This window comes from Argentina silus (genome assembly GCF_951799395.1).
Source record: "Argentina silus genome assembly, chromosome: 9".
In the NCBI taxonomy this organism is placed as follows: Eukaryota; Metazoa; Chordata; class Actinopteri; order Argentiniformes; family Argentinidae; genus Argentina; species Argentina silus.
This window is the reverse complement of record NC_139663.1, coordinates 14418516-14490604: the sequence shown is the minus strand read 5'-3', so window position 1 is coordinate 14490604 and position 72089 is coordinate 14418516. Positions and strand designations below refer to the sequence as shown.

The 72089-nt window shown below is 43.8% G+C and overlaps 4 protein-coding genes across 6 annotated transcripts in view; 2 read left to right on the top strand and 2 right to left on the bottom strand.

Annotated features, from left to right (window-relative positions):
* Window positions 1-13690, top strand: part of LOC310810211 (thyroid hormone receptor alpha-like) — a gene marked incomplete at both ends in the record, with an annotated part of 25669 nt that extends 11979 nt beyond the window's left edge. For 2 of the 3 annotated variants that reach the window (XM_083677892.1, XM_083677893.1), the window contains 6 exons: window positions 588-709; window positions 952-1099; window positions 1404-1609; window positions 4842-4988; window positions 12393-12651; window positions 13440-13690. In XM_083677892.1, the coding sequence (XP_083534018.1) occupies window positions 588-709; window positions 952-1099; window positions 1404-1609; window positions 4842-4988; window positions 12393-12651; window positions 13440-13690 (1133 nt within the window). The remainder of the gene's footprint in view (window positions 1-587; window positions 710-951; window positions 1100-1403; window positions 1610-4841; window positions 4989-12392; window positions 12652-13439) is intronic. The other variant, XM_083677894.1, reaches the window with a different exon arrangement.
* Window positions 13691-31512: 17822 nt separating this feature from the next.
* LOC310809353 (dual specificity protein phosphatase 3-like) lies at window positions 31513-34000 on the bottom strand (the record flags this gene model as incomplete). The annotated part of the gene is made up of 3 exons (XM_083676555.1): window positions 31513-31721; window positions 32033-32265; window positions 33825-34000. The coding sequence occupies 3 exons, from the start codon at window positions 33998-34000 to the stop codon at window positions 31513-31515; spliced, it is 618 nt and encodes a 205-aa protein (XP_083532681.1).
* Window positions 34001-44603: 10603 nt separating this feature from the next.
* Window positions 44604-48668, top strand: LOC310809342 (homeobox protein Dlx3b-like). Its single transcript, XM_083676542.1, has 3 exons — window positions 44604-45147; window positions 46949-47136; window positions 47423-48668. Exons 1-3 carry the CDS (start codon window positions 44805-44807, stop codon window positions 47756-47758), a joined length of 867 nt encoding a protein of 288 aa, XP_083532668.1. The 5' UTR covers window positions 44604-44804; the 3' UTR covers window positions 47759-48668.
* A 5699-nt stretch (window positions 48669-54367) lies between these two features.
* LOC310809182 (homeobox protein Dlx4a-like) lies at window positions 54368-64703 on the bottom strand. Its single transcript, XM_083676370.1, has 3 exons — window positions 64148-64703; window positions 61426-61622; window positions 54368-55016 (listed from the first exon to the last, which is right to left on the bottom strand). Exons 1-3 carry the CDS (start codon window positions 64545-64547, stop codon window positions 54759-54761), a joined length of 855 nt encoding a protein of 284 aa, XP_083532496.1. The 5' UTR covers window positions 64548-64703; the 3' UTR covers window positions 54368-54758.
* Between the last annotated feature and the right edge of the window lie 7386 nt (window positions 64704-72089).

The following is a 72089-nucleotide window of genomic DNA, read 5'->3' as shown; positions in this document are numbered from 1 at the left end:
CACAAAGTGTTGAAAACAAGACAGCTCTTCTAGGTGGTGTGTGAATTCACTTCAGCGTATTTCTCAGTATTTCCCAATAAACCATATGGTAGTCGCAGACTACCATCAAAATTGGTTTTGAAAACAGACGGCTTTCCAATGTTGTTTTAGTTACAAGACACATTTTATAGGTTGAATGACTGCGGCCTTCCACAGAGAGAGAGAGACCATTTATTTTCGGTTGATCATTTGAACAGAGGAGACGTTACTTTGAGGTGACAGGGGGTGAATGTGTTTCAGCTGTGTAGACCCGGCCTGGCCTCTCAGCCTATGTGGTTCCTTCTCTGAATACTGAGGTGGTGACAGACACAGTACACACACACTTTATGATTTAGGAATTCACCCCCTGGTACAGTACTAGGTTGTGTGTGTGTGTGTGTGTGTGTGTGTGTGCGCGTGCAGTATATAACACAACCACACACACACATTCAGTACTTGGGTACTCGTATATATCTACCAGACAGGCTCAATTGGGACCATCTGCATAGTTTTTATATCGCTCTTGTACTAACACTGTGCCCCCCCCCCCATGCCCCCCCCCCCACCAGCACTGAGCCTGGCTGTTCCAGGTTACATCCCTAGTTACCTGGAGAAGGATGAGCCCTGTGTGGTGTGTGGAGACAAGGCCACAGGCTACCACTACCGCTGCATTACCTGTGAGGGCTGCAAGGTGAGGCAACTACTGGCCACTTAAAACTGGAATGAATGATTACATTTTATTGGACAATTGTCAGAATACACATACGATTGTTCCACAGGATGAAAACGACAATACACGTCACATTCAAAAGAATAAGGAAAATGATATGTAAAGTCAAAGGTCTGACACACTCTCTCTCTCTCTCTCTCTCTCCCTCTCTCTCTCTTTCCCTGTCCGTGTCTCTCTCTCTTTCTCTCTCTCTCTCCCTGCAGGGTTTCTTCCGGCGGACCATCCAGAAGAACCTCCACCCCGCCTACTCCTGCAAGTATGAAGGCTGCTGCATCATCGACAAGATCACCCGCAACCAGTGCCAGCTATGCCGCTTCAGGAAGTGTATCTCTGTGGGCATGGCCATGGACTGTGAGTGATACACACACACACGCACACACACACACACACACACACACACATGCACACATACATGCACACACACACACAGATACATGCACACACACACACACACATACATACGCGCGCGCACACACACATACACGCACACACATACATACTCGCACACATACACACACGCATATACACATGGAAACACACACACACACAAATACATACGCACTCACACACACACAATCATATACACACACACACACAATATATATGTTCTGGAAATGTTTTCCCAACACACCTGTCAATATCTCTGGGTGTTTAGTGGTGCTGGATGACTCTAAGCGTGTGGCCAAGCGACGTCTGATTGAGGAGAACCGGGAGAAGAGGAAGAAGGAGGAGATCGTGAAGACGTTGCAGACCCGTCCAGAGCCCGACAGCTCAGAGTGGGAGCTTATCCACATGGTGACGGAGGCCCACCGCCACACCAACGCACAGGGCGAGAGCTGGAAACAGAAACGCAAGTTCCTGGTAAGGGGCCACGCTAGGCTAATGTTGCTAACCCTGGTCCTGGTGAGAGGCTAGGCTAGGCTAGGCTAATGTTGCTAACCTTGGTAACCGGTTAACCGGCCACCAGACTTTGTTAGCTCACTGAGCTAAAGCCTAGCAAGCGTGGCGTATAAAAAGCTATAATTTGACACAAAACTAAACAAAATAATAAGCTAACAAATAGCCTATAATAATAACATGCTCAATTCTATAAATCATTACAAACTCACTAGCCACCCATAGGCTATCACACAGCTGGTGAGCTAGAGATTTATCAATAAAACATAAACTCTAGTAATCTCAAATTTCAAAATTCCCCACTAATGTACAGCCAGTCAGAAATAGGAATGCCAGTCAGGAACTCTAAAAACTGCCTTTAACGAACCTGCCATGTTGCCTTAGCAACAACCGGTTCAACCTCACACTCTCTGAGAGTTCCTGCAGACACACGTGCCTCCATGGCGATGGTTGCCTAGATGTGGAGGTCAATCAGCTGTTGCCAGGCGACGGGGCAGGCAGCAGCATAGAGGGGCTGTGTTGGGTTGGAGTTTTGGGAAAACTAGAGATAAAGTTCAGCTAGCACATGGACCTGAGCACGTGCAGAAGGGACAGCCATACAGTGAAGTACACATGGTGATGTCTCTCTCTCTCACATGCACACACACATTTGTGGGCCCATGTTTGGCAGGAGATGACACAGCAGCAGCATTGGCTCCTGTTCACACAGGCCCTCCAATCACAGGCCTCCTAATCCCTTTGCTGTCATGACACTCCCTCTGCCCTCCTTTTGATTGGGCTGTGATCCATCAGAACTCGAAGTTGGAATGGCATCACAACATCACATTACAACCAGAGAGAGTGTGAGCTACATTTTAACACTGTGTCTTGTCACTGGGTGGTGTGTCCGAAATATTGAAGGCACTTAATGCTACTCCATGCTGTGGTAATTTATATATGCCATTTAGCTGACGTTTTTATCTAAAGCGACTTACATTGCAGTGAGTGCATACATTTCAGTATATATGGTCCCAGCAGGAATCAAACCCACAACCGTTGTTAGCGCCATGCTCTACCAACTGAGCCACAGAGGACCGCCACTGTCTTTGAGTACTGTGAAAAGCGCTCTACAAAATAAATTCATTATTATTACTATTATAAGAAGATAATGGTGGTCCCAGCAGGAATCAAAACCACAACATAAGCGTTGTTAGTGCCATGCTCTACCAACTGAGGCTCTCTGTGGCTCATGTCTTACCGCCCAAACAAGTTTCGTGTGCGTTTGGACTTTTGCCCGTTTTGCACCGGCTGAAAATAGATCCCTGTGTGTCCCAAGTCCACACTAGCAAACTAGATAGAATGAAGCAACATTTTGGCCAAGTATTCTCTGTGGAGTGGTATGCTATAGTATTGTTGATATTGGAGCACAGATTCAGGTAGACTCTGGGATATGACGTCGTAGCAAAACACTGCCAGAGACTTTCAAAAACGAAGATGTAACAGACTAGAGAACGGAGAGTGTTGCGACAGAGCCCCGATTAAACGTTTTGAGTGTTTGGAGTTTGGAGTGTTTTTGTGGTCCTCTGTGGCTCAGTTGGTAGAGCATGGCGCTAACAACACTTAGGTTGTGGGTTTGATTCCTGCTGGGACCATATATACTGAAAAATGTATGCACTCACTGCAATGTAAGTCGCTTTGGATAAAAGCGTCAACTAAATGGCATATATATTTTTAGCGTCTCTGGTAGAATTCAAACATCTTTGGTTCTCATCCAGGGAGCTGTTTACTTTGGGCTGTTTATTGAGAAATGGAACCAAACCAAAAAAGAAGAAACCGAGGGACAAAGAAAGGAAGAAAGTGAAAGTGAAGGGCGATGAAACGAGTGGACGCTCTTGTTCGCTCTTGTTTACTACAATATCGAGAATAACAGCTGCTTTGTTTTCCCGGGCGTGACATATCCCAGAGTCTCCCTTTAAATCTAGTCCTGGACTAAATCACACTTCCAATGGAAAATATTCTTCTAGATGCTGTTTAGTCATTATCAAATCAAATCTAATCAAATCAAATCAAATCAAATCAAATTTGTCACGTAAATAGTGAAATGTTTTGGGATCTTGCTCCTTGATCAACAACAATCAACAACAATCAACAATCAACAATCCAGTATAATATAGTAATAATAAAACAGTGACAGTATTAGTGCATAAAGGTGTAGTCTAAGTAGCAGCTGAATGAATAATAACAATAGTAATAGAATGTCATAGAAGTAAATGTAGCAGTAATAATTTACAGTAATAGCCCATTAGCACTAGGTTGAATCTGTGTCCCGGAAACCAGGCCTGTACAGTAGGCACTAAGGCTCTGATCACAATCAAACGAACAGAAATACATGTTGGATGTTGCATAATCATAACATTATCAATATTTCACGCCTCAAGGGCCATAAATTGTTAACTCATGTCATGTGGTTCAGAGAAATGGCTCTGGACATTTTGAGAGTCAGCCTAGGCAATGTTTCTCCTCTCACTCATAGACAACTGCTCAGCGGTTTTCCATACAGAATTCTTTTTTTTCCCTTTTTAATTTATCGAAGCTTTATTTATTCACAGAAACCTGACTGAGACCAGAGTCTCCCTAACAGCAGGGCCCTGATTTATAGACATAGATCAAAGTACAAATAAATAAAATAAAACAAATATGCAATACAATAACCAGTTACAAACAGTACAATACAACAGTTGACATGAATATGCTACTAACCACACGTACAACCCTCCCTGAGCAGATCCTTCACTAAAAAATCTGAAGTGACCTACAGGTACCAGAGTGTCCAGTTCTAACGCATCCTGTAGGTCATTCCTGGTTTAGGAGCACAGTGACTACGATTGGTCAGTCTGCAGAGACATCCCTCATTTGTCCGTCAGGGGAGGCTGGTGGAGGTAGAAATCGGAGAACGGGCTCATTGTAATGTATGGAACAGAATGAGGAATAGTATCAAGCACGTGTGCATTCCATGCAATACAATGAGCCCGTCCTCCAATTTCTACCTCCACCAGCCATCACTGTTTTCCCTACAGGACAGGTCAGTTTGCAGAGCTAATTTCCAACGGACCCTTATAGACTGCCTAACACCGATCCACAGACTGTACTTTGATTTGTGAAGCAATCAATCTATTAATCAACCAATCAATGAATAATTCAATCCCCCCCCCCCCAGCCGGAGGACATCGGCTCGTCCCCAGTGGCCCACACCCCAGACGGAGACAAGGTGGACCTGGAGGCCTTCAGCGAGTTCACCAAGATCATTACACCCGCCATCACACGCGTAGTGGACTTTGCCAAAAAACTGCCCATGTTCTCAGAGGTGTGTGTGTCTCTGTCTCTTTCTCTGTGTGTGTCTGTCTGTGTTTGTGTGTGTGTGTGTGTGTGTGTGTGTGTGTGTGTGTGTGTGTGTGTGTGTGTGTGTGTGTGTGTCTCTGTCTCTGTCTCTGTCTCTGTCTCTTTCTCTGTGTGTGTGTGTGTGTGTGTGTGTGTGTGTGTTGTGCTGGAAATCTTTCAGTGAACAACAATAAACAATGTTTGGTCTCAGTTGAGAGCAGTGTGGATTCAGATACTGATGCTGTGGCTGAGGAGAGGACCATCCTTAACTCCAATGCTCATACGTCATAGGTCTAGGGGTAAACATATTTTGCACCGGTTTGCTGATAAAGATGCTATGTGCTGATAAAGATGCTGTAAAGGCTTCCAAGGTCACATACTGTCTATTGTATGAGAGAAGGAGCAGTCGGTTTTGGTTCTTCCTCAGTCACATAATGGAAAATAACAAAGTACATTGGGTCACAACACATTTCATATAAGACTTAAGCAAAATAGTACAAATACATTTTTTGCCATTACAATCCCCCCTTAGATCCTTTAAGAATCTCAAAGTATATTACAGAATTTATTCATTTGCATCCATAATTACCTTTTTGGAAAACAGTTTTCGGCAATCACTTCATAGTCGAACAAACAGAAAAACTTATCTCAGCATTGGCTGTTTTTGTGAGTTGAAGAAACTCCATGTTGTAGCAAGCATTTTATACTGGGGTTGGCAAAAGGGATCACATTTTATACTGTTCATTTATACTGTATCAGTGTCATCATAGTTATCATCATTGTCATGGTAGGGAGGAATCCACTCAGGAGTGAAATACAGATCTGGATAAAGCTCAGGTGATGCATTTGTTATAAATCTGGATAAAGCTCAGGTGATGCATTTGTTCATATTGCTGGGGTATCTGGACGTATTGATGCTGCAAGGAGTTCCCTACGGTTGGTGGATTGGCACTCCACTTGTTGGGACCAGTGCACCACCGATTGTCTCCCTGTCCTGTTGGTTTGAGAGTGTCGTTATTCTGGTCTGGCGTCCTCTGGTGTCGTCTTGATTCGTCTGCAGTGGTTGCAATGGATCCACGTAGCTCTCTCTGTAACTTTTACTGCGGTGTGGGTGGTCAGAAGCACTTGGAATGGTCCTTGCCAACGATGTGTAGCCCAATTCTTTCGTCTGAAGTCTTTCACCATCACGTGATCACCTGGCTTGAGGTCATGGCGTGGACCCTCAGCTGATCTGGGTAGGCCGTATCCTACCTGCTTGTGAATGTCTCTAAGGGTAGAAGAGAGGTTAGCACAGTATCTTAACATTTCATCTTCACATTGGTCTGTGGATGGGAGCTGTCTCTGGCGTGGTCCAATGCCTGTTTCTACTGGTCTCCCAAATAGAATTTCAAATGGGCTTAGCCCATATTTTGGTCTGACTCGTGCTCTCATTTGGAGGAGCACAATTGGGAGTGCCTTCATCCAGGTTAATCCTGTCTCAGCACAACCTTTTGCCAATTTGTTTTTCAAGATTTCGTTCTGTCTTTCAACTGCTCCGCCGCTGGCAGGGTGATACGCACAGTGTTGTCTCATATCAATACCAAAGTATGTTCCCACTTCCCTTAATGTTGCATTCACGAAATGTGAGCCATTATCACTAGAAATTTTTGTTGGAATACTCCATCTTGGTATGACCTCTCTTACCAGAGCCTTGGCAACTGCTGCTGCATCAGCTTTACGGAAGGCCTCTGTCCATTTTGAGAACATGTCACACATTACCAAACAATACTTTTTACCTTCGCTTGGGGTGAGTTCAATGAAGTCCATTTGGAGATGGTCAAATGGTCTGTCTGGAGGTGGGTGTGCTGCTTGCGGGGTGGAAACCCCTCTGCCAGGATTGTGAGCTGCACAAATTATACATGCTTCACAGAATTTTTGTGAGAATATTGTGAACCCTTTTGTGTACCAGTGTTGGTTAATGGATGCTAACATCCCCCCTTTTGACATGTGGTCTTGACCATGTGTCAATTTAGCAAAATGGGGAAACATATACTTCGGCAGACATGGTTTGTTGTCAGGACCATACCAGACACCCTCTGTTACCACACAGCCATTCTTCCTCCAGGTGGACTTTTTGTCTGGTAGAGCCTTCCTCTGGATTTCCTGTAAGTCAAGGAAGGGTGTGGCAGGTGTGCTGTCACTTAGGAGAGAGAAAGAAGAGTCATCATATGGTTTTTGGGCTGCAGCCTTTGCTTGTTTGTCAGCATGAGCTTTACCCAATGAAACCTCATCAGTGTTCCGTGTGTGAGCTTCACATTTGACCACAGCAATTGATAAGGGAAGCAGAACAGCATCGAGGAGAGCAGACACAAGTTTGTGATGAGCTATGGGTTTCCCTGTGGAGGTTAAGAACTGTCTATGTTTCCACAGGGCGCAAAAATCGTGTACTACGCCAAATGCGTATCTACTGTCAGTATAGATGTTGACAGTTTTGTTTTCGGCCAATTTACATTCTTCTGTGAGTGCAATTAGTTCTGCAGCTTGTGCTGAGAGGTTTGATGGTAAGGAGTCAGATTTGAATGTGTCATGTGATGTTACCACAGCATACCCAACTCTATTAATGCTTGTGTCTGGGTCACGTGATGCAGATCCGTCCACAAACAGGTCTAGATCGGCGTTAGGGATGGGCGTTTCCCTAAGGTCCGTCCTTGGGGAACAGATCTGTGAAATGGAAGCAACACAGTTATGTGGTTCGCCGTCGTCTTCTGTTGGGAGAAGAGTAGCAGGGTTAAGAACAGTACACCTTTTCACTGAAATGTTAGGCATGTCTAGTAAGGTCGTTGTGTATCTCAGCCAACGTGCTGCCGAGAGATGGGTTGTTTTCTGTTCAAGCAAGATCATAGACACACAGCATGTGGGACAAAAAGGGTTAGATCAGAATATCCTACAATGTCCCTTGAAGCCATCACAGCTTTTTCTGCAGCTGCCACTGCCATTAAGCATGCAGGGGGTCCAGCTGCCACAGGGTCGAGTTTGGCTGAGAAATAAGCCACTGGCCTAAGTCTCCCACCATGTTCCTGTAGGAGCACAGATGTCATACAACCTCTCCTTTCGTCAACAGTCTGTGTGAATGGTCTGTCAGAATTAGGTAGTCCCAGTGTGGGAGTCGTCTGTAAGGTCAGTTTCAAGTCGTTAAATGATTGCTCAGCTTCAGAAGTCCAAACAATTCTGCTGCTAGCTGTTAGGCCTTTACCGTGGATCATAGCATTGAGTGGTGCCTCCTTAATAGAATAGTGGGGAATGAATGCTCTGCAATAGGAGCACATACCTAAGAACGACATAACCTGTTTCTTAGTTTGTGGTTGTCTTGGATTGCTTGAACTCTTTTAGGGGAGAGGGCCCTCTGCTGTGATCACATGCCCTAGGAAAACAACCTTTTCTTTGACAAACTGTAATTTTGATATGCTAGCCTTATGACCTTCCGCTGCTAAGTGTTTTAATAGTTTAACAGTGTCAGCCTCGCATTGTTCCTGTGTTGGGCTACAAATCATTAGGTCATCAACATATTGCAGGAGTGCACTTCCTGGCGATAGAGTGAGTGTTGACAAGCTGTCTTTCAAACATTCATTGTAGATTGTTGGAGACTCACAATAACCTTGGCACAAACGTGTGAATGTGTACGTTTGTTCATTAAATGTAAACGCAAATCAAAATTGGCTGTCCGGATGGACGGGTATGCTGAAAAACGCATTTGCCAAATCCACCACGGAGAACCATGTGCTCTTAGGAGGTACCTGTGAGAGGATGGTATAAGGGTTTGGCACATTTGGTGCCCTTTGCTGGACAGCTTCATTTACTGCTTGTAGGTCTTGCACAAATCTCCATTCATCAGGTTGACCCTTGTCTCTAATTTTCTTTACAGGAAAGATTGGAGTTTTGACTGGTGAGGCTTTGCAGGGAACAATTACCCCAGCTGTCAACAAAGAGTTGAAGACAGGTGTAATACCATCAATTGCGTCTTTCCTAAGCGGATATTGTTTCTGACATGGTTTGTAGTTTGATTTGGAAATAATCACTGCTGGTTCTGCATTGTTTATTAGGCCCACATCATGTTTGCCCTGTGCCCATAGGGAATTTGGAACTTTCTTGAGGGCCGGCAGGTCTGATGGGTTTAGATCTGGTTTGGTTGTGACGTCACTTTTTACCTGTTGAAACATATCTGAGCTCTCTGGTACCAGTTCTACAGTTCTATTTGCATGCACTATATAACAAACACTTTGTTTGAAAACCTTCAAGTCATTTGATTTTTGCATTTGCTGTATTTTCCCACTTACATGAGTCCTGAACACATCGTTTTACCCATGGACCCAGATCCTCCCAGTCATCCTTTTTGTGTTTGGCAAGTGACACCTGTGGGTGAGAGCCAGGTACATGGAACGGTGCAGGATACTTTGGATAGTGTGCATGAGAGAGAGATGGTGATGTTGAATTCACATTACCCTGTTTCCTTTCTATGGTTATTCCAATACATACAACTTAACGTTAGCTTTTCATGCTCATAACCTGTCCCATACCATTGTTTCTCATATGCTGTGTCTAGTTCTCTGCTTACATATGCTGTGCAGTGTAAGTCTTCTGGTTGCATGTACTGTGTGTCCTCTTGTTCTTGTTAAATGTTTTTGCTTGCTGCACTAGCGTGTCATTTCCTGTCCTACCCAGCTTCCATTCATACACATACAGCAGTGAGTCGTGGCTGTGTTGTACAAAAGTGTGGCAGTCTGGTGTGTAGTTGCTTGTTCTGGTCACAACTACCCCTTCAGGTGTAGAAACGAGGGTGATCCCTAATCTACACATCAGCTCTCTTCCCATAAGATTAATGGGACAACAGTGTGATAGTAGAAATTAGTGTTTAAACTGACCCTGAACTGTGTCCTGACATGTCAGTGGAGTTGTGTAATGTTCCTTTACAGACTCGCCTGATGCACCAACAGAGTGTACATATCTGCCACTGAGTTTGGGTGGAGTGGGGAATGCACTTAATTTGATCACTGAGTTTGTTGCTCCTGAATCGACTAAAAATGTGATGTATGTATCATTTACCATTAATGTAAGTGTTGGCATTTTTAAGTAGGCCTTTGAGTCATACTTGATATATGTGCCGTGGTTTAATGACTGTTGTCTGAAGTCTGGGCGGCCTGGACGTCCTCTGAACTGGCCCCTGCCTGCCCCTCTGCCTCTCCCTCTGCCTCTTCCTCCCCTGCTCTGTCCTCCTCTGCCGTCACCGGTTAGGTGTTGTAGAGTAAGAGATGGAGTCATGCAGGTACGGCTGGAGCCTTGGGTCGTTGCTTTGACCTCACCACTGGTCCCTTCACGGGCGGCAGATTCTGGTTGACCTGTGGTTGGACGTTCTGCAGGGTTGGTTGTTGCTGTCGTCTTCTGGGTGGGGCGCAGCCGAGGTCGGTGTCCTGCAACTGAACACACTGAGGCACACATGAGGTTTTCCCTGCCTGACTTTTCCTATCCCTTATCATAGCCTCTTTCTGCCACATTCCATATGCTTTCCAGTCACCTATATTCTTTCCCTTGCTCTTCCTTTCCCTTTCCTCCATTTTTAGTTTTAGTTGATCTAGTTGTTTTAGGCTAAAACTACCATCTGCTGGAAAACCAAGACGTTGTACCCAGACATGATATTGAGTAATTGATTTGTCACCATAGTTCTTTCTCATGAAATTGACATTAGGGCCAGTATAGGCCTGATTGTTTATTAGGTTTTGAGCCCATTTTGTTTTATTTCAATTTCCCTTTTGACTTGAGGTGTTCATAAGAGTGTTGGACAATTAAACACAATGTATAACAATTATTATTACCCAAAGTATTATAAAGGACAGTATTACATTTTAGTTTTTTACGGGTTTTTTTCTATAAATGATCTTTTAGTAGTTTAGATTGGTATTGGCGATCTAACAATAGGAACTTGATTTATACCTTGCGCGCTCTTCAGCCCTGTCTGCACTTGCTTTATCTCTGGAGTCTCGTCCGATCTCCTAGCTCATATACTTTCTGGTATATTTTATGCAAGCACTTAAACAGTCTGTAAGTTGAACTCGTCAGTACAACTCCAGGTTTTACTAAACCTTGGTTAAATACTCAGGAGCCTCGTCCGGTCTCCTATTATACTTTGGAGCCTCGTCCAGTCTCCAAAAAACCCTGTTCCTATGTTATCTCTCACAAAGCCTTCGCTCTTTTACTCTTAAAACCAATAATACATTTTTATCAGTAAAACTTCATGATAGACACATCAAAACATTTTAGTCTTGTGATGTCGTGTGTTTTGGTCAATTTAAATTGTTGCCAAAGAATAAACTGAAAGTTCCTCACCAGGTTCAAGGGATCGCAGTGCTGAGTGAAGTCTGTCCCAGGGCCCTTGGTCTTTGTCACTCGGTTCTAATGAGGTTTAAGGCTGAAGACTGTTTGTTCAGGACAGTTGGTCATCGCCGGCGCCTGGTCAGAGTCCCCTCAGTCGAGCGATCCCGGGCGAGCCCCCAAGATTGTGCTGGAAATCTTTCAGTGAACAACAATAAACGATGTTTGGTCTCAGTTGAGAGTTTTAAATCAAGGTCTGTACGGCGATGCCGTGCGCCTCCCAAAATTTGTAACAACGCTCCACATTCTTCCAAACTATTGGATGCATAGGAGACACACTCCGCTCTGCTCCACTCCCCAGAGCGCAAGAAGTGTGAAAGCCCAGGCGTCAGGGGAGGCCTCATGGCCGTACAGGCTGAGCGGACACTGTAGACACCGGATTAACCATAATTTACTTGTCGCTACTCACAGCTGCTCTGGTTATTGTGTGTGTGTGTGTGTGTGTGTGTGTGTGTGTGTGTGTGTGTGTGTGTGTGTGTGTGTGTGTGTGTGTGTGTGTGTGTGTGTGTCTACTCCCAGTTTCTCTGTTTATTATGGTACATGTCATCCATAATTACACACACTCTTCCTCCACTGCTTACTCTACAATGACTCATCACACACACGCTGCTGTGTCTGTGTCTGTGTGCGTGTGTGTGTGCGTATGTGTGCGTGCGTGTGTGTGTGTGCGCGCATGCGTGTGTGTGATGAGTCATTGTAGAGTTGGCTGAATTAATGGTAACGTGTAATTACAGATGACATGAATTTTGTAAATCAACAAAACAATGATATAACCTGTAGTAGGGGGTTCATCACAGAAACTAAATATGAACACTTTCACTTTCATATATATATATATATATATATATATATATATATATATATATATATGTGTGTGTGTGTTTATATATATTTAATACAGTATATGTGTTTATATATGTTTTATACAGTATATGTGCTTCTATATGTTTTCTATATGTATTCTATATGTTTTCTATATGTGTTCCAGCTGCCTTGTGAGGACCAGATCATCCTGCTGAAGGGTTGCTGTATGGAGATCATGTCCCTGCGCGCCGCCGTGCGTTATGACCCCGAGAGCGAGACGCTGACCCTGAGCGGCGAGATGGCAGTGAAGCGTGAGCAGCTGAAGAACGGCGGCCTCGGCGTTGTGTCGGACGCCATCTTTGATTTGGGCAAGAGCCTGGCGCAGTTCAACCTGGATGACTCGGAGGTGGCGCTGCTGCAGGCCGTGCTGCTCATGAGCTCAGGTGAGGTTATAACCTCTTATGATGATACTGCTGTATGACCAGAGGTAATAGCTGTGTGTGTCAGAGGATCATTACCACTCTGAGAGATATGAGAGATTTATAACCACTTTATTCACCTCAAAGTAATGGAGTGTAACTGTTAACCAATCAGCTCACAGTAATGGTGTCTAACTGCTAACCAATCACCGTACAGTAACTGTTAACCAGTCATCTCACAGTAATGGTGTGTAACCAATCACCTCACAGTAATGGAGTCTACAGTAATTGTTAACCAATCACCTTACAGTAATGGAGTGTAACTGTAAACCAAGCAATCACCTTACAGTAATGATCTTATGAAGGAGATTACTCTGCTATCTCTCCGGTAATCTCCCTTATCTCAACCGACCAGTTCACCTCAGACACAAACACCCAAAATACCATCACCTAGACAACCCTTTGGGGGTTGGCTTATCTGTAGAACTGAACAGTTAGCTAAATGTACCACATGTGAGACGAGGATGTGACTTGGTGAAAAGAAAAGATTGAATGCAGAGCAATATCCTGAAGAAATGGTTTACAAAAGTTTAGGTTCAAGGTCATGAATCAGTGGAGGCTGGTGGAGGTAGAAATCGGAGGACGGGTTCATTGTAATGAGGAAAGGTAACAATTGATTTCTCAAGTTGATTTCTACCTCCACCAGCCTCCCCTGTTATGAATCGATGTCTGTAAACTCTACCTTCCCCATATCTATATCACTGCTGTGCCGTTGTCACCCATCCTAAGACATTGTACCCCTTAACCCCCAGACCGCTCGGGCCTGACGAGCGTGGAGAAGATCGAGAAGTGCCAGGAGACCTATCTGCTGGCGTTCGAACACTACATCAACCACCGCAAGCACAACATTCCCCACTTCTGGCCCAAGCTCCTGATGAAGGTGACGGACCTGCGCATGATCGGAGCCTGCCACGCCAGCCGCTTCCTCCACATGAAGGTGGAGTGTCCCAACGAACTCTTCCCTCCGCTCTTCCTGGAGGTGTTTGAGGATCAGGAAGTGTGACTTGACCTCTGACCCGGAAGTGGTGTGGGATGAGAGAGAGAGAGAGAGGGGGGGGGGGGGGGGCGAGGAGGAGGAGAAGAAAAGGAAAGAATAAAGGAGGGCAGGATTCAGCCTGGTTCTATGTTTGTTTGAAACACCACCACCTCTACCACCACCAGCACCTCCAGCAGCAGAAGCGGAATCGACCGACAGACACCCCGAGAGAAAAGTCACCAGGAAAAAAAAACACAAAAGGCTTTTTTTTTTTTTTTTTTACATTGTCATTTTGATCTGTTTCTGTGCCCTCCTCTCCCCCCAGCCACGAGGCCCCCTGTGAGGAGGGTCCCAGGGGTGCGAGAGCTCCCCCACTGTCTGACAATGGTGCTAGCAGCATTGTAGCGCTGTGTTGTGTACCTGTTCTAAAACACCTGGGGGGCTTACAGCCAAACGAGGGCTGGTTGCAGTCATGGTGGAGGCAGATGGTGATATACACACACACACACACACACACACACACACACACACACAGAAAGACAATCACAATCATAGACAAACACGTACACAGACTGATTTGGCTGGTGTGAACCACCCCTTCACCCAAGGAGGGTGGATAGCTGTATCCTATCCCCACAAACAACCTTCCATCTGGGGCTTGACCCTCTCTCTCTGACCCCTACACAGCTGCCTCCTTCACTGGGACCGTTCCAAGTGTGTCACACCTGCCCCCCCCCCCCCTCGAACCACACCACACACACACCTCTCTTGGACTCCTCCACCCAGTTGTGCAGCCCAAACCTGTGAACCTACCTCCCTACGTACAGACCTCCCTCCCATATACCTCTTACTGTATATACATATAAATATACATATATGCACACACACACACACACACACACACACACACACACACACACACACACATACACACCTACACCTCCCTCCCATATACCTCTCTGTATGATGTGTGTCTAGCTACATGCATATTGGCATGTATATGTCAATACATGTGAATACAGTCAAACACATGCCTTGCACATATACAGACTGTATGTCCTTGTGTGTATGTCTACCTACAAAACATACACACCTCTTTACCCCTCGATGTAGCCTAGCGTATACTACCTGCAGACACTCATACCTCTGTATTTACCTACTGGTTTACTTCCATAGACTTCTCCACCTGCATCCACAGTACTTACGGTAAACCCTCTAACCTGTATACATAAATACACCTGTCTACCTGAACACATACAGTATACCTCTCCTCCTACATACCTCTCTCTTAATGAAGACACACACACACACACACACACACACACACACACACACAAAATGTGTTTGCTGTTCCTTTACCTCATATATAACAGTTGGTGTTCACCTAGTCTGTCGTGTCTCCACCCATCCTAAACCTCCACTACATCTCCTGTTTGGGCTGCACTGCACTTCCTGGTTGTGTGTCTCCTCTATGGTGCCCTGCCCTGCCCATCACACAGAACTCCCGCCCCTTCTGACATGTGACTGTTCGAGGGTGGGCAGGGGGGTGTCCCTTACCTCGTTGTGGGCCTCACCATAGGCTGTGTGCTTCAAGTCCCTTCTCAATACCGACAGATTCTACCTCACCTCTCATCTCAGTGCAGCTGCCCCTATGAGTGCAAAATACACACACACACACACACACACACAGTGTACGTACAGTATATTAACATACTGACATATGCGTGAGTACACACACACCTCTTACACACTTTCATAACACCCTCACACACACACACACACACACACACCTGAACAAACCAGTTGCCAATGCGGACCTCAGTGGTCCCCTGCTCCACCAGACAGTGTAGGTCTGGTATTCCCCTCCGATACGAGAGAGGCCACGGATCAACATAAGCAGTTGTTTTACTTCTCTCCTTTTATTATTATTTTAATTTTTTTGGAAGTTCAGTAAGTATTTGTATCACTCGGGACCAAGAGCTCTCCTGGATTCCCCCTTCTTATTCAACACAGCAGAATCACAAGGTGGATTGAATCCTCCAGTTTTGGCTGGGAGTTGTGAAAACACAAAGGAGACTTTCTTTCAGAGGAAAAAAGACAAGACAAGAGAGCACTTATAATAGGAAGCCATGTTGGCTCCGAGGGCCAGGCCAAAGCGATGTTGTTGTTGTTGTTGTTGTTGTTGTTGCTGTTGTTGTTGTTGTTGTTGTTGTTGTTGTTGTGATGATGATGATGATGATGAAGAGGAGGAGGAAGACTCTAACTCAGTCCAACAGTATTGACCCTGTGGATGGTTATTGACTGTGGCAGGTAGAGACTACACTCACAGCCGGCTAAGCCATGACAGACCACCTGCCACAGCTCACAGACTCAACACAGCACCATTCACACAAACAACCCTCCTCTGGGGGGGGAAATGGATGCTCCAGAGGGCCACCAAGCCTTCCAGACAACTCACTGACTGTCCTCCCCGCACATCCAATCTTACACCCAGCTCTGAGCTTCTACATTTGTACTCAGTCAACCCCCCCCCCCCCCCCCCACCACCACCACCACCCTCCCTAAATTGATCAGCAGGTTTTTATTTTGCACTAAAGTGACCCCCCCACCACCCCCTCTTCTGCCCCACCTCTTCTGCACCACCTCTTCTGCCCCCCCCCCCCCCATGCTCCAGAACAACCCCCCTAAGCGTGAAGGAGCCTCTAGACACAGATCTAGGAACAGCTGACCCTCCCCACCTCCTGACCTCAACCATTACAGGGGAACACCTGAAACTGACCGGAGATCAGTGTCCAGGGGCAACTTCACCCAGCTCCTACAACCAACCTCCTCTATCTCTGTCTCGCTTGCGCCTAACAGTTCTAACTCCTGCCTCTGTCGCTGCACCCCCACCCCGATAATCAACTCTCACCAACACTGTGAACAAGCCTTGCTAAATGCTGTGGCTTCAGCTCAGTGAGCAAACACCTGTAGTCTTGTGGCGCACAGGAGACTCAAGCCCAGGCAGTCACTCTTAGAACTAGGCGGTGGCTTTAGACAAAAGCAGGGAGGTCTTCAGGTGTTACTCTCACGAGAGATATCTCACAGCAGGGAGGTCTTTATTAAACAGGTGTTACTCTCACGAGAGACACAGTATCTCACAGCATGGAGGTCTTCAGTACATTACACAGGTATTATTCTCACGGGAGATATCTTACAGCAGGGAGGTCTTCTTTAAACTCACGAGAGATATCTCACGCAGCCAGTCAGGTCCCTAGACCACCGATGCTCTTCTCAGACAGAACCAAACGCACCAGCACCACAGAGCACACTGCCTTCAGACTCGATCAATCGCACCAGCATAGCACAGAGCCTGTCTCTTCTACCAAGCCATATTATCATAACCTTAACCACTAGTAGAGGGAAACGCTAAACTGGCCCCAGGTCAGCTTCTAGAAGCTACACCATCAGTATGGTGCCTTCAGGTGCTCCTCGGAAACTCAGAGCATCCCACCAAGATTGAGCGCAGGGTCTCTGAGAAATGTCCAAGTTTTCTTTTTTCCAGGAGCACATGAATGAAGCAATAGTTATAGTCAACAGAGATGTTATAACTCAACAGAGAGATGTTATAACTCAACAGAGATGTTATTACTCAACAGTGAGATGTTATTACTCAATAGAGATGTTATTACTCAACAGAGATGTTATAACTCAACAGAGATGTTATTACTCAACAGAGAGATGTTATAACACAACAGAGATATTATTCAACAGTGAGATGTTATTACTCAACAGAGATGTTATTACTCAACAGAGATGTTATAACTCAACAGAGATGTTGTAACTCAACGGAGATATGCCATAACTCAACAGAGATATTATTCAACAGTGAGATGTTATAACTAAACAGTGAGATGTTATAACTCAACAGAGATGTTATAACTCAACAGAGAGATGTTATAACTCAACAGAGATATTATTCAACAGTGAGATGTTATTACTCAACAGAGTTGTTATAACTCAACAGAGATGTTATAACTCAACAGAGAGATGTTATAACTCAACAGAGATATTATTCAACAGTGAGATGTTATAACTCAACAGAGATGTTATTACTCAAGTGAGATGTTATTACTCAATAGAGATGTTATTACTCAACAGAGATGTTGTAACTCAACAGAGATATGCCATAACTCAACAGAGATGTTATTACTCAACAGAGAGATGTTCTAACTCAACAAAGATGTTATTATTCAACAGTGAGATTTTATAACTAAACAGTGAGATGTTATAACTCAACAGTGAGACGTTCTCGTCTCAAGGCACCTGTCTTCTCAAGGCACCCTCCACGCCTGCACAGCCTTAAAGGGGCATTTAATTCAAAAAGCATTTTCCAGTAGTTATACTACTCTACTAACCCAGGGACGTCATCTGTAACTGAACACCTCCTACTTACCCCTCCGTATAACCATCTTACTCTCTATCGTTATTCTCCTCTCCTTTTCTCTCCTCTCAACCCCGCTCTCTTACTCTCCCCAACCTGCATGTGATAGGCCCTTGCTCTGACCATCCAACCTACCCCCAACCCAATGAAGCACTTAAAAGATGTAGAGTGGGAAGAATTACCTCCCAGGTACAGGAATATGTCCTTGTAAGGAATGTAAAAGAAAAAAGAAAAATATTAAGTCCCAGACTCAGCAACAAATGTTGTTGTGCACTTAACGAGTTGTTGTGAGTATGTACATGTGCACTGGTTGGATGTTTGTTGGTCACACTAGGGGATTGAAATGCTGCTTGTCTGACACACAGCGTGATCTGATCGAAAAACACATTTTTCTTCTCTTAAAAAAAAAAAAAAAAGAAGAGACTCAGTTGAAAGGACTGAAAGCCCAGAGACGGAGAGTGAGAGGAAAGACAAAACATGGAACTTAATTCACAACTTGGATGTGTTGAGCTGTTTTTTTTTTGTATTATTATTGTTTTATTGTTTTGCATTTGATTTCATTGGTAAGTTAATGTCTGTGTTGTTGGAGCTTTTGACTGATGCTTTACTGTGTAAAACAGTTGTAGCACTTTCTGACCATCGGTGCAGTCTAGGTAGTCATGGAAACTTCACTCTGATCACAGCTGCTTTGTATTCATCGCTCCAGGTGGAAGTCGCCCCAGGCACCTGACCTGGGTTCAGTTTACCTCAGCCAGTGCTATTGTTAATCTGTAGACGGATCTACAGGTACTTCTGAACCTAGGTTAGTTCCTAGAGGGGCAACTTCGTCCTACATGATATGGATCTGCCGTCTATCTGTCTTAATGTTAACAGGAATATTACCTTCTTTCTTTTTTTCTTTTTTTTTTTAAGAAAAAGTATCACAGATATATATAAAAAAAAAAGAAACAAACCAGAAAAAATGTACAAAAAAACAGAAACCCCCCCCAAAAAAAAGAGATTTAAACAACAGTTCATACCTCAGACAACTCAGTTGAAACAATGAAGGGGTGACATCATCATTCACGTCACGCATGGATGATAGTGTTTTCACGTGACGCTTGTTGACAGGAAGTGTGTATTAACAACGGCGGCCATATTGATGTTATCTGAGGACGTATTTAACGTTCACTCTGTCCACCCCGCTCCCCGCAGTATCATGACATCATGCAGTGTTCCCCCAACAACCGCTCCCTCCAATTGGATGTCAGAAAGACATCAGGTGACATATTGTGCAGTTCCGATGCTGGATAGGTTATGCTACCCCACAGCACGGTCAAGACAATGACCTCAGAGAGAATGTACAGTAACTACTACATCAGGGGATGTACATGTATTTCAAAGATGTTTAATTGCATGGGTTCTTGTTAAGATATTGGTCATGAATTTATGAGACAAAGTGCTGAAGCGTTACCCTGAAATTTACTTGCAAGAACAACAAGGCACGCTGGAAATGTAACCTTTCTGCAGTGGGAACTGAACTGTACTGGTGAAGGTTTTCCTCCATAGTGCTGGGCGGCCATGTTGTTATCATGGCTAAGTATTGAATGTAGCTGATTGAGATCTGGGTTAAAAGCACTAATCAGACCCATGTGTTAACGACACACACTTCACACGCACACACACACACACACACACACACACACACACACACAGCCTGTTGCTGAGCTGCAGATTGTGATGGGTATTCTTGTGCTCACTTACCTTGTTTATTGTTTTATTGTCTGACAGATAATTCATTAATGATGACAAATCAAAAGCTTAAAGCTATTGTACTTGTGTAGTTAAACTTACACTCACAACTATTCTTAACCCATACTCTCTATTTGGGAGGTTTCTCCTCTTAAACCCTATATTGAGCCAACTCATCCCTTGAGATATTCCTGAATCAAATACACCAAACTTTATTGACATGAGAGCGGACACAATGGGACAAAATATACTGTAGGAGAGAGTCTGATTCACCTACTACGCCCTCAAGCTATAGGCTGGTTGCCTTGCCCTTGACTGAATAACATGTTCAATAGAACATCTCCATTGAAGATACATGTTAGTTTCAGATCAGGATTGGTCTGTATCTGAGAAACCGGCCCTACAGTATATCCTTTTTTACCAAATATGAAATTGGCCACTGAGAGATGTCTATGCAATCTGACTAGGAGGTTTGACGATGTTTGACACTTTATATGAAATATAAAGACAAGAAATACATATAGACAAGATTCACAGTCTCCCTTTTACTTTCTGAAAAGCATGAGAACCAGCATCTTGTTTTAAAAAACACCTGACATTTCAATGAAAGAATCTTGCAGAACACCCTTGCTCAGGTCTGACTCCGAGTCAGGGAGTAAATAGAGTTTTGATGTGTTTGTGGTTCTCATGTGAAGTTGCCACATCAAACTATCAGAAAACGAAAAAAATCACTGCAATTTGATCAGTGGAATTCGAGGGTGACTTTTGAAACAGCCTAGCAACTGAACAATGCAACTCAATACGAAACCTCTATCTAATTGGCCGAACGGACTGTAAAAAAGTTCAACTTCCAACTTTTTTTTGACCGTAAAAAAACTGCCAAAATGTATGAAACGGACACGGACCGCCTCTGGTCGTCTCTGTTGTCCCTTAATGGATGACTCCCATAGAGAAACCATTGGCTCAATCTGTAATTAACGGATAGCATAGTTTGGTGTGGCTGGGTCCTGAATCAGCACCGAGGGGCAACGTCCTCCAATGCCGTGTTGGTGAGAATTGTAGGTGGTGATCACTTGTAAACATGCTCTACGATTGGTCTGTGTGACATGTGATTTCATTGGCTGTTGATATGAACCCACCCCCCCAAACCTTTAGTGTGCTACATACATATGTGTCATTTGTTTCTGAAGTAGTGTACCTGTGGATGTCTCAGACTCTTAAGCTCTCAAATACCTCCCCCCTCTCTCTCTCTCTATATATATATATATATATATATATATACACACACACACACACACACAATCTGGTGACTTTATATCAAGTTTGCTCTTCTACCAGTGTAGTTACGCTGTAATTAATCCAGTAACAACATTGTGTTTATCTGCTGTTAATGTACAGTACATCGCAGTGTAGGTTACTGCTTTGTAAGTGTCTTTGAGTTTAGTGGCCTGACAAATTGTTTCCCTCATTTCAACACAACCAACGCAGCTACAAAGACTGAAACGCCTTGAAATACGAAGTTGTCACACTTTCCTTTAATTCAATTTGAGCCGCAGAAGACCGAAATAACTTTAACAAGACAAGCAGTTACTCTGGTTTAATTATAGCTTTATGACTTTATAACTTCAATGTTAATGGGCTTTTGTTAATCTTTATAGGAACAGCATGTCATTATCATTAGTCATCTAACCCACTCCGAGAGTCATTAAAGGGGCAGTTCACACGAATTACTAAATTAGTCTTCCCCTAAATGTATTCATGAGTTTTCCCTTATACAATATAAGCACTTTGTGCCACTGGAAAAGCGCTTTATATTTCATTTAAGCCAGGTAGCGTATCCCTCCACAGGTAAATCCGACCTATAGAGCCAGGTAGCCTATCCCTCCACAGGTGAATCCGACCTGTAGAGCCAGGTAGCCTATCCCTCCACAGGTGAATCCGACCTGTAGAGCCAGGTAGCGTATCCCTCCACAGGTGAATCCGACCTGTAGAGCCAGGTAGTGTATCCCTCCACAGGTGAATCCGACCTATAGAGCCAGGTAGTGTATCCCTCCACAGGTGAATCCGACCTATAGAGCCAGGTAGCGTATCCATCCACAGGTGAATCCGATCTATAGAGCCAGGTAGCGTATCCCTCCACAGGTAAATCCGACCTATAGAGCCAGGTAAGGGAGATATTAGAGCTTGAGACAGAGACACATCTACAGGTGCACACTTACACATGCAATCATGATGGAGAGGAAAGCTGGAGGTGGTGTTGAACTCAGGTATATAAGAATAAAAATGACCTTTTCACTTTAATAAATGATTATTGTTTAGACTCAACTCATTGTTCATCCATGCTTCTTTGGCTCTGTGTGTGTAGTTGTTGTGTGTCTGTGTCTCTTGTGTTTCATTGGTGGGGGAGTTGGCGTGGCCATGGGGGTGTTGCATGCTGGTTTTGTGTTGTGATTGGCTCAAGCTGGGGTACACAAAACATCATGCCATGACATGGTCACCAGAGGTTAATGTTGAGTATGTCTCAGAGGAGGCTGGTGGAATTTCCACAGTTGGGCTCCCTAGTCTGTATGATCTCCAGTTTGTTTACATGCAGTTTGTAAGGTGGCAAACTATGGAGACACTACCAACACATCAAATTCTCGGGTTTCCCAATCGCGATTCAAATCGATTTGATTGTGTAGTTACAGCAAGCTAACTTGGATTATGCTTGCCAACTAAAGCACCCTCCCTCTTAACCGCACCCCTAGCCCCATTTGGCCTCGGACCAGGGGGCCTGGGGGAAACTCTGTTGAAGCCCGGGAGTGACTGTGGAAAAGCAATTGGTCTTGGCATGCACAGCGTACTGTAAACCCCGCTGTGGAAAGCCGGCTATTGTCATACAACATGGACATAGAAGTTACGTCAAAAATGCATTGGCACACACAAGTCAAAGTTGTTTGTATTGTTTGACAGTTTTACCACAACAGAAACTGCTACAACATCGACTACAATGCCTTTTTTAAATTCAACTTTCATTTATCTATTTTACAATAGAGACTGATCTAAAAATGCAGTTCAGTTACCCAGTTTGCTAGAAAACATCTAATCTCCCTCAATCTAGGTCGTTGGGTCTCTAGAGTTTTGTCCTGCCAGCCCTCTGTGTGTTTTCAGAGTCTCCTGGGAAAAGAGGATTTGTTTTCATCTAGAGGTCATGTTCTTGGTCGGGCAACCAGCATCATGGGAGCACCCTATTTACATAACCACACGCCATCGTTGTGTTCGACCAACACAGGTCACGCTTAACAGACACGCAGCGTGAGAGAACACGGGTCACACTTAACCTGGCACGCAACATGAGACAACACTCAGAAACTGAAAACAAACATTCCTGTTACTGGACCAAGCTTGGTATTCAGTGTCCACATGCATTCTGAGAACGCACGGTCGATATATATTGCTTCATTCTATGTAGTATGCTAGTGTGGATATTGGAACAGAGCCTAGTAGATCATGTGTCACCCTCTCTCGGTTTCAGATTGTTTTGTACCATTCTGTGCCTTTACTGAACACAGTGGAGGCTAGTGGAGGTAAGGGTCGTAGGACAGGCTAATTGCAAATGCGTGGAATTGAATGAGGAATGGTATCAAACACACGTTTAGTACCATTCGTCATTCCATTCCATGAGCCTGTCATCCGATTTCTACCACCACCAGCCTCCCCTGACTGAACATGACCTGAACTTGTTCAGTAGAGGAACAGTTATCATCATCTCTCATTTCAAATCGTAATGTGAGAATGATGATCATAGTGTGTGAAATCAGATAACCCTTTTGTTATTGTGGGCTTGAGACAAATCCAAGATGGCTGACAGTGAACAGATATGTGGCATGTCTTTTTGAGAAAAGCTGATATTTTGCGACAGAACTATGCAAGTTGGTACGAGTAGTTGGTCTGGAGAGGTGAGAAGAGTCCCAATGTTTCGTAAAATGTTTAGTAACTGTTATTGTAAGCCTTGTCTTTGCGTCTTCTGTGTTGATGGTTGTGCATGTTCGCTGATGCTTCCCTGTCCCTATTGAAACTGCATTATCAGACACTGTGCTACCCTAAGCACTGATAACAGAGGAGGCTGGTGGAGGTTGATATCAGAGGACAGGCTCATTGTAATGTATGAAATGGAATGAGGAATGGTATCAAACATTTCATTCCATGCATTGCAATGAGCCCGTCCTCCGATTTCAACCGCCACCAGCCTCCCCTGACTGATAAAGGGTCAGATATGAATCCACCCCCCTCATGATTTAGATACAGATTAAGATTATAATCTGATTATAATCTGATCTCTGATCTGCCTTTAGGGGCATCCTGTGCAAACTTCAATATGCGCCTCAGCTATAGAGCTGAAGCAGGGGAGGCTGAAGGAGGTAGAAATCGGAGGACGGGCTCATTGTAATGCATGTAGTGAAATGTTTGATTGCCATTCCTCATTCCATCCCATACATTACACTGAGCTCGTTCTTTGATTTCTCCCTCCATCAGCCTCCACTGAGCTGAAGACACCTCAGACACTCAACCTCAGCAACTATCAGGGTTTCTCAATCTAGGTTGAGGAGACATCACAAATGGCATTAGCCTTCCAGCAGTTTACCTGTGATACTTTAACAGCTTCAATTCAGGGGTCTGTTGCCCAAAAGCTTCGTAGCTTAAGTAGTACTTAATTTCTCCCAACAACCCTGATGCAAAGCCGCAAGAGAGTAACAAATATAAAATCAATGTTTGCAGATCAGTCATCTGTGCAAGAACTAAAGAAATTCGTTAAATTAAGAACTTTCTCTGGTCTAGGGGAGGAGTGGGCCTGGATTGAAGTATTACTTTAGCTACAAGGCTTTCTGTAAACTCATCCCAGATCTGTATGTGCTTTAACCAAGTGCTGTGACTATCTTTGTCATGTATGGCATGACTTGATTTGATTTATTTTTGGGGGTTAAAAAATAGCATAGTATATAGTTATATAAATACAGAGCCCAGAGGGCTACGTGTGAAAGCCATTGTCTTACATCAGATAGCATGACTTCGTCTGCAGTGGTCTGTCTCCTATCTCGCAAAGCGCCATGGGATAGATCAAAAGAAGCCAGGCTAAAATGTACTGTGATATTATTAACTTGGTTACAAAGTGTTGACTACTCGTAACTGTAACAATAAATTTGTCAATGCTTGGTTCCACGTCTTACAAGACAGGTCGGTCGAGGCTCCGAGCGTCGTGCAGGAACGCCGCCGCCGGTCGTAAGACAATGCATGAAAGCATCATACAACATGTGTCCAGTGTGGTCCGTGTTGTGTATAACGACGATGTCATAGGAGGGTGCTAAAACACACAAGCCTGGAGCCAGGCTAATAATGTGCACCTCGATATCATCATTATGCTATTGATTGTAATATTGATCTGTTATGATAACACTGCAGTATATGTGCGTATTACGTGGTAGGCTGATGGAGGTAGAAATCGGAGGACGGGCTCTGGTTTTGGAGATGAAATCGATGAGGAGAAGGGGTTAAACAATAACGATAATAACTTCATCAGGGTAACCGAAGTCTTCTCTTCAGTTTACACACAGAACAATAATAATAATAATAATAATAGTGAATAATAAAACACAACACACGCCTCCGGATAGGAACTGTGATCTTTCTTCCTCCACCAGCTCTCTATGCCGGTATTCACTCACGCGTTATAAACAATGAATAGTGTCACGTTGGCTTTGTCTGTCTGTCTGTACTGGGTCAAATACTGTACATCGGTGGAGGCTGGTGGAGGTAGAAATCGGAGGACGGGCCCATTGTAACGCATGGAACGGAATGAGGAATGGTGTGTTTGATACATAGTTTCTACCTCCACCAGCCTCCCCTGGTTTGTACCAGGTCTTCTGTCCGTGTTGTTGGACTGATACCTGGTGCAGGCAATTAGCACAGTTATCAAAGTCAGCCTGTGATTCTCAGATTGTGTCCGTGCTTTTAAAGGAAAATATTTTTATGGTCGTTGTTGCTGGTCTATCTACGATATATTTATATAATAAATATGTGATTATAAAAAAACATGACCCATAGGCTCTTCATTTTCTTGGTGTGTAGTCTCAGTTATTTTCTTTCTTGATGACTGACCTATAGATTAAAACTCACATTTCTTCTCTCTTACCCTTGTATTGACCAAGATCTCTCTTTTTCTCATCATTTCTTCATCATTTCCTTTAGAAGTTGAAGACTCCTATAGAACTGGTCATCCTAAAGGCATTAATAGAAGCATACTAGACCTGCCTGTAAATTCTCAACCCTAAATACTACAAACCTCTTCTTAGAATGTGTCATCTTAGCTGTATCTCTGATATATTATTTAAAAACAGACCTCTAGCTCTATCCAAACTCCCAATCCAGCCAGAGAGCTATTATGCATGATAATAGCTCAGGGGACAATGTCAATGGGTCTCTCTCTCTCTCTCTCTCTCTCTCTCTTAGTTTATAAATTGGAAATCCAACAGTTCAGTTCCATTACAAAGAGTTTCTCTGTATTCTTCTTTGCCCCATTGAAGGCCTCTGACCTTACATCCTGAGCTCAGCTCTAGGAGTTTGCTCTATATTGTTGTGGAGGAGATGATGTCATAAAGGCAGCTTTCCTCTCCACCAATCCAAACATGTCCTTTCCTCACCTCGACTCCTGCCCTGCAACACATGTTCAAAACAGAGCTGCTCTGCTCCGGAGCAGACCGTTTGTAAATACTTAACCACTGAGGAGTTCACAGAAAAAAAACACTGGTGCTTAGGCACACACACGCACACGCACACGCACACGCACGCACGCACGCACGCACACACACGCACACCATTACAGATTTTTCCACTCAACAGAGGAAAGAGAGCTTCCAGCAAACACAAAAATAGCAATCAGACACACACAGACACACACACACACACACACACACACACACACACACACACACACACACACACACACACATAGATCCAGTTGCATTACACTCAAAAAGCAACACTGCTGAATCACACATTTGGACACCTTGCAGTGTGAAATGATGACACATAATTGAAGTTTACCAAGAACATGTTTAAATACAAGTTCATTCAGTTTGTTTGCCCTGAGAATCTAAACAGCCTAGTATCAATGCGTCACAGGCCTACCCAAAAATACCCTCCCCCCTCTATATACACACACACACACACACACACACACACACACACACACAGACACACACACAGACACACACACACACACACACACACACACACCACACACACACACTTGCCCCCGCAGACTCACTCATGCAAAGCAGTGTTACATAAGCATGTTAGTCTCTCGCTCCTAGCATAGGCCTCAATTCAACTCTCAGGGTCAGATGAGGACAGAAGAAGGATGGAGAGAGAGAGAGAGAAAGAGAGAGAGAGAGCGAAAGAGAGAGAGAGAAAGAGAGAAGGATGGAGAGAGAAAGAGAAGGATGGAGAGAGAAAAAGGGAGAGAAGGATGGAGAGAGAGAGAAAGAGAGAGGGAGAGAGAGGGAGAGAAGGATGGAGAGAGAGAGAGAAAGAGAGAGAGAGAGAGAGAGAGAGAGAGAACCTCATGGAACCATGCCAACTCTCACTCTGTCTGTCAGAAACACACACAAACACACAAACACACACACACACACACACACACACACACACACAGGTTTAATAGGAGTCAGGATGCTTGTTAAAAGGCTTTGGCAAGAGGAGTTGGGGATTTGTCAAGCAGAGGAAGAGAGGGACAGGGAGGTTAGGGAAGGGAAGGGGAGAAGAGAGGGACAGGGAGGTTAGGGAAGGGAAGGGGAGAAGAGAGGGATTAGAGGGTTTCGGGAGGAGGAGGGAAGGAAATCAATGAATGAAAAAAAAAAAACATGTGAGGAAGTAACACTTGTGCTCAAATGAACAACAAAGTAGAGATAACACTCAGGTCCCCTAGCCGAACAGAAGAGAGTGAGCGCAGAAATTATATAATAATAACTATAACTATAAACTACAGCTGACTGAGTGGTAACTGAGACTTGTCACTACAGCTGCCATGGCAGGTAGGAGGGTGAGGTGGGGGGGGGGGGCAAAGCATTTTGGGAATGTTATGGGTAGAGGGGTGTCGGGGTCAGGGGGGGGGGGATCATTAAGCAGTGTCAGTTCAGCTGTAGTGGAGTATGATGGGAGGGCTTCACATGTCATTGGCTAGACACACGTCATTGGCTGTTGAGAGAGACCCAGACCTAACCCTAACCCAGACCAGGACGGGGGTGGGGTGGGGGGGGGGGGGGGGGGGGGTTTGAGCTTCTAGAAGAGTTAGAAATGTGTATTTACGTTGTGAGGTTTGTTTATTCATTATGTTACTTAATTCTTAAACAATATAGAACTTGTTGATCACGTTGTTGCAAACTGCCCTTCTACACTGTTTCCTTCTGTAATGGCTGTGAGGGGAAGGGCACACTGTTGATTATATACCATCAGACTGCACCCTCTACAGTAGGAACAGCAGCATTACAGATGTAAACACTCAAAAGGAAATCTAAGGAGCATATACTATATAGAGTTTTTTATTTGAATTTGTATCGATATGTATGAATAGAGAGAGGTAACAATCACAGGTGATGTTGGGTAATACTGTGACTGACAGATGTCTACACAACACTCTGCATCATCATCATCATCATCATCATAATAATAATAATAACAATAACAACAATTATTATCATTATTATTGGTATTATTATAACAATTATAATATAATAATAATAATAATAATAATAATAATAATAATGCCATTTAGCTGACGTTTTTATCCAAAGCGACTTACATTTTTCAGTATATATCGTCCCAGCGGGGACAAGAGGCGAAAGCGTGGGCAACAAGCTTATTCACGTCATGTTTGTCTTTCAACTCATTTAGAAATGCCACAGCAAAGGGGACGGATAATTATGCAATCAGGAATTCTCCATAAAACAGAAGAACATTTTTATCACTTTCTGAAATGTGTGGAAATGTGTTCTCAGGGCGTTCCAGTGTGAAAACAAACTGTGAACTGAAGATAAGACAGTGTTCTATGGTGCAGTCAGCGCGAATAAAAGAAGCTAAAACATGGCCTTGAAGAGAGAAGGCATGCCAGCCAGATAGTGTGGACCAGAGATTACTCTGGTGTGGGTTGTAGTGTCAATCATCATGACAGCACCAGTGAAGTCACAGGGCAATATGGGAATAAGTCAGGCTGTGTTCACAGATTCTGTTTTAACAATTATCTGGCATAGCAAAAAGCTGTTTTTTTGGACCAAGCTAAAAAAATCCATTGCTTCTTCCCTCACGGGCTCAGTGTGAATGATTATTTCAACCTTCATATCATGTTAATGTTGTGCTTTGTACGATATATACTTTGAATGCCACACCACACACATACTGTATGGTCGCAGTGATCAAGATATTTACTTTCATTGGTGTACACTTGACTCAACACAGAAAGGAGGTAGGTGAACCTTCCTCAGGAAGGCGCTGCAATGCTGTCTTATCCTCGGAGGACAGGTGTGGGTGCAGGCTTTTGTTTTAGATAATAACATGAACTTATTGATTGTGATTAATATGACTTGTAAATACCTTTATAATAATAAGTAGGCCTACGCCATATGGGTTTCAAACCCGACATCGGTCAGACAGTTCGGGACATAAATGTATAGCTTGAAGTCTATTTTTTGTTACTCCTTTAGCACAACAGATATGTAGAAATCAAGTGTTATTTGCATGTTACAGTAAAATGCACTTGCTCCATTGTTTACATTCTGTTGGTGGCCCTGCTGTGGCTGTGTATGTTATTGAAAACCTGCTCCCACATCGGCCACCTGTGGATAAGATTGGCCAGTTTGATATTTCACACCTCACCATTGTACGCTGACTCCAGTGGCTCAAATAACATTAAAGGGTTGTTAATCTTGAAACACACTGCCCTTGTACAGCATGCACTGAGGCGTTTCCTTAACTGTAATCTCTGACATTTTGCGTGTGTAATGTATCTGATTAAATGATGTTGATGTCATGTTTGTAGTGTTATGTTTAACCAGCTGATGCTGGTCTCACGTCGTTGTAGCTGACTAACTCCGCCTGCTGGTCAACAGCTGCCATGACACTGTTGATGAAATACCATCAGTCCGACTGCACCAACTGCAGTGCTAACAGCAACACACTAAATTTAAACACGCTCAGGAGCATCATACAGTAGACTAGACAAAACACAGAGAAGAGGTAGGTTCACTTTTTCTCTGGCTCATCAAGTTGTTCAATTCCATTTCGAATGTTAACACTCAAAAGGAAAGCACAGGAGCTTCACACAAGTGTTAACCGTTTATTATTAAATGTATGAAAAGAGAGAGGTCACAATCACAAGTGTCGTTGGAGATCAAGTGCACTTCCATGATGAGCAGTGTACTGTAGGCGAGCTGTTTGATTGGCTGAGAGAACCGATACAGTACCGTACTTACACAACACTCTGAATATGATTCAGTAATAGAGGACAACAATGTGTGAACAACAAGGTAAAAACACTTAACATTCTCTATGATTACTGTTGTTCAATAAAAATACACATCAATAAATACACAAGTGAACCATATATAATAGCATAGTTAATATACACGTTTTTTAAGATTAAATGAAGATACTATTTCACAATCATAAGAGACAGTTGCATTCATAAGTTAAGGTAAGACACAGATTTGACATTCTGGCAGTGTTTCATACATGCAGACTGTGAATTTGAGAGACTATCTATTAGGCGTTAAGTCACAATGTCTGTGTTTGTGGCAGTCAGAAGCTGTGGAATTGTGGAAATTCACTTCACAGAGTTGGACATACAGTTGTATGAGTGCATATAGCACGAATACAAGTGCTTAATTAAGAAATAAAGAACTATTACAGTCAAACAACCTATTTTTTTTTTTTTTATGTAAACAGCTGGTAATTTAACCTCAACCTCTAACCTCCAAAACACTCAAATGGAATGGGAGGAGGAACCTTTTTGTAGAAAAAACCCTAACCCTAACAACCATTAAATGGTTTCCTAGAAATAACCTAGTCCTAATAACCTAATCCACACATGGAGGACTGAATAGATTGGCAGTGTGACTGTTCGAACTGGGTCAAGGTCAGATGGAGGGAGGGTGGGAGAGATGGAGGGAGGGAAGGTTGGGTGGGAGGGAGGGAGGAGTATGGAGGGAGAGATGAATGGATGGAGGGAGGGAATGTGGGTGGGAGGGATGGAGGAGGGAGGGAGGGTGGGGAAACTCATCTCTGCTGAAAGACGGGTTCCTTCACTCTTCACTCATTCACTCCCTGCTTACCTGAGCAGACATCAAAGTACAATTCATGTTTGAGCCAGCTAGCAGGACATGAACGGCAGTGAGTGAGTGTGTCTGTGTGCTTTCACAAGTGCACAACATAGACCTCACAGGTGTCTTGGGTACCTATACACACTTGCATGTGTCTGCATACTTAGAAGTATCATTAAGCAGTAGTACAGAGTAAGTATGTGTATTTCTGTGCGTTTCCTCACTGGATTGAAAACCTCCAAACCATCCATACTGAGCTGGACGGAACTCTCAGATTCTGGTTCCAGAACTGCAACATGTTCCAGAACCCTCACTGGTTCCGGAACTGCATCATGTTCTAGAAACCGTCACTGGTTCCAGAACCTCCCCTCGGCCGCCAGCCTCTCGTTGAGTCGGCACAGCTGGCGCAGGAAGCCGTCGTTGGGGCCGATCTCCCTCTTCTGCCTCACCATGGCGACGGCGGAACGCACGTCCATCCTGTGGCGCAGCATCAGGTAGGCAATGACCAATGAGGGTGAGCGACTGTAGCCCTCTCTGCAGTGGACGTACACTCTACCTGGGGGGGTGGGGGGTGGGGGGGGGGGGGTGGGGGGGGGGGGACCAGAGGGAGCAGGATCGGCTGCATTTAACCTATTTCTTTTTTTTGGTCTTCGTTGTTGACATTTAAGATCAGTTTTCCATCCAAAATGTATCATATTCAATCAAATGTTACTGCTCTGGGTCTCTGTATTTCACTGGGATTTCCAGGTCCAATCCATACAATTGGACAGAGTCAGTGCGATAGTTGTAAGTCACTGTGTGTGTGTGTGTGTGTGTGTGTGTGTGCGCGCGCGTGTGTGTCTGTGAGTAAGGAGCATGCTTCCTTACCCTTCCCGTCCTTGTGAGCCAGGGCCTTCTCGATGAAGTCGGCCCCTTCCTCGAAGTACACGCTGAGGTCAAAGTGGTCTGTGTCGCTGGCCGGCATGCCGTGGTACGTGATGCCCGTGCCGGCGTAGAACTCTGTGTTGGTGTTGACGTGCATGAAGGAGTTGCCCTCTGCGGCGTTCAGGATGTGAGTGACGCCCAGGCGCCTCAGACGCATCACGTTCATCGCCACGAACCTGCATGAACGTGAGGTATGACAGCAAGTACAGAGCGACTGTATGTTTCACAGCCCAGTAGAATTGCCCGCCTGGGATAAATCAAGTATTTTTTACACACCCTACTCTGCAGGAACACAGGATCATACAGCCACTGCAGGGGAGGCTGGTGGAGGTAGAAATCGGAGGACGTGCTCATTGTAATGCATGGCATTGAGTGGTGAATAGTATCAGTGATACCCTGTCCAATACACCCTAAACAGGGGAACATGTACACCTGGATTATGAAGGTGCAGGCTGGCAGAACATGGAACTTTAAGGGGAAAAGATTATGATCTATTTTTCTATGGCCAGAAATGTAACTATTTATCGGATGTAGACACATTGTACTGAGGTAGGCTGATTCCATGTAACAGAGGTCTCCGACTGTTGAGGCTTAGAATCACATCACACAGCCAGACAAAGGTTTGTGTGTGTGTGTGTGTGTGTGTGTGTGTGTGTGTGTGTGCGCGCGCCCCGCGTGTATGTGTGTGTCTGTCTGTTTGTCTCTCTGTGTGCCTCAACTCTCTTCTCAACTCTCTTCTCCACCTCACCCCTTCTCCCTCCCAAGATAACAGCTGAAAGTCTGTGCTCTGTCTATTATTGATGCCGCCTTCAGGGAGAAGGAGAATAGCTTCAGTACTTAGATGCAGTCTTGTCTGTCTGGTGCACAGCCTACATGCAGATTATACAGCCATGATGAGTCATAAAGGCCCGGCACCAAGTCTTCTGTTATGTAACTCCTGTGGTTTGTTACCCCGGCCCCTCAAGCTCTTCTGACAATGTTGTTTTGGTTTTGTTGGCTAGATGAGAGAGTTAACTTACTCTCAAGTAAGTGATAATTAACCTAACTTCTGGTGTGTGTGTGTGTGTGTGTGTGTGTGTGTGTGTGTGTGTGTAGGGTGTGTGTCTGTGTATGTGTGTTTGTGTCTGTGTGGGGGGGGGTAGGGTATGTGTGTGTGTGTGTGTGTGTAGGGTGTGTGTGTGTATGTGTGTTTGTGTGTGTGTGTGGGGGGGGGGGGGTAGGGTGTGTGTGTGTGTGTGTGTGTGTGTGTGTTTGTGTGCGTGTGCGTGTGCATGTGTGTACCCATATAGTAATTAGATTCAACTATTTAAAGGAAGGGGAATATATTGTGCATGAGACTGAGGTATGGAGTGTGCATGCCCTCAAAGTTATTCTAATTGGATAGTTTATCAAGGGAATAAAAGCCCCTTTTCCAGTCTATTTTAAACTCTTCTGTCTGTCTCCCTCGCTCTCTCTTCTTCTATATTATGTAATAATATACAACATATATATAACAGTATTGCTTCAGCATTGCTTTGTCAATAAGCAGCTGACATTAAAAACCAAACTGATAAACCACACATAGGTCAGATATGGTAGGACTACTTAACATTTCTACAGCAATCTTGGTCGCGTGCCATTCATCCGACAGCATTATTATATTGCAAAGCCTACGGGTAGTCTAGTAGTTAAATGTATACAACCGAATGTGTCAATAAACATAACTGCTTGAGATACAGAAGACAGCAGGACTCACGCGTTTCCGACGAAGATTCTAGGGAATACCTCGTTGAAGTGTTTTGACGGTAAACTGTAGTAACCGCTCCCGTTCGCTAGCAAGTCGTTGAGCTGTTGCACTGACACTTCGAAGTCTGTCATGTCGACTCGAGCTGACACCGTCGGCTTGACCACCGGGCTGTGTTTCTTCTTCATACCCGCGCTCAGCTGTCAAAACGTGGCGAACAAGTGTCGGTTTACAGCGCGGCGGGCAGAGGTGTCGGGTGGTGCAGCGCGCACGTCCTCCTCCGACCGCGAGGGTCCCAATGTTTTGAAAACGCACGCACACACCCTCTAGATTTCACCGAAGTGCAGGATACAATATTATTCCAGTAGACTTGACTACATAATTAGCTATTAAGTAGCTAATAAACCTCATAATTAGCTATTAGATCCATGCAGGTTCGTCTCTGATGGGGCTGAAAGACTAGAATGTTGATTCATAAATGGCATAAAAGTCAACACTTAATTTGAGAAAAAAATAAATGACCATCATTTCTCACACAAGGCCCTCGTGCTTCAGTATGCCCTTTTCTGTTATAAGGTCCAAAAATAATTCCTCATAGGCCAAAAAGTAAGTTTTAAATAGGGTGAAGGAGCTGGGTGTGTAGGGGGAAATCAAGAGAGTTCTCTCAACTCTTGGAGGTTGTAAATTAATAACTCACCTTCCTTGTTAAAGGAGTAGGAGCTTTACATCAACAGAGCTATAGAGACTGAATGGACTGTTTCCCAGACACAGATTAAGCATAGTCCTGGAATACGTAAATCACAATGGAAACTCTATTGAAAATGCTTTCAATGTTCTATTGTGTTTGTTGTGTTGTGTGTTGTGAGTTGTGAGAATGGTCGGATGGGGGGATGTTGAGAAGTCTGTGTAGTGAGAATGGATTATCTATGGAGAGATCGATTGGGAGTGTTTGTCTGCTTTTCAAGTCTAAGTGTGCTTGTGCATGATGTGTAAAGAAAATGGAATTCTACGAAAAATTTAAATGCATTTCAGTCTATGACCAGGCTTATTCTAGGTCCAGGAAACCAGCCCATGAGAAATAGGTATTAAATCCTCACAGCTCACTTTCCTAGTTCAAGGAGTAAGAACTGAAGGGTTTAAAAGGAGGTTGTACATTTTTTCAAGGGCATTTGGGTATGAGGAATTGAAAAGGGGGGTGATTTTTTTGTCTTCAAAATGAATAAAAACGGAATAACAGGGGGGTGGGGGGGAGGGGGGTGGAGGAGATAATGAACTAGTCCTCGTCCTCCCTGGAGACCCCACAGCTGCAGGTCAAACCACGCTTCAGGGCATTCAGCACTCTTCTGAGGAAGCTGCGCATTCCCTTCTTCTTCTTTTTCTCCTCTTTGCCTGACAAGCAGATGAAAAGGTGACTGAAAGATTAACCATCCAGTCAAAACGTGTGATTTTCCAGTGAAGACATTACCACCAGGTGAAGACATTACCACAGCCATCTCCACCTCTGGCATGTCTGAGGTGTCTCCAACAACGATGCTCATACTGGACTGTCAATGGAAGTCAAAAAGACATATTACTATACATTCAATTGTGATCATTCTGGTGCAGATCCAAAAAAGCTTAGCAATTGAACATCACAATTGTTTCTGTTGGGGGGGAGGTGATGTATGGAGTATGTCAATTTGAAAACAAAATGAAGTATTGATGTAACTATGTAAACTTCATGAAGGTACATAGTATAGGCTTGTCTTACCTTTCTGCCAGTGACCTGATTCTTCCCCTGAGACCCCGTTTTGAGCCTGGATGAATCTACCTCCTCCGCCTGGTTGATGTGGCTCTCTGCATCAGTGTTAGTGTTGATCACGGTGATGACATCCTCACTAATTGGGAATTCCCTCTGGTAGGGACAGAGGGTGACATCACCAATAACTGCTCTGGTGACATCACCAATAACCATGGACCCTGGCGTCTGGGTTACTTTAGGGGATTGGCTCAGTGGTGAGTCCATGACTCCCTTCACCACATAACGCACTATGTCCTTCCCCAGCTTGGGGGCTTTGTGCGACATCATTTCCTGCTGGGTCCCCTCTGTCCCGTACCGCTGCAGGAGCTTCTTCTGGACCACGAGCACCAGCTGAAATACCTCTGTGGCCCCAAGGCAGACATTGGCCTTGCGCCACTTGGTGGTTATCCTCACCCACATTGTGTTCCTCAGCTTCTTCAACACATCATCCACAAGGTTCCAGTCCTGCGCCTTCAGGGGGCTTAGCTGTGAGAACAGCCTGACAAACACATCCCTGACTGTGTCCTCATGGACAGTGATAACCACAGGGTCTGTAGTTTTGTCGGGCGGAGACTGTGAGGTCAGCTGCTCTAAATGAGCCAATGGAGCTGGTGGTGGAACCCAGTCTGGATACTGGGGACTCAGCTATAAGCTTGTTGACCTCCCGAGCCACTGTAGTTCTGATGACATGGGTAACCTCCCTGCTGCCATGGTACAGGGCATGCCTGAGAGCATCGGGGGAGCCCATGCACTCCTCCAGTTCCCTTTGGAGGGAGCTCACTATCCTCACACTGGACAGCCGCGAGTAGAGTACTTGAAGCTCCTTAGTGGTGTCCAAAGCAGACGCTGCATTAGCGTCACCTGACACGTCCCGTAGGATGGACACCACCATATCCATGGCCACGTCTGAGATTGGTGTCGCTGGCGTCGTGTCTGAAGGAGAGTCCTCTGACTCTGGCTCGATCCCCTGCAGGAGTTTGGTGATAATGTCAATCACAACATCAGCCGTGTTGTGCAATCTAGTCTGTTCACACTCCATCTTAATCATCGCCTTCTTGATCACGTCTATTCGTCTCAGCAGCATCTTATGGGTCCATGTTGACGGCCTTATAGGCTCTGTCACACACGTGGCTCTCTGTCCATTTACATGATTTTACAGTAATGGAATTGCTTGATTTTCCTGTTGGTGTATCCAGGGGCAGAGTTCCCATGATGGTCTTAACCAATAGAGGATACAGCCTCAGCACCAGCTCATACTGGTGTTACAGGTCCTCAGAGAGCTTGGTCTCGCTGGTGCAGAGCTCAGGGAGGCCCAGGCTCTGGGGAAGCAGCTTCATGGCCAGTTTACCAACCACCCCCTCCAGAAGTTGGTATGTGGGGCTGGAGACCCTGAGCTGCTCATCACTGGCGGTGGAGGGGCAGGGGGACTCCTCCTGCTTGTGAGACCCTCTGTGTGGGAGACTACCCTCAGCAGAGAATTCCTCCACTGCAACTTTATGGAAAATCAAATCCATGTTGTTGGTGTGGGGTCCAATAATAAGTCTCTGATAAGAAGGGTCCGTCACTTGTTGGAACATTTCTTTCCCCATTTTGAGGCTTTGGGCTCTGTCTCCATATGTATCCTCCAGGAGAGACAAGACGGATTCCGACAGTGGATCACAGAACTCTAGGAGCTCCAGTCCACTCTCAACTTCACATGGGGTGAGGCCGCAGCTGATCTGAGAGCTGGAATACAGCTCTCTCTTTGACTCCATCTTGTCCTGGAGGTTAGGTTAAAGCACCTCAACGATGGAGTCAGTGAGCTGCTGGTCTGACAAAGCAGGGAAATCCCCACCCAGGCCTTGTAACACAGCCTCCTTCTTGTACTTCCTCAAGATCTCCTTCACTGTCTCACTCAGGTCAGGAGCTGATGCGACACGGCCAGTAGGTGGCGCCAGAGGAACAGAAATGGCCTCCTGGCTCAAGAGGCCCTTCAGCTTCCTAACCACAGTTGTAGCCATTTGTTTCTTCATGCTCAGAACACCCGGTGTCAGAGTGGCTGTCTCGAGGTTGGACAGTGACTGAGCTCTGGCCAAGGAGATCACAGTTTGTTGTCCATTTGCTCTAATTCACTAGAGCAAGAAAGCTCAGCCAGTTTCAGGAGAACTGAGTCAATCAAATCCAGAGCCATAATGGATGATGAAGTTGATGCTGCAGACATCTTAGATTTAGCTCTGTCAATGATGTCGCTCACTGGCTTGATAGAAGAGCCCAGGAATTTGGACCTGAGGCTCTCAAAGACCGCTCTGACTCTCTCTTCCCTCTGGCCCTTTTGACTGACATCTACAGAGGACTTTACAGCATGGATGGCTGCAAGCACAGTGCCCTGAAGTGAGGTGAGGGAGAGGGAGGGCTCAGATGTAGTCCCATCCAGACGCCTCTGCATCAGCTCCACCATCTCCAGGGATCCGGCCCTGTCTTGTGGGGAGACGGCCCTGTCTACAGCTGGGAGGAGGTCCTCCTCACTGCCCAACTTGGCTTTGAGCCCCAGCAGAGTGGCACTGAGGACCCTCCTGTCTCGGAGTGACACCCTGCTCAGAGCAGAGCCGGGGCGGCTATTGGCGTCCTGTAGTGGGGACATTGCCCTCTGGAGGTTGGAGGGAGAGACACGTGGCGTCCCAGTACCAGAGAGGTCACTCCCGCTGTCGTCACTCCCATTCCGCACGGCCATGTTCAACAGGATGGAGTCGATGATCTTGTCTCCATAAGCCTCCAAGTCTTTTATCATGATATAGGCTGTTGGCATGGCAATGACCCCAGCGTTTCCTCCCAGGAGCTTACATGAGGTCTCTGATTCGCTCCGGAGGCCGACAGAGACGCATTGCAACGTCTCATTGGACGAGGAGGAGGAATGGCCAGAGGAGCAATGGTCAACCAGGAGCTCCTCGTCCAACATGGGGGATGAAGACAGGACCCTCTCCATGGTGAGGACAGAGATGACTTCATCCAGGGTGAAATCCACCAAATCATTCCCCACAGGGCTGCACCTAGACTGGCAGAACAGCATGGTCGGGTTAGGGATGTCCCTGGGAGAAGGGGAGGCATCTGTAGGAGATGGGGTGTCCCTTGTAGGAGTTGGGGTGTCTCTGCCATGAGATGGGGTGCCCCATGTAGGAGTTGGGGTGTCTCTGGAAGAGATGGAGGCATCTGTAGGAGATGCGGTGTCTCTGCCAAGAGATTGGGTGTCCCATGTAAGATTTGGGGTGTCTCTGGTGGGAGAGAGGGAGGCGTCTGTCAGAGATGGAGTGTCCTTTGTAGGAGTTGGGGTGTCTCTGGTGGGGGTAGTGGTGTTTACCCTAGGAGAGAGGGTGTCCGTATGGCTGTCTTTGGTGTGAGCAGAGCTGACTCTCATGGGAGATGAGGAGGCCTTAATAGGAGTACGCGAGTATCTGCTACAAGGAGTTGAACCCTCCTTAATCTTCACATCCACACATCAACACTGACCCCTGCACTATGTTGACTGACTTGCAGATGATGCTGTAGACCAGGCCCTCAGCCCTCTCAAAGATGGAGGGGAGAGACACCTCTGAGGACACACGTCTGGTGTGGCTCTCTCTGTCTGGCCATCTAGATCAGGGCTGAGGTATGGGGTAGCCTTTGTAGAGAGCTGGACCAGGCTGAGAGAGATGGTGGTGACTTGGTCTGATGGATCACTGGCAGGGAGGATGCTCCCCAAGGACTTGGTCCCTCTCCGCCAAGCAAACTCAGCCAGAGCGGGGATGAGGTGGCAACTGACCTTGTCCACTAAAGAGCACTTTATGCTCCCAACGACAGTCAACAGATCCTTAACAGTTAACTGTGACATACGAAGAGGTTTGTAAACAGCATAGAAGACAGAAGAAGACGTGTGTAAACAACATAGAGGTACGGAGGAGAGGTAAACATAAACAACATAGAGGTACGGAGGAGAGGTAAACATAAACAACATAGAGGTACGGAGGAGAGGTAAACATAAACAACATAGAGGTACAGAGGAGAGGTAAACAAAAACAACATTCATTACAACTGCAGTGATAAATACCTGTATGGATCAATACATTTCCCAATCATTGAACACAAATGCAAACTCCCAACACATATCTAAATGTCACTTAAATTACAATTGATTAATGAATATTTGATCACAATAATATCCACAACACTGGCTTTTGGTAGTTGTGGCAGATGGTAATGTGTTCTCCAAGCAACAGCCAATGCATACACAGTCAACATCTAAATGGCATTGAGAGGTGTATCTACAGTTCAGCTTTGTATTTTCATAGGTGTGTGATGAAGGTAAACCGCTCTAACCTGATTGCTGTAGTACTGCTTCTCTCACTGCAGCTGGACTGATTTAATATAATTCCCATAGTGATTGTACTCCTTCAGAGTACACAGCACCTGAAACACAGGAGCCATATATGAGCAGTTCTAGAGGGTTGATGCTAAGTGGGATCCTTGGGACGACCCTAAACCCTAACCTTAACCATAACCCTAACCTAACCTTAACCTTAACCCAAACCATTTTAAATCTCAACTTCAATAGGGTGATGCCAGATTCAGGCTGTCCCAAGCATCCCACTAAGCATTTACCCATTCAAGAGATAGTATTGGCTGTGGATCATGAATGTGGATCATTGCCATCACTGTACTGTAAGTGTCTTTGGAAAAATGCATCGGCTAATTATCATCAGATTCATATTATAAAACATGTCATTTATTCACACCAATCAATCACACAAAATATATATAATATAGCCTTTAACAAACTAAATGCAATTACTCACATTCTCTTCTTTGCCATGTCTATTTTCCATTTTAGAGATACGACCGTCTTCCTGAAGTGAAAGTCAAACTGTGACACAAACTACCCAAAATGCACAATATGTACAGTACCAGTCAAAAGTTTGGACACACCTTCTCATTCAATGGTTTTTCTTTATTTTTATTATTTTCTACATTGTAGATTAATACTGAAACCATCAAAACTATGAAAGAACACATATGGAATTATGTAGTAAACAAAAAAGTGTTAAACAAACCAGAATATGTTTTATATTTTAGATTCTTCAAAGTAGCCACCTTTTGCTTTGATGACAGCTTTGCACACTTCTGGCATTCTCTCAATCAGATTCATGAGGTAGTCACCTGGAATGGATTTCAATTAACAGGTGTGCCTTGTCAAGAGTTAATTTGTGGAATGTCTTGCCTTCTTAATGTGTTTGAGACCATCAGTTGTGTTGTAGGGTTGGTACACAGTTCTATACAGTGAATAGCCCTATTCGACTACTGTTCTAATCTATATTATGGCAAGAACCACTCAACTATGTAAAGAGAAACGACAGTCCATCATTACTTTAAGACGTGAAGGTCAGTCAATCTGGAAAATTTCAAGAACTTTGAATTTATCCTCAAGTGCAGTCGCGAGAACCATCAAACGCTATGATGAAACTGGCTCTCATGAGGACAGCCCAGGAAAGGAAGACCAAGAGTTACCTCTGCTGCAGAGGATAATTTCATTAGAGTTACCAGCCTCAGAAATGGCAAATTAACAGCACCTCAGATTAGAGCCAACATAAATGCTTCACAGAGTTCAAGTAGCAGACACATCAACTGTTCAGAGGAGACTGCGTGAATCAGGCCTTCATGGTCGAATTGCTGCAAAGAAGCCACTACTGAGGAAGAACAACAAGAAGAAGAGAATTGCTTGGGTTAAGAAACACAAGGAATGGACATTAGACCAGTGGAAATCTGTACTTTGGTCTCTGTACTTTGGTCTGAGATTTTTGGTTCCACCCGCTGTGTCTTTGCGAGACGCAGAAAAGGTGAGTTTCTACATGTGTGGTTCCCACCGTGAAGCATGGAGGAGGAGGTGTGATGGTGTGGGGGTGCTTTGCTGGTGACACTGTTGGTGATTTATTCAAAATTCAAGGCACACTTAACCAGCATGGCTACCACAGCATTCAGCAGCGACATGCCATCCCATCTGGTTTGCGCTTAGTGGGACCATCATTTGTTTTTCAACAGGACAATGACCCCAAACACACCTCCAGGCTATGTAAGGGCTATTTGACCAAGAAGGAGAGTGATGGAGTGCTGTGTCAGATGACCTGGCCTCCACAATCACCCGACCTAAACCCAATTGAGGTGGTTTGGGATGAGTTGGACCGCAGAGTGAAGGCAAAGCAGCCAACAAGTGCTCAGCACCTCTGGGAACTCCTTCAAGACTGTTGGAAAAGCATTCCAGGTGACCTCATGAAGCTGATTGAGAAAATGCCAAGAGTGTGCAAAGCTGTCATCAAAGCAAAGGGTGGCTACTTTGAAGAATCTAAAATATAAAACATATTCTGGTTTGTTTAACACTTTTTTGTTTACTACATAATTCCATATGTGTTCCTTCATAGTTTTGATGTCTTCAATATTAATCTACAATGTAGAAAATAATTAAAAAATAAAGCCATTGAATGAGAAGGTGTGTCCAAACTTTTGACTGGTGCTTTATATTGCGATGATGTCATAATACAATTGCGTCAACGAAATTCAAGCCTGTGCAATTAACGCACTCCCGCGACTCAGCTAAGTAATACCCTATCAATATGCATCTCTAGAATATAATTAACCTGTACCAAATGCATTGTAAAGTGCATTCTGTCCCTAAGTAGTCATCTTGGAGCATAACATAAACAGCAGCTTCAATATGAATGGATTGACAAAGGATTAAAGTGTATAGGCCTACGTCCTGATATCACCAATTACTTTGAAACACAGTTACACAAAGTAGATCCTCTGTTGCAATGTTTCTGTCATAACTCTGGTGGTTTAAAACCTGGTTGAAAAACATCTATGCCTAACTGGTAATGTGTGACTTCTTAGTTGTATAACTTGAATAACTATTATATGTGTTCAGTACCGTGGTTGAAATAACCGCCCCAGACGCACGGCACTACTCCCGCTGAACGGCCTTTATAATACGGACAATCACATCAGTTACTGATGTGACCGCCTAATCGGTCGTCAGTCAACCCGGTGAATGGCCCTGTAGGGCCCATATTCAATGCAGGTACAGACAAAACGCACTGCACTGGTATATGTTTTTTTTTAGGCTACTTTTGTATTATCCGTAGGCTACAGTGTGTTGTGACCTTCGGGTGAAATGCTCTATACATTAAAATAAACGTAAACTCAATGCAGTAAGGACAGGTGAGACCAACCAAAGGTAGGCCTAATGTTTGCGAGAAGGCCAGCTGCGGGGTGTGACCGTTTTAATACGGACAACACCCCCCAAAGCAACAGGTTGAACATGTTCTGCGGTTTTGCTTTATCTGCAATTGATGTACGGCCTACAGGACACGACCACATGGACCGGTCGCCTGAAGAAACACACAGTTCAGGTCGGTTTTGCGGTTTTCCCGTAGGCCTATACGTTACGGGTTTAAGGTTGAGCGAAGATCTATTCATTGCAGGATTTAAATGATAAACGACTCAATACACCAACATTTCTGTTCACGAACTCAACATACTAATCAGCATCCATCATAATAAACTAAGTGTAAGATTGAACAATTTACATTGTCCTCGTTGCCGTCTCTGTTTTCCATTAGGCTTTGTCCAAAAGAGGTCTATCAAGAGAAAATCATAAATTTCGCAATTATGAAAGTCAAACTGAGCCACAAAGTGCCCGAAATGTCGTCTATGCCCAAAACGCATAAAATGTACACTTGCGATGATGTCACAATTGAATTGCGTCACTGTGAAATGTATGCCTGTACGAAACATAACCATACCCTATCAATTCATATGTATCTCAGTTGTATATACAATATATAATAAACTGTGCCAAATGCATTATATAGTTATTTAGTGTATTATATCCCTAAATAGTGGAATTCATCTTGGAGTGCATCGTTAATAAACAACACATAAACAGCAGCTTCAATATTGATGGCTTGACGACGTTTGACATCAATATTTCAACACAGTTACACAAAATAGGCTTACAAATCCACAGTTTCCAGTGCAATTACGACTGTGTCAGACCTTCTGCTTGTCCGCACAAGAGAGTTTGAAAGTTATTTTAATTATATATTCATTCGGTGAGAAAAAGTACGTTTGTAAAGATTGACAGTGGCTTATTGTCGTGTTGTCACTGGGGTAGGCAGGTCTATAGACCTAACCTAGGCCTACTCTATGCTCCGGCTACCTATAAAGCTACCTATAAGGCCTGGAGTCTTCATGTTCCGGCTACTTTTAGGCCTACGGCCTATTGTAAGTTCCTGCTGCGTGTCTGTAGTAATAAAGACAAGCAGAATAACTGGTCTGCAACCACTTCTCCACAAGGACTCATGTTGACGCACAGGATTTGACCACTAGGAAAGAGGGAATGACACCGTCTAATTTAATTAACAGTGTTTCAGGCTACATTTATTTGATACTTTCCCTTGGGGGCTAGTGCTGTGGCGGTCCTCTACTATGTTCTGTGCCACACCTCGTCCAGGAGGAAAGTCGCAAGTAAATGTAGCCCAACATACGGTTTATCAAATCGATCTGTTAAACGCATATAAAGCTCCCTGGATTGTTTGCATTCGAATGCGCCTAAAACAAAGAGGCGTGTTGGAGTAAGCATGCCCCAAAGTCAAATCCATGGGATTGTATTAAAAGTCCTCTGAATTGCGCACAACCCACTTCTTGGCTGGTGGCTAGCCTATCTTACCGTATACCAAAGGTTAAAATAAAATAAAATAAAATAAAAAGTAACACAAGAAACATTACACATTTCCCAGTGCGAGCTAAATTTATGGGCCTCTGGTTTTGGGAGGTCGGTGGTTTTGGTGGGGAGAGGAGAGGAGCCTCACTGGCGACACCGCTTTGGCCCTCGGGGCAAGCAGAGAGCAAAGGGAGACTCGAGGACCAATAGGAAGGCAGCCTCCACTCCCTTGCTCTGTAATTTAGAGTTCAACTGGGTTGGTGCGGCTGCAGTGGATACAGCAGCAGCCTCGTCGAGGGAGTCATACACTGCGAGGAATTCAACGTTCTATACTGTTTTCGTTTTGTCTCTTGAATCTTGAAGATAGGCTCTAGGCCTATGTTTTTTGTTTATCAAACAAACTTGTTGCATCTCCAAACCGTGAAAGCCGCCGTTCTACTTGGAGTTATTTTGTGAGGGGAGCTATATATTCGGTTGGGGGGCACACACGATGAATGGAGAGGCTTTTGAGAAGAAGGTATCGAGCTTGTCGTCCGATCTACGCGGGTCTGTGAGCTGTCACCAGGGCGTCAAGGATTCCCCGACGTTACCGGAGTCTTCATCCACGGATATGAATCTCTACAGCGGCCAAACGGCGCATAGCCACCACGACTACTACGCCGGCCAGTCCTACTCACAACCAATGAACCCCTACGCGTATCACCACCACTACAATCTAAACGGAATGGGGCCGTCTGGGGCATACACGGCTAAATCGGAATACCCGTATCCCCAAACATACAGACAATACGGTCACTATAACCGGGACGCACAGTCACCTCCCCAAGATATCGGTAAGATTTACGCATGCGATTCTTTTTATTTTAGGGGGGAAAAAAAACAAAAAACAAAACAGTTGCCATTACGTTATATTTCTTAGTAAGATGTTAATCTAGTAAAATAAACTGTTAAAATGAATACACATAAGCCTAAAGGTGGGTTTTAATTGCATCGGAGCGTTCGTTTAGCCTCCTCTCCAGGAGAGAGGAGAACTGTAGCCTATTACGCAATTTGTTTTCTTTCCTCATTTGCATAGGCTTAGTTCGGGTAACTCAAACCAACTGTTTAACAATAGTCTCCACTATATGATTTGAAATCAATCCGAAACTTAAATCTGTACATAAAAGCAGAGGATATTTTCACATCATTACCCCTTGCCTTTAATAATATATTTGTCTTCACCAAGAGTTTTGCTGTATTCACATATAGGCCTATCCTATATTCGTTGATGTTGTTTAGTAGGCCAATGTGGTGTGTTTATATGCATAAACATCCTAATTGCAATATGAATAACGACAATAATAACCTAATCAAAGCAGGAATATAGTCTCTGCCGTAGCCATAAAACCGTTCGATTATTGCTATCCTACATCCTCGCAGTGTCTGGAGGTTACATAAATGGGCCGAGGGCCAACATATGGAAGAGTGTATATGAGAAGGTGTTGTATTGCATCGTGCTGTTGTGATGGTGTTTTGGACATGAATGGGATGCCCAGCATGAAGCAGAGAAAATGTCTATGCCTAAGTTTAAATACGACTAAGACGGTTTAGTCCTGCTGAATATGGGCCTACAGGCAAGTAAACATCGAAAGGTGACCTTTTGTGGCAACAGAAAACACACAATTTGTTTTGATTAAAGAGAACTTGCTTTATTGGCCACGCAGGCCTACAACCATTAGGCTATTGACTTCTAAAGGAACATAATTGCATTATTATCACATTACCATGACTTTTAATCATTAGAATATAATAGGTTTATATTAAGCTTTTAAACATGGACATTATTGACATTATCTAATAGGCTGCAGTAGGTCTACAGAACAGCGTCAATTGTTAAATGTTGGCTAAACACACAGCCAAATGTAACAGGCTTTTTTATTCACCAAAGGCGCTGAACCTAGCCCTTTAAAACGTAATTTTAATTAGGAGAGACCTCCCTTTTTATCGTGTTATTATCATGTAAATGCTAGATGTTTACAAGCGTAAGCCCTGCTCGAACAACAAACCCGTCGAGCTGGTGGCGATGGCATTCCAGGAAGAGTCGTTGTATTCTGGCCGGGGGCTGAGCCCAGCCCCGGGGCCACGAGCGTCAGGTGTCACGACATGTCAGTCTCGCCGCTGACTCACCTAGACAAGCTCCTGCTGCTATCACGCGAGGCTTTTTGGCGCCGGTCTTAGTCTTGGGAGGATACACCGCGGCTTCATACACGTGAAAACAACCCACCAGAACACGAATAGCCTAAAGGCTACACAAAGAAACCAATAAATCTATCTCACCACTATGCCGTAGACCGAAATTGTATGTTTAGAGGGGCGTTGGAATTTCTTTGACATTTGGAGATATATTTTGGTGCACAGAACTGCGCATAATTAGGCTAGTCGAGCCTCGGGTGCAAATGTAGTGCTCGGCTTTCGACAGCATGTTTACTCTCTAGATTTGTTTAAAATGAGTCAGTCATTCACTCAGATAGTAAGGCTTAAAACATGGCTGTATGTATGCCATAGGACTGCGTTCAGGACCCAACATATTCTCTTAAAATAGGCTAAATCAATGACGCCCCCTAACTTATATCCTTTCCTGTCTTCACTTTTCAGTGAAAGAAGAGGAGCCAGAGCCTGAGGTACGGATGGTCAACGGGAAGCCCAAGAAGATCAGGAAACCTCGGACCATCTACTCCAGCTACCAACTGGCTGCGCTGCAACGTCGCTTCCAGAAGGCTCAGTACTTGGCGCTTCCGGAACGCGCAGAGCTCGCCGCCCAACTCGGCGTGACTCAAACACAGGTGGGAGAGAGATTTCAGGCAACACACACACACACACACACACACACACACACACACACACACACACACACACACATCATGAACTATTGACAAGTTGTTGTTACCTGTTCATGTAATGTTCATATATTGGAATTGATGACCACTCTAAATACCCCAGTGTAAAATGAGATAAGTCAGTTAAGTCAAAAACCCTTAACACTTTTAGGCCGACATTTCTCTAGAAGACATTCCAGCCTTGCATATGCTATTGTGTATTGAGCTAAGTTGTTGTTCTGTTCCTGTGCAGGTCAAAATATGGTTTCAAAACCGGCGGTCCAAATTCAAGAAGATATACAAGAGCGGCGAAATTCCGCTCGACCACAGCCCCGACGCTAGCGACTCCATGGCCTGCAACTCGCCGCCGTCCCCGTCCACCGCGGCCGTTTGGGACAATAACAACAACGCACTGCCAGATTCCGCCGCTAGGGGGCAGGCCGCCCAGCCATCAATTAACTCTTCGCCGTCTTATGTGGAAGACTACAACCATCATCAGTGGTATCAGCCGCAGCAGAGCTCTCATCTACCGCACTCTGGGACCGTTCATCACACACCGCCTGCCCAGAATATAGGAGCGGTGTACTGACCCAAACAGAACGCTATACGAGCTTTGGATCCTACTACATGGATAGATACTCTATTGGAGGTCAATCTTATGATGCTGTAGGTCTACAAATTGAATGGATTTCGTGTGTAGTTATGGACGACTTAAGGTATTCATCATGGACGTTTAGCCTGATGGTATAGGCTACTTGATGGATCTGATTTAGTTTTTGGTTTTTTTAACAGAGGCAATGTACAACAAGAATGGATTTAGACACATATTCTGTAAAAACAATCTATGATTCAGGGTTGTGGATGTCATCAGTAGCTCATTGTGTGCTTTGTTTGAGAGACTTTCTTTATATTTGAAATTTGGTTACAATAGCCTATTTGGTGACACTTTCAGCCTACTGTGTACATCACAAGAACTGCTTTCAGATACTTTAAACCGTGGCTATGCAAATCTGCTCTCAGAGCATTCACCCTATAACCTGCCTATTAGAATATGATCAAACACATATAGTGGAGTAACATTATAATGTATTAGCAACAGTTTACTTAGATCATACAGTCATAATGACCTATTATGAAGATATTATAAGGCATCATACATGCCTATAATGAGTTGTAATGCATTATATATGTGTGCCTCACAGAAAGTGATTCAGAGTTATGTTTTACTATTTATCTATGTTTAAATAGATGACGTCTACTTCACCCTAAATGCTTCTAAATATCATGAAAGAATTTCAAAATGTATTTTCCACTAGGTTGGTGCTGAACGTATGATGAACTCAGGTTGTTATTTATAATTCAACAATTTGCAACAATTGTATGATCTTCAGAATACATCAATGTAGCCACTTTGATGCCGGAGACTTACAGTAGCATTTGGAAGTACATTATCATATTTGTTATTTGGTGTGAATAATAAAGATGTTTTATTGAATCTGTTTCCATTTTAATCGTCTCTCATTTATTGTGTTCCACTGATCTTTCCATGTCTTTTAGATTAAATAATTACGAGCATGATTTGGTTGTTTAAAATGTTTGACCTGTTAGTTTGCCTGATGACTTTGATTAATAAATTAATTAATTAACTAATGACTAATTGAATAAATGAACGTATGAGTAACGCACACACGCAACACACACCACACACGCACGCACGCACATGCACACACGCACACACACGCATATACGCATGCATACACACACCACACATGCATGCACGCACACACACACACACACGTACGCGTATGCGCTCACGCACACACACACACACACACACACACTCACACACACAGACACAAACACACACACATGGAAATTACAATCAAACCTTACAGACAACATTTAAATCGTGTTTCCATCGAATCTTAGTTCAAACAAATGATCCCTTTAAATAGTTGTAAGGTCATCTGTGATTCAACTGAACGGTAGAGCTATGACACATACTGTACCCACTGACATCATACCTTATATGGCAAAACCGGACGTGATCCCTATTGAGACGGAAGTACTGTACGTCATTACAAGATTTTTTTTCCATTTAAAAGTTTGTACTTTAGGTTGTATTCTCCACAAATCTCTCTTTGCATTTTTACAGATCCACAACTTCAGGGGAGGCTGGTGGAGCTTCCCCTGTCCACAGAATACAGAAGTCATAAGAATAATATTCTGCTGTTCTAGTTTGTCTGGTATGTCAGGGGTTAAGTGTGTGAAACTGTCTGAGGGTTTGTCTGTGTTCCTGGTCTAGTCTGAGTCAGGAGGGCCTGCCCTGGTTTGGGGCGTAACGTGTGTGTGTGTGTGTGTGTGTGTGCTTGTGGTGTGTGTGTGTGCTTGTGGTGTGTGTGTGCTTGTGGTGTGTGCTTGTGGTGTGTGTGTGTGTGTGTGTGTGTGTGTATGTGTGTGTGTATGTGCTTGTGTGTGTGTGTGTGTGTGTGTGTGTGTGTGTGTGTGTGTGTACTTTGCGGTGCGTGTGAAGGGGCTGTGGGAGGTGACAGCCAGGCAGACACACTGGAGTCTCTGAATTTTAATAACACACCGCCACAAGATAAAAGAGACAGAGAGAGAGAGAGAGGGAGAGAGAGAGAGAGAGAGAGAGAGAGAGAGAGAGCGAGACAGACAGAGAGAGAGAGAGAGAGAGAGAGTACAGTCGGTGGGAGAGACAGTTGGGAAGGGGAGGGGACGAAAGAGACGAAGAGTCTCTGACGTAAGAGCTAGCTGTCTGTCTCCCACAATGCACGCTTGCTCCAGGCACTAGCCCTGCATACCGACCTGGAGAAGCGACCGCTCACCAAACAAGACGGGGACGGACGAGAAAAAAAAGAGAGGACACAGAAGAGAGAGAAAGAAGACAGCTGAGCGTTAAAAAAAGAGGAAGATGTTTGATATACACACAATAGATCTGTGCTACATGTGCTAGATCTTCTCCTGTGTTATGTCAATTACGTAATACTGTAGTGTGTGGTTACAGATGGTTCGAGGCTGTAGTTGAAGTCATGTAGCTGTACTTATGAGAGGCACATTCAAATATGATTTCCAAATACACAACATCATGTAAAACAGCACTGAAACATTGGGGAGAGGACATTTCATATGGAACAAAGTAGAGACAACAAGTATAGTGCTATCTATGAAAGCATGGACAAGGGGGGGGGGGTGGAGGACGGAGAGAGAGAGAGGGTGAGAAAGAGAGGGGGTGGAGGAGAGAGAGAAAGAGAGTGAGAGAAAGAAAGAAAGATAGATCATAGTTGAATACACGCAACACAATACCAATAGTTATAGTTCTACTTCTTTTTTTTTTTAATCATTTCTGCATAAAAGCAAGCCAAAACTATAAAAGCAAGCCAAAACTATAAAAGCAAGCCAAAACTCTACAGTTGTAGCCTTCTGTTTTAACTCAGATTTAAAACGCATACAATGTACACATCCAGTCTTCAACGTTGAGATGGATTTCAAAACGACAGTAAAGACTTTACTTCTTTGACCTGCGTCAAGCAGGATTATAACAGACCGCCATCCGCCTCTCATCTCAACTCCACTGAGGCCCTTTGATGTTGCGAGCAGACCACAGGGTCACGTGTCATTGGCTGATGCTTCCAGACAGTCCCACCAATCACTGTTCACATATTTTTTTCTTTTTTCCTTTTATCATGAAGCAGCTTGGAGTGTAGAACATCTGCTTCAGAAGATCCTCTATCACAGGGAACATGTTGCAGCACCAATGTTGGGTTTCATTTTGTTATACATGACGTTTTCACTGTGCCACAGCATATAATGGCATTGGCAAAATCTGTAGGGATTATGATTGTGTTTAAAAGTAATAGCTCCCCATCAATGTTTCCATTGGCTATGGTTTAAGTGTATAGGTTTCTCCTGGGCTGGTTCAGCCTCTCTATTGTCAGATCGTATGAAGATCATGAATCATGAATGTCCTGTAGTCCACATGTAAATGCCTGAGAGACGCTCTTCTGCTCTAGTTCATGGTCACAAGCACATGATGCTGCTGTGTTCTCGGACAAACAACAACAACAACAACACCAACACCAGCAACGACCATAACAACAAATGGTAAATAACATACTATTGCATCACCCTAGCACTGTCCTGCCTAGGCACAGTGTCACTCACACACACACGCACGCACGCACGCACGCACGCACGCACACACGCACGCACGCACGCACACACGCACGCACGCACACACACACTTTTTCATCTGTTTGAAGTGACTGACACGTCTCTATAATGAGTTGAAATGGGGAAGTAAGTCTTTTCTGCAGTGCTGTCATTTTGTTTGTTTTTAGAGGCCTTTGGTCTTACCTTCCTGTGATGAGGTTTCAACTGTCAGTGAGGAATGCCTGTCAGATGCCTGGCAGGCACAAACCCCTGAAACACACACACACACACACACACACACACACACACGCATACACACACATAGCGGACACGCACATACACGCACATACACACGCACGCACGCGCACACACACACACACACACACACACACACACACACACACACACACACACACACACACACACACACACACACACACTGAGAACCCTGAAAAGACCAAGACAAGGTGGTGACATCACCTGTACCAAACAGAAAAGGAAAACTCAACGGCGGAAGGAAAGTTTGTAACCGTGTCATGAAAGATTGGCCTTCTGTTTCCTTCTCCGCCTCAAGCAATAATCCCTTCCACACACACACACACACACACACACACACACACACACACACACACACACACACAGACCAACTCCAAGACCAACATCAGGGGGCATCTTCACCCTTCTCCCACTAGTGACTCCAGGGGCATCGTGGGAGATGTAGTGCGGCCCGCTGTGCCGGAGGTGGAACCTACATGGGCACTGTGCATGGAAACCCTCTCATGGCCCAAGTTTAAAAGGCTGGTAAAAACAGCCCCCTGCTGGTAAGACCCTGTACTAATTAATTTGTTTTCCTACACTCCCTCGTTCCTTCCAGACAAAGTAATGTATTTTCCTACGGCCTCTCGTCTTGTCCAGACAGAACAGAGTGTGATGCTGTACTTTGGGCAACATAAGTAGGAGTCTGGGACACAAATGTCATTGTTTATGGCTTTTTGTGTGATCATGGTGTTACTCTTGCTGTTCACATTCACATATTCAAAACTGATTATGCTATGATACTGACACACCTACACTTACAAACGACGCGATTCTGAAGTAAAACTTGAAAACATGATCCTGCTTCATTGAGATAATGGGTATGGGGGACCCTTTTTTACTCAAGAGTGCCCCTGGTGGAAAAGTTGCAAAGTGTAACTTTAACAGGGTACATAGAGTTGGCGGTGCGTCTCTTGTGCTCTGTGTGTGGTCCTCTCACTCAGCAGGCTATCCTCACTGCTAGACCCCTTCAGCCTGTGTGTGTGTGTGTGTGTGTGTGTGTGCGTATGCGTGTGTATGCATGTACGTATGTGTGTGTGTGTATGTGTGTGTGTGTGTGTGTGTGTGTGTGTGTGTGTGTGCGTATATGTGTGTATGCATGTACGTATGTGTGTGTGTATGTGTGTGTGTGTGTGTGTGTGTGTGTGTGTGTGTGTGTGTGTGTGTGTGTGTGTGTGTGTGTGTGTGTGTGCGTATGCATGCATATATGTGTGTGTGTGTGTGTGTTTGGGGGGGGGGGGGGGGGGGACGACAAGTGACAGCCGACGGGGGTCTTTCCCTGGGTACCAGTGTGGGGTTAGCTGGAGGTTGACTGAGAGGAGCACAGCTGAGGGACACTACAGCACGGCCAGTAGTGGGCAGCTGTCTGAGGACAGGCGCTCAACACAGGCCAGGAGAGGATATGGTTACACCTCTGTCACATACATCACTCGCCACTGTCATTTTCATATGAGATTAACACTAACAGAGATAGGAGAGGCACTGCAGACACACACACATATACACACACACACACAGACGCACGTAAGCACACATGCACACACGCACGCACGCACACACACACACAATCACACATGCACAAACATAGATTATCCTGTTTTAATATCCTTCAGACACCATGTATGCCTATTCTAATAGCCTACTGTAACTGTGTCTGCTATTTAAAGCGTCTAGCTTTCTGCAGAACTGCCCTACCAGTTTAGGTTGAATAAAAAACATGCTTTTGAATGGTGCGATTGAGGTAACGGCAACAGCTCGACCACATTGGGCCACCTATTCACCCAGGAAAATACCCCCCCCCCCCCCCCGACTCACACCCATTCGTTCTTATTAGGATGAAAACTCACTACAGTCGGGTTGTCTTTTCTACAGTTCTAGCCCAGTACTCGAACGATATATAAGGTCCGGCTAGTTTTTTAGTTTTTTTTTGCTTTTTCAGCGGGACATCTGGGGGTAATTTGAATAAATGGCGATTCCTTTGCCATGTCGGCGCAGCGATGGATGCACCTTGTCCTCAATGTATAGAGTTCCTATGGAACCTCAATACGGGAGAGAGGGATATTTTGTAGCCTGCAAATTGCAGGTAATTATACCATTGGAGTGAAAGCTTTATTTAACAAGCTGTGTCCCAAATTACCTTTAATTGACGTGCCCATTTTATAAAATCATTGACAATGTTAGAATACCCCCTCCCCTGCTTGTCCAGATGTTCAGGGGTAAAATACATGACCCTTTCTTATTTGAGGTGTGTACTTTCTTGCGCCGTTGGGGGCCTTGAAATATTTTAGACGTATAATAATAATAATAATAATAATAATAATAATAATAATAATGATAATAATAATACAAATAAAACACATATAACTAATAATATTACTAACAACAACAATAATAATAATAATAACAATAATAATAGTAATAATCGAAGAACTATAATCGAATAATCATCACGATGATAATAATAACATTTACACAAACGCGTTTTTGCATCTACGCTGGTTGCCTTGGGCTATTCTTAAAATAACCTGCATGAATAAAAAAACACAAATCGTTACGAGACAATGAATAGTTTTATCCAACTGCAGAAAATTCAGTTAGGCTACATCTTTACTACTTTACGTGGAAAGCTCACATTGCCATTGTCAAAGAATTGTGGAAGCTTAGGGAAGATGATTTGACAAAAAAAAAAAATAGGCTGTTATTGTACAGGGCATAGTTGATCACTGGCGATTTATTTGAAACTGCATACAAAATCCAGACCCACATTGGCTAGACGCAAAACCACATGTCAATGCGTAAAACCCATGCTGAATCATCCTCTTCATGTCCATTTGTAAAGCAAATACCTCGGAGGAATTCCAAACAAAAAGACCTTCAAACGGCAATGTTCAACAAAAACAAAACGTTGTAGTGGGCTAGCAAACCTCAAATGTTTTAAAAGCAGTCTTGAAACAATACTCAAAGGTTTATACAAGTCTTATGAAGCGGTTCATTATACAAAGAAGACGAAAAGAGGGCAGAAGGGCACGATTTGAGATGCTGAAAGTCAGTCAGACCTATAGGCCTAGCGAAGGACGAGTGAATGTCCTTTGCCCTACATCCCATCACATCATTTGAGTTCTCGGCATCGAGTCCTGGTGGCTATGGTGACTAGGGTACCAGTGTCCGAAATTGTTCATGTAGCCGCCGGAGTGCACTGGGTTCCCCTTCGTCGCCATGGAAATGTCCCAGAGTGGCGGCATTCCCGGGGAACACGGGGAAGCGGATGACGCAGGGTGCAGGTGCTCTCCCTCAGGTCCGCCCGGGCCGTGCTTCATGATCTTCTTGTACTTGGAGCGTTTGTTTTGAAACCATATTTTAACCTGAAAAAGACAGAAAATGTGCTTAATGTTAACAAACATACGGTTATTATTATTATTATTATTATTACTATTATTATTATTATTATTTTATAATAACAATTATTATTATTATTAACTGTGTATTATTATTTCATTGGTCTCACTGTTGTTGTTATTATGTTACCATAATTGGCATGCTATGCTGCCTGTTGTCTGTTGCCAGCATTCAGGCAAATTGAGCGTTAAATGGTATGCAGGGATTATAACTCTAGGCAATATGGCAGCATGACCGTAGCCTCAGCCGAGAAACCATGAACATAGATGTTTCTCGCTCAGGGAACAATATCTTGGTCTGAAAGCAGACCTTCACAGATATGGTAGGCCTATAGACCTATGTCAAATACACGAAAAATCTATAGCGATGTATAGCCTAGGCCTTTTTTTGTGGTAAAAACAACAACAACCCTAAACGTCGTGAATTAATAGGTCGGTAAACCCAGGTACGTAGCAGCATATGTGGATGGGTAGCCTAAACCCTTTTCACACAAAAAAGAGGTGGATAAACTGAGTTTACTTGAGTTTACCCTCCATAGCCTACATCAGTGGAAACAAATGATACAGCTGGTGGGTGGGTTGCCAGGGGAAATAACTGTAAACACTGTGACAGGCGAAGCAATGGGGTTTGGCATTCCGTTAAGGGTTGTTTTGTCAATTACACCAAACAATGCGGGGAATTTACAGATATTTTGATATGGAGAAGGAGAGACATTAACCGAACCGCGACACCCACAGCGTCGTAAAAAACACTCTAGTAAATCTCATTATGTATTCCAATTGACGGTAAAGATGAGTGGAAAACGCCAGTCAGATTGCCAGATATCTGCTTATGGCGCTCATAAATGGAACAAATGAAATAGCCTAAGAGATTGGCACAAAACACCAAGCCAAACACACCGATGACAGAATTACTGTTGAGGTGTCTTGAGTTCATTTAACCTGCAGTCAGAGGAGACGCGAGTGTGTGTTTTAACTTAAAATGTACCTTAACATTAAAAATAATAATAATAATCAGAGTACTGATAAAAAAAAGTAAAAAAGTAACATCAATGTCGTTACCAGGGGAATTCGCCTTCAGTGTGGTACAATAATGCAACATCGTGAAAAGTTTTTCCCACCCAAACGTCAATCAACATCTTGTTAATGTGTGTGACCATTATTGTAAGTATTGGTTTTACATTTCAACAGCAACACGGAGCTGCCAGAGGCTTTCAGTCTTAACGGTTTCATAATGAAGTACTGTAGTGTAAGAAATTAGACCAAAAAAACATGCCTGATATACCACTGCCCTATACAAAACCAACTTGACCTCAATGTGTGTGTGTGTGTGTGTGTGTGTGTGTGTGTGTGTGTGTGTGTGTGTGTGTGTGTGTGTGTGGATGGGTGGATGTCTGTGTGTGTATGTGTGTGTGTGTGTGTGTGTGTGTGTGTGTGTGTGTGTGTGTGTGTGTGTGTGTGTGTGTGTGCGCGTGTGTGTGGTACAGTTTGGGCCAGCCACTCTCCTTAGTTGGTTTGTGTGTGTGTGTCAAGCGAGTCTTCTGGCATAGAATGGCTGCCCATGATACCAGCTGGTTGCTTCTCAGAGGTGGATACTACAAGTGATTCTGATTATTAAGCATATTTATTACTTAAACATCTAAAGAGATGTCCTCCCCCATTATTATCTGTCAATATGTCACTCTAAATGATACTTTAGGTCGACCAATAGCTGGATTCGCAAGAGGGAGCGGTTTGGTTAGTTAAGAGGATAAATGCTTCTTCTATTCTATTCTTTCAAAATCAGCATGGCACATCAACGTCATTTTGCAAGGGTGCAAAGTAGTTTATGCTGTTATTGGATGAAAGAGAGGGTGTTTCGAGAAAGAGGGAGAGAAGGGGGGAGGAAGGGAGTGTTTGGATAAATTGGTTTTAGGAAAAAGAAGGTGGTGGTGTGTGTAGTTTTACAGACGCTCGTGGGGTCCGTGTGTGTCGTGTGTGTGTGTGTGTGTGTGTGTGTGTGTGTGTGTGTGTGTGTGTGTGTGTGTTTCAGTGTGTGTGTCAATGTGTCTGTGTGTGTCAGTGTGTCTCTGTGTGTGTGTGTGTCAGTGTGTGTGTCAATGTGTGTGTGTGTGTGTCCTTGTGTGTGTGTGTGTGTGTGTGTGTCAGTGTGTCCATGAGTGTGTGTGTGTGTGTGTGTGTGTGTGTGTGTGTATGTTTTCATGTGCACAATATGTATGTTTTTGCATCACATTCTTATTCACCTCCATCTTATGTATACTGTCAATCCAACGTGCGTGTATAGCATCAATATGGCATTACATTCTAGAAGGAATATGAATGTCATAATAAGAGCCATCATATGAGTCATTTGAAAATCAAGCCATGGCATAACTATAGAGTTAAACTAAATCCAAGATGGCTCTTACCACCGAAAACACATCCATTACCATAAAAGATTGAAGTGTGTGTTACTGGGACACATTACTGTAAGTCAACAAGTCTCTTGAGTGGTTTCATCCACTTAAGTACTGAACACATTAAATCTATGAAACCCACTTCATATATAATACCGCATCTGGCTTACACAGCAGAAAAAATTGGATCCACACAACAACAAAAGCCACAGCGTAATGCCATCCACTCTAAATGGCTTTGGACAGCATAGTCTCCAAATTATTACATTCTGGGGGATCGTTTCTGCAGACCAGGAAATACAGTCTAGGGGATTGTATTATCTGGCTATACCAGCGTTTGACCACCTGTTTTGATGTAAAATATGTCAAAAACGTAAGATACGTTACATTAGAGTTACATTAATTATGACTTGCATGGCAGTTAGGCAGTATTAGGCATTAACTTTGAGTGGTTAAGGTTAGGCATTAACTTTGAGTGGTTACTGGGGGAAGGCATTAGCAAATATTACCGCAACAACAATTTGCAATAATTAGCAAAAAAAATAAAAATAAATGGCAGCGCTTCACGGGTAACTTACCCGAAAGCTTCTCAGCTAAAGTACTACTTTATTTCATTTGACAATCCAGGCCCACTCCTCCCCTAGACCAGCAGAGCTCTTCAATTAACGATTTTTGTTATTTCACGCACAGAAGATTGTCCTGCAAACATTGATTTTACAGTGGCTATTCTCTTGTGGCTTTGAGACTAGGTTGCTGGGAGAAATTAAGCACTACTTAAGTGAGGAAGCTTCTGCGAAACCTTTAAAAAACTTCACAGATGCTCTTCGAGTAGTGGGATACGATGACTTATATTTCTCAACTTGTTTTGTGGATATAGATTCCCTTTTTGGGTCCATGAGGTTTCATGAACATCCCATAGTGACTTCAGAGTCTTCAGTATATCACGACAGAAGAGGCCTCTAGCACTGTGTGTGTTTCTCTGCTCTGACGAAAATCTTGCTACCGCATTGATCCTGAGTGTGTTGAGACTCCCTTTTTTCAAGTTTTGCCTCTCATCTCCTGCACCTGAAGCCACAGTCAAGCGTTCGGCAAACCACTCCAGTCTCTATAGCGGGCAGTCATATGAATCCTACAGTATGCACACATATCTATATCAGGGGAGGTTGATGGAGGTAGAAATCAGAGGACAGGCTCATTGTAATGCATGGAATGGAATGAGGAATGGTATCGATCCCACCTGTTTGATACCATTCCTCATTCCATTCCATGCGTTACAACGAGCCTGTCCTGCGATTTCTACCTGCACCGGCCTCCACTTATCTGTATCTATCTGTGTAACAATAACAGGGGGATTACCGCCATATCAAGATGACCTGAGAGCCACCTTTCTTTCTTTTTTATACCTGCACATTCACATTCTCTTATAGCCTCTTATCCCGAGGAGAATAGTCTCTTATCCCAAGGAGAATAGTCTCTTATCCCAAGGAGAATAGTCACTTATCCCAAGGAGAATAGTCTCTGATCCCCAAGGTTCTACTTAGACCTTTCTCTTTGGCTGTATCTCTCCTATCTCTGTGTCTGTGGCCTGCTGAACCTGGGATAAAGACGGCATTCAGTTTTCACATACTGCTGCGCTGGTATAATGTAGAATCTAGTCGAGTAGAGTAGTGAAGAATACATCTACTAGAATAGAGTAGAATACAGTAGAGTAGAGTAGAATAGAGTAGAACACAGTAAGTAGAGTATTATATAGTAGAGGAGAGGAGAGGAGAGGAGAGGAGAGCAGAGGAGAGGAGAGGAGAGGAGGGGAGAGGAGAGGAGAGGAGAGGAGAGCAGAGCAGAGCAGAGCAGAGCAGAGCAGAGCAGAATAGAATAGAATATAACTTGGGGGCGCTTAGTGGCGTAGCACACTAATGCACATACCACATAATCGCAAGGTTCCTGGTTCGATTCCAACCCTTGACATGTCTTGCTTGTCATCCCTCCTCTCTCTCCCATCCTTCCTGTCAATCTCTACTGTCTCTATCCCAATAAAGCTGAAATGCCCCAAAAACATATTTTTAAAAAACAATAGAATATAACTTTACTGTCCATCCCCAAAGGGAGAAAGTTGGTTTTGGCTTCACTTCACCTTAACTGCATTTCCATTGGGCTATACTCACAAACTACAGCATACTATTGGACCTATAAGGCAGTCTTTTTAACACCAGGCCATTTTAAATGGAGTGGAAAATGTCTGCACAAAATATCAATCTGAAATGTAAAATAAATGTTGGCACAAAATAGAAATAAATACAGTACCAGTCAAAAGTTTGGACACACCTTGCCAAGAGTGTGCAAAGCTGTCATCAAAGCAAAAGGTGGCTACTTTGAAGAATCTAAAATATAAAACATATTCTGGTTTGTTTAACACTTTTTTGTTTACTACATAAATTCCATATGTGTTCCTTCATAGTTTTGATGTCTTCAATATTAATCCACACTGTAGAAAATATTTTTTTTAAAAATGAAGAAAAACCACTGAATGAGAAGGTGTGTCCAAACTTTTGACTAGTACTGCATATTTTTTGTAAATGTGAAACAAATGTGTCGAAACCGGGGATTTCTCAAAGAAAGTGTGAGGGGTGTCTGGCCGATATAGGCCTCACACTATTCACTATACCAAACGTGACACGATAACAAGCTGCTACCATCTCTTCCACTGTACTCCTATTGACAGACAAAATGGCCGTGGTCACCCCCCCCCCTCCGCACAGAGGCCCCCCCCTCCGCACAGAGGCCTCAGACAGATCTAGCTCTGCCTGCTGAGTGGTGAGGAGTTACCAAAGGAACTATTTACCTGAGAGAGAGGTTCAAAACTTCAAAACTTAAAGCAAACCCCTTAGAGCTGCATGGGAGATGGGGACGGGAGTGATACCTCTAGGTTGTTAAAGGAGTGAGAGCGGGGGTGAGTGAGTCATTAAGAGCTAACAGGGGCCAAGCTGAGGGGACATGTTACACCGGGTGGAGTTACACCCGCGTTCTTATGTTGCGTGTTGCCACGCTGCCAAAGGAGGGCATTGGCATGCACGCTCAAGGGCATTGCTGTTGCAGTTAAATATGAATGAGAGTGTGCCACACACACACACACACACACACACACACGTATATGAGATGGGAACGCACACAAGCGTAGGCAGGCAAAGTTATACCCCTTATATGATGTACACTTTGTTAATAATTTTCACCAAAAAGTGTAGTCACAAAGCTTTAGAATTGACATGAGACTGCCCATGCCATTACTGCACCTTTGGCATAAAGCACATTTTGATTGATAAAAATGTTTTTGGTTTTAAGTGACATTGAGGAAATATCATCATTCCTTTACTGACAAAATTCCATGCCAAAATGCACCTTTTTAATGTGAATCAACAACATAGATGTAAGCATTAGCCCATCAAACAAATCTCATTGTGGTGCTACAGTTCGCTAGATGAACAATTTATTTTTTTGCACTCCAGGTTTGATTGAATTCCAGCGCCAGCTTTTCCAGTATGGTTCAACATCAACTTTACATAGATGAAGTAAACCTCACTTAGGAAGATTACTAGGAAATGCTCTGTCACAATTAAGGCAAATGTCAAATTGATCATATTTGAATAATACCCTTCAAGTGCTGGTTTAACACTGTATATTATGAATAAATGCATTGTAACACATTACATTATTTCCTATTACCAAGCCATAAACCTATACATATTCCCATGACATTCTTTAGGTTGATTAAAATGCCATTTTTAAAAAAAATCTTTTTAAGTTTTGTGGTCACTTGTTCTCTTTGAATGATGTTCTAGTCTAATGTAAGACCGTCGGCCTAAAGGGGACATTTTGACCGGCCCGAATAAGCCTAACACACATTACACCTCTCAGATGTAAGTTGAGCAGTTAGCAGTTACAGAGAAATGATCAGATCACAATAAACACGTAAATATGTACGCTACCTGGGTTTGAGTTAGTCCCATTTTTGCCGCCAAGTCGGCGCGCTCAGGCAGCGCCAGGTATTGGGTCTGCTGAAAGCGCTGGTTGAGCGCCTGCAGCTGTAGGCTCGAGTAGATGGTCCGGGGTTTCCTGATCTTCTTTCCCTTCCCGTTCAGTCGAACTTCTCCATTCTCAATCACCGTAGTTGGCTTCTCGTGATCTGGAAAACGGTTACAAATACATCAGATGTAATACAGATAGGCTAAACAACATTATAACAAAAAAAATGTTGTACATATTCTTCCATCCAGGTAAATCCAATTCACAATAATGTCATAATAACGGAACAATAATAGGCTAATAATACTACTAATACTACTTCTAATATTAATAACAGGTAACAATAGATAATAAATAGTAAATAATAATAATACATAATAATAACAAATAATAATCATAAATTATGATAAATAATAATATATAATAATACATAATAAACAGTTATTTTCATAGGACTGTGTCCTAAACTTTATTTTGCAACAACAAGTATTTTTTAACAACCTTGTGTTGCAGGACTTACAGCGGGAGGTCGTTGGCATTACTGAATATTGTTCCCCATTACGGCTTTTGTTATGACGTTTGCACATACCCACCAGTGCTTAGACTAACAGCTGTGCAAGGCCACACAAGGCGCTTATAGTAACGTGACTCTATGAAACTATTCCATCTGTAATACGACCAAACGTACAGTGTATGGGGATTAGTCCTTCAGATAAACAGCATAGAATCTGTGTGAAAATGTATTAAACCATAGAACCATTATGCAAAGTTGTCAACGTTTTCCAAAATTGTGCACTGCAACGTTGAGTAGAATACGTGTAGGTTGTGGCTCCTCTGCGGTCCTCTGTGGCTCAGTTGGTACAGCGTGGCGCTAACAACGCTTAGGTTGTGGGTTTGATTCCTGCTGGGACCATATATACTGAAATGTATGCACTCACTGTAATGTAAGTCACTTTGGATAAAAGCGTCAGCTGAATGGCATATATTGTGGCTGGTTTGAATATGTCCCACTAAAACCTGATTAATAGGCCTAATCTCTGCTATCTTCTCCACGGGAAATGAGCGAATATTTACGTATATCACTTCAAGAAGCTTTTAACAATAGTCCTAAATAGTAATGTAATGATGATAACAACAGTACAGTCAATAATAATAATAATAATTATTATTATTATTATTGTTATTATTATTATTATTATTATTATTATTGTTATTATATTATTATTATTATTATTATTATTAGAATCATACAGTTTTTGAATAGGCTGCAGCTAGAAATTATTAAGTTTACTCTGCAATGTTTAATCTAAATGTCCACACAACACAACCCCTACTAACGCGCCACTGCAAGTGAAAAATTGTCCTTTTCAGTGTCTCGAGACACCTGATAAACATTCCAATTGCTTACCGTGTACCACAGGCAATTAGCGAATGACTCTCTTTGAACCGCAAAGGGTTTGGTGAGGCGGATAGAACAGCATACCACATTCAAAGTGATGACTCATGACTGATTAATTGGCCACACCACAGATAGGACTAATGATAGCCTGACATAATTTCGATTGGGGGTGGTATTTCTATCAGTGTGCAAAGTTCACCATCGGGACAGTATTCCTAACGTTTTACAATAGGCCTATCCCTTCTTGTTTTGTATAGCCTTTTCTTAATAGCATATTTTCTACTTGATAAAATCAGTATGGATTTAGAGTGCGTTTCAGTAGGCCTTTTTCACGACTGTGAGTCCCCACTAATGAAATAACGAGAGGTCACAGCAGCAATAACGTGGATTCAAGATCAAAAGGAAATATGGTTTAGAGATTACATGTTTTCTGTGGGCCTTGAGCTTGTGGGAGACCACAGGACAAATGTCTGGTGCATGGCTTGGTTTTCACTTCTCTTCTCTGGCATCATCCACTTTCCCATTCACCGTATTGCAGACAGCGACCTGTCTTAGTCACGACCCAATAAAACACTTCCCGTTCACCCATAAACCCTCCGAATTGACCCTATTCGCCTGGTTATGACCGTATTAATTAGGCCTAATCTCCGATAAGCTTATTCAAAGGCGTAAATGAAGCTACTCGCATAGGCCTATAGCCTATACTCTCTTCCTTTACCCGCAAAACAACCTATAGTCGCAAACAACCTATAGTCGATTCTCAGGAATTTTACCTGTGTGCCCATTGTGAGCTTTAAAAACATGTCACAAAGTTGCTGGTGGGAATATCACTTTGAAGGCCACATGTAGGATATACCACCGGAAAATCAACAAGTGCAAGAGTAAAGTCTTTATACTTTCTAAGTTTACATAATTAAGTTTTATTATGCATTATCCACCTTATTCATTGATATTTGATAACATTTACGCATTTGATCTGTATAGACTGAGTTGTAACCAGTGTGATAGTCTGATACCAACACACCTTTGGTTATAGTTCAAATACGATTAGGCACAGTTCTGCGAGGAAGATGCTGTCCTTATTCGTTGTGACGTAATGATATTTGAAACACTGAATCGCCTATATTTCTTTCGTAATCTATTGTTTTTATGATACAATATTTACAAGTCTAATTTTGAGAATTGAAAAGTAATTCATTATCATATTTGCTCGCCAAAATAAAGTCCATATCAGACCAAGAACACAATAGAACATCTCAACACCAAAATCTCGCTTTGAAACGTACCTGTTTCCTCTATTCGGTTGTTTCCCAGCGCGTGGTTGTGGCTACTGTGCTGGTACTGCAGGTAGGAACCCGGGTGGTGCGCGCTTACCGTGCTGTGGTAAGGGTAGCCGAGCGGGCGACCATACGATGATGCGCTGGAAGAGAAGGGGCTATCGTGCTGCGAGGGTCCGACGGGATGTAAGCCGTGGACGGGGTAGTGGTTGTGGGACAAGCCAGGGGAGTGTTGCTGGTGGCCGGGATAGCCGTGCCCAAACTCCAGAAAGGCCGACTTGGAGGGGTCAGAGGCAACCAAACTGTCCGACATGGAACTCATAGTCATCATTAAGCGAGGGGTCCATAAACGCGATGCACAGTCAAGCGCACCATAGAATCTGCTACAGAGCGAAACGATGCATGACATCCATTAAACGGTGGCTACCTCAAAACAATAACAGGAACAAGAGAAGAAACCGACAAAATATTCTCCAAAGTCCTTCCGTTTTCCCTGGATCCAAACGAACGTCGTTTATCGACCGTTGAACAGAACTCGATGTGAAAGGGGAACCACACCACCACCGTTTCTCCGAACGCTTTGTACATATGGATTGAACGCGTTACTACCTCGTTTGGCATACACGAGCGCGTCCGCCCATTGGTTGCGGTGGCCTACTATGTCATCCTGCCCAGAGGCCAGACCATATTCAACTTGATCAACACGGGTTACGTGAATTTTGGTCTTACGGTTTTGGCGAAAATAGATTTTAAAGCCACAGAATTTGGGCACAATTACGCATAGAAATAACATTATTGAGATTAGAAACATAGTATAAATATCATTTTAAGAACGTTTTCATGCTGTAACGAAGGCTATAGTGGACATATGTTAGTTAATTAGGATTTTTTGATCCATGGCTGGAGATATTACTAGGATTAAAACAACGTATCGCACATTTGCCAGGCACGAGTTCTTGATAGGGAATGACATTTACGCACACGTGGGAGGATAATAACCAGTGATGTTACAGGCGTAATTTGTTGACGAATAAAATATAACGGCATCGATTGATAATGTATATTTGCATGGTCCGCATTGAAGAAAATACATTGTTGATTTAAAGTGCTTGTTTAGGCTGCATTTGTAAAACGATCCATGATCCAATACGGTCCAATGCGTATCATAGTAGAGTTAATCTTTAGGCCTATTTTCGGAGCAATGGTGTTGAAAAAAGGCACGTGAAGGCGACGCTTTTATCGGGCAATATACTTTATGGGTTAAGGAGAAAAACTTGAGTTCATTGCATTTTTGCGCAAATCTAATTTACGCGTGCATCGGATACGACCCAAAATCAGAGACCCACACACAAACACACACACACACACACACACACACACACACACACACACACACACACACACACACACACACGCACGCTAATAACTGTGGTCTGTCATTAAAAACAAACGCTGCTCTTCATACCCTGTGATTTGATGCAACCCGAGTTTGACACTATAATATAAGGCCAACATCCTTATTGAGAAAGTAAAATGCAGAGCCATCAATAGGCCTATACAATTAATGTCTGGCTCTAAAATCCCCTCATAAGCTCTTTACTTCAGTCTAAACAATGGGCCCATCCAATGGGTCCTGCCGTGCTAAGCTCTCACTAGGGCTATTCGTAAAGAAATACATTTAACGGTAAACACCGTTGGATTTGGTTAAATGAGAGAAAATGACGAATGGTCATTTCTCTGAATGCCTATCGTGTTTTTTATGTATTTATTTTAAGGTGGAAGGGTGCCCACTGCCCCCAGCAATCATCTAGCTCGTGATGAAAGAAGACGTTCACAATGAAATGCTATCCATGAAATAGTTCTTCATGTCAAGTGCAATTTATGTCTTTAGGTTGCAGACAGATGGATCGAGATAGTAGGTTAGATAAACCTGACGGCGCGTGGCATGAGGCGGATGTATAGGTAATCGGATGCTAGGCTATAAATCAACCGTTAAACGACAAGTTCAGAGCATCTCTCCGTTTGGAATTGTGTATTTTTAAATGATCTTTCTGTCTAAAGGATCGTGGTCGATGTGTATAAGCACGTTGTAACCTCATTAGATGGAATACGAACTGTAGTTTTCAGTCTAACGGTGCAGAGCAGTTGAAATTGATCAAATGCATACAGCCTACAGTAGATCCGATGATAATAAAATCCAGAAATAATTAAGTATTTATTGTATTTTTATTGTAACTATAAAGATGTGAAGCTACACACAAGTAAGGCTACGCAATCATTTTGACATAAGAGGGTAAGTCTTATCGGCCTATAGGCAAGATCCGGCCTATCAATTAAATTACTCTTTAAACCCTTGAGAACGCAGACACAAGCTATTCAAAAAAGAAAAACACACATTCAATTCAAAACTCACTGAGTATCAGAAATGACAATACACAACTTGGCTTTGTTTATGAGGTTGGGGTAGACTCAAACAGGCAGGCCCGGGAGATTCATTTTGGAAGCTACAGTTATTACTGTAAGTCACGCAACAGAGACAAAAACAACGAACCAAAGGACTTTGAAGTGAAAACAAATATTTATTGCGCAAGGAGGGAATGTAGTCAACAGTGTACAAACGGCCCTGTCACAGGCACTTCTAAAAACAAGATGTAGCCTCGGCCTATCTGTTTTAAACACATATTTTTTTAAATATAAGAATGCAAGAACACGTAGGCAAGATAAAGAAACCTGATACATCCAAGTGGAGTCCATTGAAGATGGATTTTGTCTCCATGTATAATATGTAGGCCAGATCCCTCTAGATTTCGTTGGAGCAATATCAAGAAAGGCGACTAAATCCCTTTCACATGTCCCTGTCATTTGAGGGGAGTCTTTCATTATCTTTTTAATGTTCATAAAAAACACACAATCAACTGTTTGCACATAGGCCTCATCTCGATAGTGTTTTCCTGTACAGTTTTAGTCACTTTAGTATGAGCGGTATATTGTGTTAACTCGGAACAAGTTTACACGTTTAAAACGTGTCAATTAAAGGAAAGTTGAGGGGACAATATGAACAATGTAGATATCTCATATTTGCCTAGAGGCTGTCCGCGTTTTTGTTGTTAATCTTCCGTTGACGTGACAGCTCTTTGAACGCTTGTCACCATCCTTTGTAGGACGCCGCGGCGCCAGCTCAATCTCGGTACATTCAGATGGAATGTTCATGTACTGTACCCTTCTAGAACCCTGACAGAAGCTCTGGTTGCAATGTGAATTCGAAACCAACCTCGCCGATGGAAGAAAAGACACATTGTTTATTTATTGTCCTCTAGGCCTGTATAGCATGTGTGTAGATTGTTGTTATTATTGCATTATTAAAAGAAGAGTAGCAGGCATTTTTATTGATTGATTAATTGATTAATTTCTGAGGGTAATATCAGTTGCTCAAGGGGAGTCAAGCTTTTGAAACTTGTTTGATTCTATCATGTAACAATGTGAACAATAACAACCTTTCTCTCTCTCTCTCTCTCTCTCTCTCTTGGCGAATAGAAGTCGTAACAAGCTCCATTGAGAAATTCTCACTGTACAATTTATCGCTGACTGTGTTAAGTGCCAAGAGAGAGAGCGGGAGGAAGGAGAGATAGAGAAAGAGAGAGAGAGAGAGACAGAGACAGAGAGAGAGAGAGAGAGAGAGAGAGAGAGGGGAATTGGCACTCTTCTTCCTTCTTCAGCAGTACAGGCTTGTTGCATGTCTCCTGTTGAGGACCCGTGTTATTAGGCCAAAAATAATGACGTGTCGAGAATTATAGATCCCTGTCTGCGCTTTCATCTCGCGCCAACATTCTTCCCCACACTCTGATTTCACCTCTGTAACTGTCGGGCACGCCCTCCTCCTCGCGTGATGGTGCCAACTCCAACTGTTTTTTTTATTCACATCAAGCCAGAAGGTCAATTGGCATTGAACTATACTGTCAGTGTGTCCTATAGGCCTACTGTGCACTTGAACTCTGAAAAGAAGCACTAAATACAATTATAAGGCAACTTTAAGGCTTAAAATCAGTGGACCCTTTTCTTTTCTTTGAAGGGAAGGGTGGGGGGTTGTATTAAGGGAGGTGTGTCACCACCAGTGGAGGCAGGTGGAGGTAGAAATCAGATGCAGGCTCATTTTAATGCATGGAGACACGTGTCTGATACCACTCCTCATTCCGTTTCATGCATTACAATGAGCCGTTACTCAGATTTCTACCTCCACCAGCCTCCCCTGGAACACTAAACATGACAGGCTACACTGCTACCTATTTGACCTATCTGACCTAACTAGAAGAATCCAAACGATTTTCCATAAATGTCATTATATTCAGCCCTTCATTCAGATATCAGAGGACGGGCTCATTGTAATGCATGGAACGGAATGTGGAATGGTATCCAACATACAGTACATGTTTGATATAATTCCTCATTCCATTCCATGCATTACAATGAGCATGTCCTCCAATTTCTACCGCTGCATCATGTCATATTGGAATTCCATGAGTCATGAAGTATGGCCTAGTCTCTGAGGTAAAAAACATCATGAGTAAAAAAAACAAAAACAAAAAACGTAATGTGATTCAATCGTTCACATGTGACTCTGTGTTTGGAATGTACGGTCTCATGTGTACACACAGTCGGAACATCCGTGTAGCTCCTTTGTTACATCACAACCAGCCCCCCCCCCCCCCCCCCCAACGTTCCCAGAGGGGGCAGAAACCCCTATCTCCCATCGGCTCGCATTGAAACTATTTGGCACATTCCACCGGGCCAACGTCTGGAAATAATCACGGACATAGCGTCTAAAGTAGCGACTCAAACTGTATTGAACAATAACAAATATGGGTTTTTCAGCTCTTGAAATCGGCGCTGTTTCCATGGGCTCATGCGAGAGATTTGTACAGTTGTTCCCTGTGGGGGCGTGGCCTCTTTGGAGTGACGCTGCACTGACCGCATGATCTGTATGTCTCGGTGTGCCTCCAACAGAAGGCCAATGGCGTGAGGCCTCAGCAGATTCTGGCCTATGAACACCTCACCCTAATTCACACTACTGAACAGAGCTGAGCTGTACTGGGCTGGTCTGGTTAGCTCGGTTTGGCTCTGTAGTGCGAATTAGGGTCTAGCCTTGTGTATATAACCCACATCAGCCCTATCTTTACCAAGCCTCTAAACTCTCATTTACACTACAGAGCCGAACTGATCTGAGCCAAGCCGAGCTGTACCGGGCTGGCCTGGTTATGCACCCACCATAGTTGCTGAAAGAGTGCTGAAAAGGACAATGTGAAGGGAAAATATCTAAGCCAGCACAGGCCCTGTAGTGTGTAAAGTCCCTATATGACCACACCACTAACTAGTCCCACTGTGGCCCTGTATACACCAACCAGGGGAGGCTTGTGGAGGTAGAAATTGGAGGACGGGCTCATTGTAATGCATGGAACGGAATGAGGAATGGTATCAAAACACACGCAATGAGCCTGTCCTCTGATTTCTACCTCCCCCAGCCTCCCCTGACACCGAGCACCATTCTGATGTACAGTAACTCAGACTGTCTATAACATGCTCATCGCATTGTGATTGTTGCAAATGCAATTTGTCACCGAGCAACAGACAATGGGGAAGGTGACTTGCGCTGCCAAGGAGCATGGAGGGGGGAATCCCCTTGTACCAACTACTTCATCTGCCTCTGCCAGCTGGGCTGTCAGGACAGCTTTCTGATAGAAGCATTGTGTAGGAGATCAGATAACAAGTGTGTGTGTGTGTGTGTGTGTGTGTGTGTGTGTGTGTGTGTGTTTGTGTGCGTGCATGTGTGTGTGTGTGTGTGTGTGTGCGTGCATGCATGTATGTGTGTGAGTGTGTGTATGCGCGCGCGCGCGTGTGTGTGTGTGTGCGTGCGTGCATGTATGTGTGTGAGTGTGTGCGTGCGTGCGTGCGTGCAAGTGTGTATGGGTGGGGGTAGCCCCCCTGTCCATCTCAGCATGTTTCATGTAGATCACTGTCTCCTGTTGAACATCTGCCTAACATCCTGGCAGCACCTCCTCCCTCTGTGTCTTTATTATAATGCGTTCACTTGTACAACAGAACAATGGCTTATTGGTGCCAGACAGTAAAGGAAACGACTGCAGATTGATGGATGGGTGGGCTTCAAACATGTCCAGGACCACTACAGCAGGTTGTGACGGAGTGATGTAAACACACACACACACGCACACACACACACTCACGTACACACACATACACACACACACACACACACTCACGCGCACACTCACGTACACACACACACACACACACACACACACACACACACACACACACACACACACACACACACAGACACACACACACTTGCACACACAAACACACACACTCGCACACACTCGCGCACACACACACACACACACACACACACACTCGACCTGGCACTATGGTGGCTGTTTTGGGCCTGTGTGTCTAGGTGTGTATCTAGGTGGAGCTGAGGACTCATGTCACAGCCAGGGTGTAGGGTGAGGGACAGATGAGTGGGAGGGAGGGGGGAGGGAGGGGGGAGACGTTGCCTCTCTTTAAGACTGTAATTATCTGTGCATTATAGAGAGAGAACAAAGCTTAGCCCTGCAGTCATGGCGCAGGGATGTGTCCTTGCTGTGGCTTTTATTCACACAGGGGGGAAAAAACCCTAATAACAATACTCCTGAACTCAGCCCAGACTGCACGGCGTCTCCCCCTCCCACGTGTGTGTGTGTGTGTGTGTCAGTGAGTGTGTGTGTGTGTGTGTGTGTGTGTGTGTGTGTGTGTGTGTGTGTGTGTATGTGTGTGAGTGTGTGTGTGTGTGCGCATTTGTGTGTGTGCGTGTGCATGTGTGTGTATGTTATGTTTGAGAGGATTTGAGTGAATTGCTATGTAAGTGTGCTTGTTTTGTGTGCCAACAGCTTAAAGGAGCACACTTGCCAGAGTGAAAGTGTAAGTGAAATTAATATGAACGCATTCGACCGTGAACTGTTTTGGAGTGACTGTGTGAGACAACATGAGACAAAGCATGAATATACAGTATGGGAGCATTTGAATGTGAATGAGCTGGATAGTGTGAACTTATGAATGAGTTTCGGTATGAACGTCATAAAATAGCATGAGGTCTCTGCCCCTATGTGCAGCCCCTATGTCTCTGCCGCTCTCATCCCACGTAAACTCCATTTGAGGCAGGCTGAGAGAAAAAGGTAGCATTCAACTTTATCACAAATTCGAAATTAGATTTGGATCGAATCTCAGGTGGGGTTTGGCTGAAGTCAGACCCCCAGCTCCAATTATAGAGTCCATTTGGCGTCTCCATATGATTTTCAAAACACCGTTTAGCCTCCTGGGCCCAGTGAAGAACAGCTTAATTTGATCAAATTGATTATTAAGTTGAATTAGAAATGAGGGGAATTTGACATTGGAGGTTCCCGGGTGCTCCTCTCTACCAAGGCAAACGCAACTTGAGCCTTATAACACTTGTGTTAGCCTACAGTAATCATCCGCGGCATGGCCGTAGCCACGATGGTAAAACTAAAATGAGGGCTCCCGGGAGAAATTAGAACTTATTATAAGTGCACGTGTGGACCACTCATTTCTATTTTGCTAATGCAGTTTCTACTTTCACAGTAATGCTACTGTGTTTTATTAACATTATTTCAGCGACAGTCAGAATAACTGTAATTCTGCATTATCATAATTAATTTAGAAAACTAATTAATTTAGAATTGTGTAAGACCCGTAAATTAGTTTGTTTCGTGCAGTCGACTTGTGTTCTAGGGAAAGAAATTAACCTTGTCAGTCATCTTATGAAATAAAGTCCAAACGAAAGAGCTATGTTCAAATCAAGATGCGATAATTACATATGTAAATATATGTTTTCAAATATGTATATACAATAATCATTCTCAATAACATAAGATTGTCAAGA

Coding starts and splice junctions, on each gene's coding strand:
- LOC310809342 (XM_083676542.1), top strand. CDS start 44,805: ATGAATGGAGAGGCTTTTGAGAAGAAGGTATCGAGCTTGTCGTCCGAT. Junction 45,148..46,948: donor GTCACCTCCCCAAGATATCG/GTAAGATTTACG, acceptor TTCACTTTTCAG/TGAAAGAAGAGGAGCCAGAG. Junction 47,137..47,422: donor TCGGCGTGACTCAAACACAG/GTGGGAGAGAGA, acceptor GTTCCTGTGCAG/GTCAAAATATGGTTTCAAAA.
- LOC310809182 (XM_083676370.1), bottom strand. CDS start 64,547: ATGTCATGCATCGTTTCGCTCTGTAGCAGATTCTATGGTGCGCTTGAC. Junction 61,623..64,147: donor CAACCGAATAGAGGAAACAG/GTACGTTTCAAA, acceptor ACCGTTTTCCAG/ATCACGAGAAGCCAACTACG. Junction 55,017..61,425: donor TGGGACTAACTCAAACCCAG/GTAGCGTACATA, acceptor TGTCTTTTTCAG/GTTAAAATATGGTTTCAAAA.